Source organism: Chionomys nivalis, chromosome 16 (genome assembly GCF_950005125.1).
Source record: "Chionomys nivalis chromosome 16, mChiNiv1.1, whole genome shotgun sequence".
Taxonomy (NCBI): Eukaryota; Metazoa; Chordata; class Mammalia; order Rodentia; family Cricetidae; genus Chionomys; species Chionomys nivalis.
Window position 1 is genome coordinate 65,903,651 of NC_080101.1, and position 72,089 is coordinate 65,975,739.

Sequence of the window (72,089 nt, forward strand, 5' to 3'; positions counted from 1 at the left end):
CAGCCCCTCTTTTAGAAAGGATCCACGAACTACATGGGATTACCTGTTTCTGCACACGCCCTCAACCACACATCTACCCTACCTTGGAATTTGTGTCAGAAAATCTCAAAATCTCGAATTTGTGTTTGCTAGAATATGTTTTTGAAGATACTACTTTCCATAGTTTGGGTTATAAACTACTGTGTCCCACATCCCTGAAGTTTTGGTTACTTAAGGCTGGTGGAGTTTATTCCCCCTGAATTGGTGACTGGGTGACTATGAGATATTGTTTTATCATTTGAAAATGAGGATAACAGATGCACTTCAAATAGGTCTTTTAAGCATTAGGCAAATGGCCTGAAGTATCAGCGACTTTCATTATTCAAGTATTTTATTTTATTTTTATTTACTTATTTATTTATTTATTAAAGATTTCTGCCTTCTCCCCACCACCACCTCCCATTTCCCTCCCCCTCCCCCATCAAGTCCCCCTCCTTCATCATCCCTAAGAGTAATCCAGGTTCCCTGCCCTGTGGGAAGTCCAAGGACCACCCACCTCCATCCAGGTCTAGTAAGGTGAGCATCCAAACTGCCTAGGCTCCCACAAAGCCAGTACGTGCAGTAGGATCAAAACCCCATTGCCATTGTTCTTGAGTTCTCAGTAGTCCTCATTGTCGGTTATGTTCAGCAAGTTACTTGCAGGATTGTGTACTGAAGAAATGAGGAGAGCAAAGGAGAAAGAAAGAGCCCTTTATTCCCAGTGGCCTAAAGACTTCCTACTAGTCCCCACCTCATAGAGTTTCTCTCACCTTTAGACTAGTTATTAAGCTTTTAACACTTAGGTATTTGGAAAATATTCCAGATCCAAACTATAGCAATTAATAAATGCGGCAAATATTAGGTAATACAGCATAAGTGCAATGTAACTTGGTTGTCACAGAGATAAAATACAAGGGAACAGATGTCCCACTGTGATCCCATACTGTTAAAACTTAGTTTTAGAAAGCAATTTATTTAAAAAATATAAAGAAGGACATAAAAAAGCTCCATGGACCCAGCACTTACATTGGAATTAGACATTACAAAAGCAGATGAAGCCTGTGTCACTGCTCCAGGTCACAGTCCTTTTATCCCCTCAGAAGGAAATGGAGAAAGCCCTCAGAGTTCCCTTCATGCCTTAGCTAGAGCCTAAGGGCAAACAGAGTCCCAGCAGCTGCATTTGAAGACTGGATTGCTCTGTAAAGACATTTAATGAAATCCTGCTCCAAGACAATAAATAAGTAAACAAAGGAAGTAAGGGGAATGCAACTCAGTAGAGTGCTTCACTTGCATGCACAAAAGCCTAGGCTCCATCCTCAGAATCACATAACCAGCACACAACCTTCATCCAGTCAACAAAGGAGGAACAAGAGTTCAAGCCAGGTGTGGTGACTCAGGCCTCTAATCCCAGCCCCCTCAAGGCTGGAGCTGTTGACTTTCTGTGAGTTCAAGGCCAGACTCCTCTACACAATGAAACACTATCTCAAAACAGAACAGATGCAAGTGGTTAATTTAGATTTAGTATTTATGACTTTATTTTTATATATGTTCTCACATACTATATGTTTGTATGCAAACACATTACACATATACATACACTGTACTTAACAGTGTTTTGTTTTACGGAAGCTTGACCATTAGCTTAAGCTTGTCCCACTAGTTCTTTTTTATTTCTTTTATTTTTTTTTAAAGAAAACAATCTTTTTTATTTTACATACCAATCCCAGTTCCTACTCCCTCCCCTCCTTAACAGTGTTTTACATTTAAAATTTTTACATCTGCAGATTATAATTTTAAACTTATTACTGATGAGCAAGATGCAATAGCACACACCTCTAATCTCAGCTCTTAGGATGCTAAGGCTAGAGAATCAAGAGTTTGAATCCAGACTGTGCTATAATAGATGTTATTTTTTTTAAATATATGATGGGAGGGAAGGAAGGTCCCAAGAGGGTCAGCTGTCCTATGAGGGGCCTCTGCGGGTCTCCCTGGAGAGTGAGAGACCTTGGTGGATTTGAGATGGACAGTTATGCAGTACAGAGAGAGTTTGGGTATGGAGTTTATTTAGTGGGTTATGGAAGGGAAAAGGAAGTGGGGAAGGGTAGAAGGGGGAAGGAGACAGAGAGGGAGAGGACAGGGGAAGATAGAGAGGCAGAAGCCACCTCTTCAGAAGAGGGAAAGAAAGAGAGAAAGGGCAGGCTAGTGGGACAGGACATCCTCCTGCCTTGGTGGAAGTGGGGGGAGTTGAGAGTGGGTGGTGCTTGTCTCTTAAAGAGACAGGTTAACCAGGTGACAGACCAGGACAGCAGATCATAACAATAGTGACCCTGTCTCAGAAAAAGAAAATAAAAGTTAAAGAAGGCCTCACATTTATAAACTGAGCCCAGTACTTCTAGACCAGCCAGAACTTTGGAGTGAATTTCATGCCAGCCTGAACTACAGAGTGAAACCCTGTCTTGAAAAAAATGAACCAACCAACAACTTCCCCACCCCCATCAAAATCAAAGATCTAGAGATATTTGTAATCAAGGATAAAATATTGGAATAAGATTACAAAAGCAGGCATATAGCTAGTTTGTGTACAAGAGGACAGTATCAATATAATCTTTGTAATTATAAATATGAGAAAAATAATTCACATATCTTCTAGAAAAAATAATTTAAAGCTCTTCAATCTATAATTTTCATCTCTCCAGTGTCATAGAATCTGGCATTATTCATACTATACAGTAAACCAGGCAAAGGATCATTTTCCTAGATAAATACAGAAGGGGTCTCAAGAGCATGCAGCATTATTAGTCATATTTCCAAATTCTGAGTATTCTCTCTTTATTTTGAGTCACCATCTCGCTATGTAGTCTTGATTGGCCTAGAACTCACTATGTAGAACAGACTGACTTCAAACTTACAAAGAGCTGGATGCCTTTGCCTCTAAATGGGGTTAGGTGTGATTATTACCCACAGCCCTGTATAATTTGTCTTAATATGTTAGTGACTATTATTCTTATCTTCATTCAGTCTAGTTTGTAAGATTTATCCAGGTGAAAAATATCTTACTTATATTCATTAATTCACTTATTGTGATGGAGGAAGATCATTTGTCTATGGGTTAATTTCATTGGTTAATAAAGAAACTGTCTTGGCTTTTTATAGGACAGAAAATTAGGTAGGTGGAGTAGACAGAACAGAATTCTGGGAGAAAGAAAGCTGAGTCAAGCAGATGCCATAACTCTCCTCTCCTGAGATTGATGCAGGTTAAAATATTCCTAGTAAGCCCCCACCTTGTGGTGCTACACCCATTAATAGAAATGGGTTAATCAAGATGTGAGAGTTAGCCCATAAGAGGCTAGAGCTAATGGGCCAAGCAGTGTTTAAAAGAGTACAATTTTTGTATTGTTATTTCAGGGTATAAGCTAGCCAGGCAGCTGGGAGCTGGGTGGCAGGAAGCAGCCTGCAGCTTCCATCTACATTATTGCATGTTGTTCTGTGTTGGAATATTACAATTTACCCATTCTCTACCTCAATGTCTGTACTGGCTACTTTTATGTCAACTTGGTGCAAACTAGAATGATCTGATCTATGAGAAGGGAGCCTTAACTGAGAAAATGCCTCCATATGAACAGGCAATAGTCAAGCCTTAATTAGTGGTTGAGAAGGGAGTGCTCAGCCCACTAGGATCACTTCTGGATTGATGGTCCTGGGTTCTATAAGAAAGTTGGCTAAGCAAGCTATGAGGAGCAAGCCAATAAGCAGCACCCCTCCGTTATCTCTGGATCAGCCCCTACCTCCAGGTTCCTACCTAATGTGACTTCCTATCCTGATTTCAATGATGGACAGTGATATGGAATTGTAAGCTAAATAAAGCCTTTCCTCCCTAAATTGCTTTTGGTCATGGTGTTTAATAATAATCATAAGTAAGACAGTGCCTTAAGTTTTCTGGGTTTTTCATTTTTTTCAAAGTCCTGCTATTACAAAACACAGAAACAAAAAAAGATGGATGCCCCAATGGTACAGAGGAACTTTGGGTGACTGTCCAGGCAGCAAGATGTCTCTGTCATTTCTAGAGTTTTGGAAGTTACTTACTTCTTGTTTAATTAGGTAACATTATATCCTTCTGGAGTCTTTGATGGAGTTGAAGAATGGTTAGTTATAGTTATAGTTTTCCTTTGTTATGGTAAAAGATAAAATAGATCTAAATATTGTAACTGTAATTCTTACTTGATAACTGTTTTGTTATATGTAATTTTACTATGTTAAAGTTAAAGCCTTCCTTTTTTGTTTAAACAGAAAAAGGGGAAATGATGGAGGAGGGTCTATGTGTTACTTTCATTGATTAATAAAGAAACTACTGTGGCCCTTTGATAGGACAGAAAATTAGGTAGGTGGACTAAACAAAACGGGATGCTGGGTAAAATAAAGTGAGATGAGATGCTATAGAGCCAGCCACCAGGTCAGACATGCTGAATCTTTCCTGGTAAGCCACAACCTCTTGGTGCTACACAGATTATTAGAAATGGGTTAATCAAGATGTGAGAGTTAGTCACTAAGAGGCTAGAGCTAATGGGCCAGTCAGTGTTTAAAAGAATACAATTTGTGTGTTGTTATTTTGGGGACAAAGCTAGCCCTGCGGGAGCTGGGCGGGATGAAAAGTAGCCCTGTTCCCCTCATCACTACAAGGGACAAAGCAGAGGCTTCTGCTTCAGTTGAGTTCTTTGGGGAAAGGGCTAATGGTCAGCAGGACTCTGCACTGTCCAGCAGGCAGTCTAGTCCTGATCCACACCCCAATCACTGTTACCCTTAAAATATAGGTGGTAGGCATGTAAGATTTTTAACAAGAAGTACTTTTCTTTATCCACCTACTTCTGCTCTATAAAACCATATAAATAACAATTCATTACACCAGGTCTCATTTGAAGGTGATACTGATAATAATTCCTTACTACAAACAACAAGCGTTAACTAAGAACTCTAGGTCTTAAGCCTACACCACCCACTTCTAAGTTTCTGGACCTTGTCTTCACTATTTCTTTACTTCCCTTATAGACTGCCCTGATGTACCTGAATTCCTTGAGGCTCTGAAATTAGTCAATATATCCACTCAGCAATATGATCAGATTGTTTGGATGGTCCAGTATCATATGGAAGACATCACATATCTGATGAAAAAGATGCAAGAGCAGTTTGGATGAGTGTCTCAACTAGCAACCCATAACCCAGTGACTGAGGGCATCTTTAACTCAACAAAGGTAAGGACCCCAGAGCAGAAATGATGTGTGTTATCTCTATTCTGCTGGTTACTGACTGACCACAGCTGACTTTGTAAACAAGCTGAAGAGGAATACATGTTACTTCATTGTGATCGTATCCAAGCCCACTTGGCTAACACAGTTCATGGTCTAGAAAGATGGCTCAAACTTTTATATCAGCTACCCACAAGGCTGAGGTAGGAAGATCTTTAGTTTAAGGCCTGAATGGGCTACATAATGAATTCTGTGCCAGCCTAGAAAACTTAGTGAAACCCTATCTGAAAACATAAAAAACAAAAATCCTAAAAGGTCTAGAAATGTGTCTTAGTGGTATATTTGCCTAGCATATCTGGGGTCCATACTGAGTGGGGATGAGGTCATAAAATACAAAAGTATGTTAAATCTAAAATGACTAATTCTAATTGTGATAGGGTTGTAGCTGATAGTGACAACTTTCAACTGGCTAATACAGATTTTAAGAAAGAAGACTTGTAGGTAGAGTTCAGAATTAGACACCAGGACTGGAGAAATGGCTCAGTAACTAAGTGCATTTGCTGCTCTTGCTGAGGACCCAGGTGTGATGTCCAGTACCATAAGGAAGTTTAAAGCCTTCTTAACTACTGCTCCTGGGCATCTGATGCCCTCTTCTGGCCTCCTGAGGAGTCAGGCCTGCGAGTGATGTACAGACCTAAATTCAGGCAAAACTTCCATTTAATAAAGTAAATAAAATATTTAAATTAAACTCTAAAACTTAACAGCTTAGAAAGATTGGAAAAGGTCCTTAACGTTTTTAGGCCTCAGTTTTCCCACTCAGATGGGAACAATGGAAGTCACCTTGAAATGTTTGTCTGTAAAGCCAGTGAGGCTCCTTAAATTTTTAAGAAGTAAATTATAGCACTTACTATTTTTTATACAATAAACTAAGTCACCTTACAAATTAATATTAGGGCTGGAGAATTAAACATTGGTGGCTCAGTGGTTAAAGCAATTGTTGTTCTTGCCAAGGATCCAGGTTTGGTTTTCAGGAAGTACATGGTGGCTCAACCATCTATAATTCCAGTGATATATAGTTTCTAAAGATCTTATACCCTCTTCTTACTTCCTCAGTCATCAGGCAACACATGTGCTTGGTGTACAGACATAATGTAGTCAAGGACAATGTACATATAAAGTAGATATAAATTTTTTTAATTAAATATCATCTAAAAACATACTTAAATTGCACCTGTGCTATGACTCCTACATTTGATTACTAACTCTGCTGCATAAAACAATGACTGACTTTTCATCCTGAGTCATACATCCCTATGACCATGCACAAATTGTCTTAATTCCACAAAAGTGTACATTGATTCCTGTGTAGTTAGCATTGAGTTAGGAGGATCCTAAAAAGACCTGGGTACAAGAATTCCTGGGCTTAGCAACTAAATCTGCAGTGGTCTGTGTAGTATGTGGTGTTCTGTAGCGGAAAAGAACTGACAGAGTGAATAGATATTACACGGGGTTTAGTGCACTGACAGACATGCTGAGTTCTGGGTAGTTTAAGAGTGGTGGTCCACATACTCAAGAGGTTGACAACCAGTAGCTACTGATTCCACCAGGATAGACACCTCAGCAAGCCCTCTCTAGTGCTGAAGGCAGGGGGGATTCTTGGATTCCCACACTGGAAGCTTTGTATCCACAGATGATAGCAGGGGTGGTGGCAGCTAATGTGGTTGTGGTGGTTACAGTGCTGGCGCTGGCTAGAGTGCTGGCAGCTACAGTGCTGGAGGCTACAATGGTGGCAGCAGCTACAGTGTTGGCAGCTACAGTGCTGGCAGCTACAGTGCTCGCACTGGCTGCAGTGGTGGCGGCTGTGACTACAGTGGTGGTGCTGGATGCAGTGGCGGTGGCTGCAGTGGTGGCAGCAGCAGCAGCAGATCAGTTGCACTCACCAGGAAAGAGTGAAGGCAGGCAGGCAAAAAGGAACAGTTTTCCCCTCAGATCTTTACATGAGGGCAGCTGCAAAATGTTACCTCCCATGCACAGAGGGTCTTTCCCACTCCAATTAATCTCTCCAGGAAATACTATCACAGACCCATTAAGAGGCATGTCTTTTAGTTGATTCCAGATCCAAGGAAGTTGACATCAAGGCTGACTATCACAGGTTCCTATACCAGCTCCTGCTCCAGCCACTGTGGTCTAGAACTCCCTGCTGTACCTAGGTGCAGCAAGAGATGGCTTACAGCAATGTTCTTATTTGGCATCCCTCTCTCCTACCAGGATGCTTTATTCATCCTCATAAAGATTTTACCTGAGAGCATCTTTTTAGCAATCAACTCACATTGGGACTCAGCCTGTTTTGAGGGAATCTGACCTTTTTCTCTTTGTTAACCTGCAAGTTGTAGCATAATTTGAAAACTAAGTTTAACTACTCATAACAGCAACCATGTTAAAAAGTGGGGAGAGTTGACTGTTTTGACAGATGCCTGTATGTGATCTTCACTGAAGAGGTAGAGACAAGCCTTTAATCCCAGCACTCGGGAGACAGAGGTAAAGAGATCTCTGTTAATTTGAGACCAGCCTGGTCTACAAGAGCTAGTTCCAGGGCAGGCGCCAAAGCTACAGAGAAACCCTGTCTCGAAAGAACAACAACATAAGTGTAAAGAGGTAGAGGCAAGAAGGACAGGAGACTGGCCTCAGCTATGGAAAACTCTGTCTCAAGAAATCAAACAAGGCCAATGTGTGGGTACACATCTGTACTCTCAGCAGTTAGAAGCTGAGGCAGGAGAATTTCAGAGAGTTCAAGGCCAGTAGGGGAATGTAACAGGTACAAGGCTATCCAGGGCTACAAAAGACAACTCTGTCTCACTCCATTCCCATGTGTGAAGATGTAGGCTCCATTCCTGGCCACACAGGTTGTGAGGAGTGGTGAGAGGAGGTGCCAGATCTGCCTCAGAATAGCCTGTGTCCTGTGCCTATCAGAACCAACACAGTGCTTCCAGTGGAGCTCACTGCAGTGAGACCTCATTACCACCTATCAGAACTGGCACAGTGCTTCCAGTGGGGCTCACTGCTGTGAGATCTCATCACCACCTACTGGAACCAGTACAGTTCTTCCAGTGGAGCTCACTGCCAAGAACTCTCATCACCACCTACCAGAACAGACACAGTGCTTCCAGTGGAGCTCACTGCAGTGAGATCTCATCACTGCCTACTGGAACAGACACAGTGCTTCCAATGGAGTGAGACCTCATCACCTTCTAAAGGCTCCAACATCTCTCATCAACATTACATTGCAAATCAAATTTCAACATGGGTTTTGAAAGGGATAAATCACATCCAAACCACAGCAGGTAATAGTACTATTACCCCCAGTTTTCAGATGTGCACAGAGGACAGATTGTGTCAGCTCACACAGAGTTAGCATTAGAAAACATCATGATGGAAAGGAGAGTGTTTTTTTCTAGAATCAGTGGACTCTGCCACTTTGCGAAACAATTATCAAGCAAGAATCACAGGTACAATATTTATATCTATTTTATCGTTTTTCATAACTAATGAAAACTATAACTATAACTAACCATTCTTCAACTCCATCAAAGACTCCAGAAGGATATAATATTACCCAAGTAAACAAGAAACAAGCAACTTCCAAAACTCTAGAAATTACAGAGACATCTCACTGCCTGGACAGTCACCCAAAGTTCTTTTGTACTGTTGGGGCATCCATCTTTGGCCTTCAGGCACATAGTATCCAGCAGACTCTTCCATGAAGCAGGAAATTTCAAAGACAGTTCAGTCACTTTCTTTTGTATCCTTCAGAATGTCTCACAGACTCTTTCATGAATCATGAACCCAGAAAGATCATCTCACCTTTAGGCAAGTTCAACAGTTCTCTCTCTGCGGTTCTTTGTGTCCAGTTTACGCAATAGTCCAAGTAAAAGCTGTTTCTTGCCCAAATGGTTATTAAACTCCTTAAGGAGTCTCTTCGATGCCCATCTTCCTCTTGAAGTAGATTGGAGCTGCCAGAAGCAGATGTGTCTCATTGTCATGAGAACTCCTAAGTAATTAAAACATTTAAAATGACATATTCTATAGACTTTGAAAGATATGAAAAATGCCTATCTAACTGAAATATATCTCTATATATCTAGAAAATCTAACATGACTACAAACTTGACTATTATCGATTATTATCCATTAACAACCTATATTTTCTAATTAAACATTACATTTTTAAATGAACTACACCATCACAATACCTTAATCAAGGTCAGAAATACACATACTTATAACAAAATAGACCCCAAATTTCTATCAAGAAGGCAAAATCTATACCAATGTAAATTATTTATATCCATATCATATTCCCCTTTAAATGTAAAAGAACATTTATAAGCAATATTTGGGAATATGGATGCAGTTTTTTCTCTCCAAACTGCTTTGTGCTGAATGGGGGTGCTGTTATTCAGGTCTTTCATGGTATAACCTGTCTGCTAGGTTCATCTCAGTTGGCAGTTGAGTGAAGTAATTTTCTGAAGGTGTTCATGGCGATCTTTCAGTAGGGAATGGTCTGTCATACCATATTGGGATAGAAGCAATCCACAGGGTCTCATCCTCTGTAAAAACAAAAGAAGAACCTTCGTTTCAAAGCATCATATCCGAGGCCCCAGGCGGCGGAGGCACCGGCGGGCAGGCCTAGGCGGTGGAGGCACCGGCTTGCAGGCAGTCCCGGGCGGCGGAGGCACCGGCAGGCAGGCCCTGGTGGTGGAGGCACCGGCAGGCAAGCCTAGGCGGTGGAAGCACCGGCGCACATGCAGTACCGGGCGGTGGAGGCACCGGCAGGCAGGCCTAGGCAGCGGAAGCATCGGCGCGCAGGCAGGCCCCGGCGGCGGAGGCACCGGCAGGCAGGCAAGTCCGGGCGGCAGAGGCACCGGCGCGCAGGCAGGCAGGCCCGGGTGGCGGAGGCACCGGCAGGCAGGCCTAGGTGGCGGAAGCACCAGCACGCAGGCAGGCTCGGGTGGCGGAGGCACCGGCAGGCAGGCAAGTCCGGGCGGCAGAGGCACCGGCGCGCAGGCAGGCAGGCCCGGGTGGCGGAGGCACCGGCAGGCAGGCCTAGGTGGCGGAGACACCGGCAGGCAGGCCTAGGCGGCGGAAGCACCGGCGCACAGGCAGTCCCGGGCGGCGGAGGCACCGGCAGGCAGGCCCTAGTGGTGGAGGCACCGGCAGGCAGGCAAGTCCGGGCGGAGGAGGCACCGGCGGGCAGGCAGGCCCGGGCAGTGGAGGCACCGGCAGGCAGGCCCGGGCGGCGGAGGCACCAGCAGGCAGACAAGCCCGGGCGGCAGAGGCACCAGCGTGCAGGCAGGCCCAGGTGGCGGAGGCACTGGCAGGCAGGCCCGGGTGGCGGAGACACCGGCAGGCAGGCATAGGTGGTGGAAGCACCGGCGCACAGGCAGTCCCGGGCGGCGGAGGCACCGGCAGGCAGGCAAGTCTGGTCGGAGGAGGCACCGGCGGGCAGGCAGGCCAGGGCGGTGGAGGCACTGGATGCAGGATAGTGTGGGCAAGAAACAGTGAAGCCCGCACTGAGAGCAGATTGCCCCTCTACAATTAAATCAAACCCAATAGATAGCATGGGTAAGAGGAGATGGGCAGACGCCAAGGCAAGAATTCACCCAACAATCTGAAAAACAACATGAAAACACCAGAACCCAATGATCTTACAACACAAGGACTTGAACACCCTAACACAGGAGAAGAGGAAAAAACTGACTTTTTGAACGCAGTAGAGTCCCTTAAACAACATGTAAAAAACGCCCTCATAGAAATGGATGAGAAGTATAACAAAAAGTTTGAAGAAATGAGTAAATACGTAAATGATACCCTGGGAAGCCAAGAAAAAATGATCAAACAGGTAATGGAAACAGTCCAAGAATTGAAAACTGAAATGGAAGCAAGGAAGAAAACACAAACTGAGGACCAGTTGGATATGGCAAATATAGGTCAACGAGCAGAGACTACAGAAACAAGCATAATCACTAGAATTCAAGAGATAGAAGAAAGAATCTCAGATTCTGAAGACACCATAGAGAAAATAAACGGACTGATCAAAGAAAACACCAAAACCAACAAATTCTCATCACAAAACATTCAGGAAATATGGGACACAATAAAAAGGCCAAACCTAAGAATAATAGGGATAGAAGAAGGAGAAGAGGCACAGCTCAAAGGTCCAGAAAACATTTTTAACAAAATTATGGAAGAAAACTTCCCCAACATAAAGAAAGATATTCCTTTGAATATTCAAGAAGCATACAGAACACCAAACAGACTGGATCAAAAAAAAAAAAAAAAGTCCCCTCGCCATATAATAATCAAAACACAAAATATACATATTAAAGAAAGAATATTAAGAGCTGCAAAGGAAAAAGGCCAAGTAACTTATAAAGGTAAACCAATCAGACTTACACCTGAAACCATGAAAGCCAGAAGGTCCTGGATAGAGGTACTACAGAAACTAAGAGACCATGGATGCAAACCCAAACTACTATACCCAGCCAAGCTATCGTTCACTATCAATGGAGAAAACAAGACATTCCAGGATAAGAACAAATTTAAACAATACGTTGCCACAAATCCAGCCTGACAGAAAGTAATAGAAGGAAAATCACAACCCAAGGAATCCAACATTGCCAACACTGCCTACAATAACCCAGGCATCTAGCGACCCTTCAACAGCACAACTCAAAGAAGGGAGACACACAAACTTTTCTACCAAAAGCAATAAGAATAACCGGTGTTAACAACCACTGGTCATTAATATCACTTAATATTAATGGTCTCAATTCACCAATAAAAAGGCACAGGCTAAGAGATTGGATACGAAAACAGGATCCAACAGTCTGCTGTTTGCAAGAAACTCATCTCAACCACAAAGACAGGCATCTACTCAGAGTAAAGGGTTGGGAAAAGGTTTTTCAAGCAAATGGTCCTAAGAAAAAAGCAGGTGTGGCCATACTAATTTTTAACAAAACTGACTTCAAACTAAAATCAATCAGAAGAGATCGAGAGGGACACTTTATACTCATAACAGGAACAATTCAGCAGGATGAAGTCTCAATCCTGAATATCTATGCTCCTAATATAAAAGCACCCACTTATGTAAAAGAAATACTGCTAAAACTCAAGGCAGACATCAAATCACACACACTAGTAGTAGGAGACTTCAACACACCTCCCTCACCAATGGACAGGTCAATCAGACAGAAAACTAATAGAGAATTAAGAGAATTGTTGGAGGTAATGAATCAAATGGACTTAACAGACATCTATGGAACACTCCACCCAAATAGGAAAGAATACACCTTCTTCTCTGCAGCTCATGGAACCTTCTCGAAAATTGACCACATACTTGGAAACAAAGGAAACCTCCACAGATACAAAAAAATATCAGTGTCCACCTGTGTCTTATCAGATCACCACGGATTAAAGTTAGAAGGCACCAACAATGCTACCCCCAGAAAGCTGACAAACTCATGGAAACTGAACAGTCAACTACTGAACCACACCTGGGTCAAGGAAGAAATTAAGAAAGAAATTAAAGTCTTCCTTGAATTTAATGAAAACAAAGAGACAACATACTCAAACCTATAGGACACGATGAAAGCAGTGCTAAGAGGAAAGTTCATAGCACTAAGTGCCCACTTAAAGAAAACGGAGAAAGCATACATTGGGGACTTAACAGCATACCTGAAAGCTCTAGAAAAAAAAGAAGCAGATGCACCCAGGAGGAGTAGAAGACTGGAAATAATCAAACTGAGGGCAGAAATCAACAAAATAGAAACACAGAAAACAGTCCAAAGAATCAAGAAAACAAAAAGTTGGTTCTTGGAGAAAATCAACAAGATTGACAAACCCCTATCCAAACTAATTAAACGACAGAGAGAGAACACGCAAATAAATAAGATCAGAAATGAAAAGGGGGACATAACCACAGACAGAGAGGAAATTCAGAGAATCATTATATCTTACTACAAAAGCCTGTATGCCACAAAACTGGAAAATGCAAAAGAAATGGACACTTTTTTAGATAAGTACCATATACCAAACCTAAACCAAGACCAGGTGAACGATCTAAATAGACCTGTTAGTCGCGAAGAATTAGAAACAGTTATCAAAAATCTCCCTTCCAAAAAAAGCCCAGGACCAGATGGTTTCAATGCAGAATTCTACCAGAACTTCCAAGAAGAGCTAATACCTATACTTCTTAATGTATTTCACAATATGGAAATAGAAGAGTCATTGCCAAATTCCTTTTATGAAGCTACAGTTACCCTGATACCAAAACCACACAAAGACCCAACCAAGAAAGAGAATTACAGGCCTATCTCACTCATGAACATCGACGCAAAAATTCCCAATAAAATACTGGCAAACCGAATCCAAGAACACATTAGAAAAGTTATCCATTATGATCAAGTAGGCTTCATTCCAGAGATGCAGGGCTGGTTCAACATATGCAAATCTATCAATGTAATCAACCATATAAATAAACTGAAAGAAAAAAACCATATGATCATTTCATTAGATGCTGAAAAAGCATTGGACAAAATTCAACATCCCTTTATGATAAAGGTATTGGAGAGATTAGGGATACAAGGGGCATACCTAAATATAATAAAAGCTATTTACAGCAAGCCGACAGCTAACATTAAATTAAATGGAGAAAAACTCAAAGCCATCCCACTAAAATCAGGAACACGACAAGGATGTCCACTCTCTCCATACCTCTTCAATATAGTGCTTGAAGTTCTAGCAATAGCAATAAAACAACATAAGGGGATCAAGGGGATCCATATTGGAAAGGAAGAAGTTAAGCTTTCATTATTTGCAGATGATATGATAGTATACATAAGCGACCCCAAAAACTCTACCAAAGAACTCCTACAGCTGATAAACACCTTTGGTAATGTGGCAGGTTACAAAATCAACTCCAAAAAATCAGTTGCCTTCCTATACACTAAGGATAAGGAAGCAGAGAGGGAAATCAGAGAAGCATCACCTTTCACGATAGCCACAAATAGCATAAAATATCTTGGGGTAACTCTGACCAAGGAAGTGAAAGATCTATTTGGCAAGAACTTTAAGTCTTTGAAGAAAGAAATTGAAGAGGACACCAGAAAATGGAAGGACCTCCCTTGCTCTTGGATTGGGAGGATCAACATAGTAAAAATGGCAATTCTACCAAAAGCAATCTATAGATTCAACGCAATCCCCATCAAAATCCCATCAAAATTCTTCACAGATCTGGAGAAGACAATAATCAACTTTATATGGAAAAACAAAAAACCCAGGATAGCCAAAACAATCTTATACAATAAAGGATCGTCTGGAGGCATTACCATCCCTGACTTCAAACTCTATTACAGAGCTACAGTATTGAAAACAGCTTGGTACTGGCATAAAAACAGAGAAGTCGACCAATGGAATCGAATAGAATACCCTGACTTTAGCCCACAAACCTATGAACACACGATTTTCGATAAAGGAGCTAAAAGTATACAATGGAAAAAAGAGAGCATCTTCAACAAATTGTGCTGGCAAAACTGGATGTCAATCTGTAGAAGAATGAAAATAGATCCATATCTATCACCATGCACAAAACTCAAGTCCAAATGGATTAAAGACCTCAATATCAGTCCAAACACACTGAACCTGATAGAAGAGAAAGTGGGAAGTACTCTACAACACATGGGCACAGGAGAACACTTCCTACGTATAACTCCAGCAGCACAAACACTAAGGACATCATTGAATAAATGGGACCTCCTGAGACTGAGAAGCTTCTGTAAAGCAAAGGACACTGTCACTAAGACAGAAAGGCAACCCACTGACTGGGAGAAGATCTTCACCAACCCCGCAACTGACAAAGGTCTGATATCCAAAATATATAAAGAACTCAAGAAATTAGACCGTAAAAGGTTAATCAATCCAATTATAAAATGGGGCACTGAGCTGAACAGAGACTTTTCAACAGAAGAAGTTCAAATGGCCAAAAGACACTTAAGATCGTGCTCAACTTCCTTAGCAATCAGGGAAATGCAAATCAAGACAACATTAAGATACCATCTTACACCTGTCAGAATGGCTAAAATCAAAAACACCAATGATAGCCTCTGCTGGAGAGGTTGTGGAGATAGGGGCACTCTCATCCATTGCTGGTGGGAATGCAAACTTGTGCAACCACTTTGGAAAGCAGTGTGGCGGTTTCTCAGGAAAGTCGGGATCAACCTACCTCTCGACCCAGCAATACCACTATTGGGAATATACCCAAGAGATGCCCAAACATACAACAAAAGTATATGCTCAACTATGGACTTAGCAGCATTGTTTGTAATAGCCAGAACCTGGAAACAACCTAGATGTCCTTCAATGGAAGAATGGATGAAGAAAGTATGGAATATATACACATTAGAGTACTACTCAGCAGTAAAAAACAATGACTTCTTGAATTTTGCATACAAATGGACGGAAATAGAAAACACTATCCTGAGTGAGGTAAGCCAGACCCAAAAAGAGGAACATGGGATGTACTCACTCATATTTGGTTTCTAGCCATAAGTAAAGGACATTGAGACTATAATTCATGATTCTAGAGAAGCTAAATAAGAAGGTGAACCCAAAGAAAAACATATAAGCATCCTCCTGAATATTAACCTTCATCAGGCGATGAAAGAAGATAGAGACAGAGACCAACATTGGAGCACTGGACTGAAGTCTCACGATCCAAAGGAGGAGCAGAAGGAGAGTGAGCACGAGCAAGGAACTCAGGACCGCGAGTGGTGCACCCACACACTGAGGCAAAGGGGATGTTCTAATCGGGAACTCACCAAGGCCAGCTGGCCGGGGTCTGTAAAAGCATGGGACAAAACCGGTCTCACTGAACATAGCGGACAATGAGGACTACTGAGAACTGAAGAACAATGGCAATGGGTTCTTGATCCTATTGCACGTAATGGCTTTGTGGGAGCCCAGGTAGTTTGGATGCTCACCTTAATAGACCTGGATGGAGGTGGGTGGTCCTTGGACCTCCCACAGGGCAGAGAAACCTGCTTGCTCTTTGGGCTGAGGAGGAAGGAAGACTTGATTGGGGGAGGGGGAGGGAATGGGAGGTGGTGGCGGGGAAGAGGCAGAAATCTTTAATAATTAAATAAATTAATTAATTAATTAAAAAAACAAACAAAAAAAACACAAAGCATCATATCCTTAGACCCAAATTTGTAAATCATAATACCCTTATGACATCCATTCTGGTTTAGCCTGGCAACCCATATTATGAAATGTGATTCTGTACTTAGCTCCTTCACAGCCAAAAAATTTAAAGAAAACACAATAATACAGAGAATGCAGACTCTTTGTGAATTTTCCATTTTTACATGGCTTATTTTTTTTCTTTTAATCTTTAACTATCTGTACTCTGTCTCTTTAAAGACTTTACACTTTTTTTTAAAAGCATTAACTTTATTCTCTATATTCTTTTTCTTCTCTCTCCCAAGCCTACGTACACCCATTCAACACTGTGACCCATTTAGAGGTCTTTTATGTCTGAATCTGTCCTATTGCGAATCTGCAATTCTTCACTATCCAGGAGCACTTCTTAAAATGTTAAGCACTTCTTAAAAACTTAAGTTGTGCCATGTAGAGGTAATATGGTACCACCTGTTTCCTGCCCAGTCTAAATCTTAACTGCACTGTTATTATGACAATTTTGATAGTTCCTGCCTGAGATCAGCACAGTTCAGCATGGCGGAGCCGCTCCTGCCTCAAAGCGATTTGATATCCCTGAGCTGCGCACAGTTCCAGGCAAATAGCAAGTTCACATTGCCATCAAGCAAGCAAGCATTTTACTCACAAAACCCCATCTAAATCCTCTGTCTCCTGCAAGAGACAGATGTCACAGTAGGAGCATAGCTCAGAAAGTCAGCATTTTAAAACTGCATGTTTTCCCCTCCTCCAGATAGGAGCCACACTCAGCACTTTATCTCTGAGAATGAGGTTTTTATCTGAGTTACAGCCTAATCTGCCACACAGAGCACTGTGCAGCTGGAAACATCTCTGTGTATGGCGGCAGGAATCGGCTATGCTCTCCAGACTGCCCAAGCCTGATTCTGCTGTCTGCTCAGGCAGGAAGAGCTGAGCCATGGGCATGGTCTCAGCTACTTTCCTCCCAATCCCAAGCAGACACACAAACATGCAGGCCCACAAATGCACCATAGCCAGAGTTTGCATCAGCAGGCAGGGCCTGGGAAGCAATGTTATAAAAACACGTGGCTTTTTTTTTGGTTATGGCTGCTGAGTCAGGAAATCTCTTTGCAGCACGGCCTAGCAAACAGCAAAAAGCTGTGTTTGGCACCACTCTATTGTAATAAGAAGCAGCGGGTTGCTTTTTTCGTCCCACCTGGCTCCCGAAATAATTACATGGAAACTGTATTCATTTAAACATTGCCTGGCCCATTATTTCCAGCCCCTTATTGGCTAACTCTCACATATTGATCTAATTCATTTCTAATAATCTGTATTGCCACTTGACTGTGACTTACAGGCATGAGTCTAACCAGCATCCATCTTGGAGAGGAGAGTCATGGTATCTGCCACACTACCTTCTTTTGCCCAGAATTCTGTTCTGTCTACTCCACCCATGTAAGGGCTGGCCTATCAAAAGGCCAAGGCAGTTTCTTTATTTAACCAATGAAAGCAACACATAGACAGAAGACCTTCCGACACCAGCTTCACAATTACAGGTTATAACACAATGTCTTATATATCTTGAGTATTGAATAAGCATTTATTGTCTTTCCAAACAACCATCAGAAAGTACATAGTACAGAAATAGAAGAATTCAGCTATAGTATTCCTCTGGGATAATGCTCTTGTACACTGTAAAGATTTGTCACTTGTGTTGGTTTAATAAAATGCTGATTGACTAGTAGCCAGGCAGGAAGTATAGGTGTGGCAACCAGACTAGGAGAATTCTGGAAAGAGGAAAGAGAGAGATGCAGTCACAAGCCAGACTCAGAGGAAGCAAGATGAGAATGCCATTCTGAGAAAAGGTGCCAAGCCACGTGACTAAACATAGATAAGAATTATGAGTTAATTTAAGTTGTAAAAGCAAGTTAGAAATAATCCTGAATAGTAGACCAAACAGCTTATAATTAATACAAGCCTCTGTGTGTTTATTTGGGACTGAATGGCTGTGAGACCAGGTGATACAGAAACTTCCATCTACACAGTATTCCAAAAACGCCACCATTAGGTGTTGTGTATTTTTAGCTGAAGGAAGTAAGGAGATTTCTCTCATTGTGTCCTACCTTTCACACAAAGCAGGCCTTACAAGAATTCGTTGACCTATGTTTCCGGGAAATAGGACTATCACAGAAAGCCCTACCCTGTTAAGAGTCAACACAAACCTGAAAGGATAGGTGTTGCCAAGTCCCATCCCCTTCCCTACTGCCAGGAGAGCAGACTCTTATCCTCAGTCATTGTCTACACAACTGCCCTCTACCCCTAAAATCCAAAACAAAAAAAAATTATAGTAAAGTAGGGAAGTCTTCCCTATAGGCATTGGGTGCTACCTGAAGATATTCTTAGCCTTTGGTCTGAAGTCTCCTGTGTTATGTAAACATATTAATAAACTTATATTAACCTTCTATTAACCTCTTTGTTATACAGCTTTAGTCATGACATTGTGATAGGTAAAGAAAATATATATTTTTTCTCTCCTTCATAAAGGAGGATCTGACTTCCTAAAGGAAACACTAATTATTTGGAAGAACTGCATTGCACTAGTAAGAGTTGTGGAGAAGCACTGCAGTGAATGTTGATCTAGGAAAAGTCAGACTAACATTGTGTTGAACTAAATAGATTTTCAACTTTCTGTTATCCTGTAACTCAGTGCATTTCAGCTCACAATTATATAGCAAGAATACCAATTTTCTACTACTAAGCTTGTGTAATGTTTCCCATGATACTTGTAGTTAAGCCAAAATGGCCAATCATTTCTATAAATTTCTTTTGAAATTTGAATTGCTTTATAAAACAAGACCACATAGAAACATTTGGTAGTATCTTAGCTAACTAAATAATCAGGGCTGCAAATAAAAGATGATTATATAATTTCTTATAGTACATATTCCATTATAAATTTTATTTCTATTACAATTATTTTATTTTATGCATATAGTGTTTTGCTTGCATGTATGTCTTTGTACTATGTGGGTGTCTGGTGCCCACAGAGGCCAGAAGAGGAATTATACAGTTGTGAGTTGCTATGTGGGTGCTGGAAACTGAACCTGGGTCCCCTGGAAGAGCAGCCAGTGCTCTCAACTTCTGAGCCAACAACATAGACATTTTGAACTGGAGCATTTGAAGCTGAGTTTTAGCAGGAAGACATGAGAATGGTTCTGTCGGTTTCCTTCCACTGTGACCGTCAACTTAGGATGCTTTATTTTGACTGTGAAATACCCCCAGTGCTGGGGAGACTGTCACTCAAGCCTCTGTATAACACGACGACTCATGAGAGACCATCCTTGCTGCAATCACATGAGGTTTAATGATAAGATGAGATGGGAACCAGTGCACTGGGACCAAGACTCATTACCCACACAGGGGAAGAATTTGACCCTGAGTGACTGGGAGAAGGAGTTTTTAAGGGAAGAAACCACAGCTCAGTGATCCAAAAGGGGCAGGGAGGGTGTCACAGAAAATTCCGAAAATACCAGTGATGATCACAAGGGGGAAACTCCCTGCCTCTCAAGACCACTCCTGTTGAAGGAGCTGCGGGCCGTTTCCTGCCACCCGGCTCCCAGCCGCCTGGCTAGCTTATGCCCCATTCGCCATGAATGTCCGTCCCTCGCCTGGCACGGCTTAGGCCTCTGGCCCGAATTATGCCCCAAAATAACAACTCACCAATTGTATTAATTAAAACACTGCTTGGCCCATTATATCTAGCCTCTTCTAGTCTAATCCTCACATATTAATTTAGCCCATTTCTAATCTGTGTAGCACCATGAGGTGAACTTACCAGGAAAGATTCAGCATGTCAGACCTGGTGGCTGACTGCATTGCATCTGCCCCGGACAAGAGAGGAAATGACGTCTGCTTCACTTCCCTCTTCCTGCCAGTATTCTGTTCTGTCTACTCCACCCACCTAAGGCCTGGCCTATCAAAGTGGCCAAGGCAGTTTCTTGATTAACCAATGACCTTCCTCCATCACACTCCCAAGGTCATAATCAGCTAGTCCTAAAACACAGTATTCCAAAAATACCAATAATAATCACAAAGGGGGGGAATTCCCTGTTTCTCAAGATTATTATTTTTTATTATTTCTTAAAGATTTCTGCCTCTTACCCACCACCACCTCCCATTTCCCTCCCCCTCCCCCATCAAGTCTCCTTCCCTCATCAGCCCAAAGAGCAATCAGGGTTCCCTGCCCTGTGGGAAGTCCAAGGACCACCCACCTCCATCCAGGTCTAGTAAGGTGAGCATCCAAACTGCTTAGGCTCCCACAAATCTAGTACGTGCAGTAGGATCAAAAACCCATGGCCATTGTTCTTGAGTTCTCAGTAGTCCTCATTGTCCACTATGTTCAGCGAGTCTGGTTTTATCCCATGCTTTTGCAGACCTGGGCCAGCTGGCCTTGGTGAGTTCCCGATAGAACATCCCCATTGTCTCAGTGTGTGGGTGCACCCCTCGCGGTCCTGAGTTCCTTGCTCGTGCTCTCTCTCCTTCTGCTCCTGATTTGGACCTTGAGATTTCAGTCCGGTGCTCCAATGTGGGTCTCTGTCTCTGTCCCCTTTCATTGCCTGATGAAGGTTAATATTCAGGAGGATGCTTATATGTTTTTCTTTGGGTTCACCTTCTTATTTAGCTTCTCTAGGATCATGAATTATAGGCTCAATGTCCTTTATTTATGGCTAGAAACCAAATATGAGTGAGTACATGCCATGTTCCTTTTTTTGGGTCTGGCTTACCTCACTCAGGATAGTGTTTTCTATTTCCATCCATTTGCATGCAAAATTCAAGAAGTCATTGTTTTTTACTGCTGAGTAGACACTTATGATCATGCTCAACTTCCTTAGCGATCAGGGAAATGCAAATCAAGACAAAATTAAGATACCATCTTACACCTGTCAGAATGGCTAAAATCAAAAACACCAATGATAGCCTCTGCTGGAGAGGTTGTGGAGAAAGGGGTACACTCATCCATTGCTGGTGGGAATGCAAACTTGTGCAACCACTTTGGAAAGCAGTATGGCTGTTTCTCAGGAAATTCGGGATCAACCTATCCCTGGACCCAGCAATACCACTCTTGGGAATAGACCCAAGAGATGCCCTATCATACAACAAAAGTATATGCTCAACTATGTTCATAGCAGCATTGTTTTTAATAGCCAGAACCTGGAAACAACCTAGATGCCCTTCAATGGAAGAATGGATGAAGAAAGTATGGAATATATACATATTAGAGTACTTTTCAAGATTATTCTCAAGATTACAATTTAACTTTATCTTCAGCTAGTTCCTGAAACACAGTCACTAAACTGGCTAATCCTAGATTCCTGATTCTTCTCTTCCTGCTTAGACTTTTGGCTATTGTCTTACTGCTGAGGGGGTCTGGATTTATCCAGGTCGTTCAGCTGAAGACTTCTTTCTGAACATGGTTGCTTGTTTTGGTTGTCTTCTTGTCTTGGGGGAACAGCCCCTTACTCTGTTATATACACCATGTTATCATTTCTCTCTGGAGTGAAGTTAGACCCTGCTTGCCTCATAGCTGGGAGGAAGCAAAGAAAAACAGGAAGCCGTCACGATCCCAGAGTTGCCTTCAAAAATGACTACTTCTGGTCACTAGACCCCACTTGATCAGCAAGTCTTTTAACACATAAGCCTTTGGGGGGATTCTTACCCAATGTATAGCATATGCAAAAATGACCAACATGAGATTCACGGAAAAACAAATAGAGTCTTGGGCTGGGTTTATCACTCAGTGGTGGTGTGAACACGTGGGAAGTCTTGGTTCAATTCTCAGCAGAAGAAAAAGTTGGTAGTGTTTAGTACATTTCAGTAGAGCCCCAATCCTATTCTTCATATTCCCAGACATAACCAAAATTTAAAAAGTGTGTTGGGTACCTACAATGTACTCAAAGTGGTAGATACAGATCTCTTGTTGCACGTACAACACGTGTATCAGTACATTTTGTACTCATCAAATGGTTCTAATCAACAATAATTACCTTTGAAGCCTTCCCTTAAAATTGAAAATTGAGGCATTAAAATTTGAGAAGTTGAGCAGAGTGGTAGAGATGGCTCTTTTCGGTAAAGGGCTTGCCACCAAGCTTTTTAGCCTGAGTTGTCCCACACTTCTAATGTGTGAGCAGAAACCTATGGGGCATGTGTGCATATGTGTGAGCAGATGGACACACACGCACACACACACACTCACACCATGCACACTAAATATACACATATAAAGAATGCTTGAAAGTCCATCATTATTTTTAACAATGTGTATCTTCTCATACCCAGGATGGCCTTGTACTTGATGTGAAACAAAGGATTGTCTTAAATTCTGGATCTTCTGGCCTCGACCTCCCATGAGCTGGGATTACTGGCATGTGTCACCATGCCCTGAACCAATAGCTCTTAATGCAAAGACAAGATAAATCAAGAGAATTGGAAACTCTAGCCTGTGTTTGCTCTGCTAGCGCCAGAAATTCAGCCCCGTGGGCGGGCGTCTAACAATCATGGCCAGTCAGAAGCTTCCCAGCAGGAAGGGGCGGGAGGCACCAAACATAGGGGAAAAGACCGTGCAGAAGATCCGGTCTTTGGCGCCTACCACACCGCCTCTTACAGTCCACAATGCCGGTCGCCGGCTCCGAGCTGAAGCTGCAGCCTGCCGCTCAGCAGCAGGGCGTGGAGGCACCACGGCATGGGGAACTGCAGTATCTGGGACAGGTGGAGCATATTATGCACTGCAGTTTCAAGGAGGACGCACGGGCACCGGCCCCTTGTCGGTGTTCGGCATGCAGGCGCAATATAACCTGAGAGGTGACCGCAGCCAGTACCCACTACCGGGAGGGACTATGGGAGGATGAGCGGCGTGGCGCCGAGGCGCGGGGCTGGTGGCCTAGAGCCTCAAGGTGATAGCTACTGCAGGTAAACCTGGTCCTTCAGGACTCTTGTTCTTAACCCCCATTAGGTTCCAACTGGTCGTGCATCTCCGAGGGTCAGAGTAGAAGAAACCTGCCCAAACTTTGCCCTCAAGTCCCGACTTGTGCTCCTCCTCTTCTTTCCCCTTATCTCCTACTCCCCTTTGAAACTGTTTTAAAAATTGGCGCGAAAATGACTTAGGTGGTATTAAAGAGGCACAGAAAAAATGAACCCAAGCCTGAGGCGGAAACTGGGGTTTCCCCAAACAGCCTTGGCTTTTATAGAGCAACTCAGAGGATGTGTGAGCCTACAGAGTGGCTCCAGGGAAGAAGTGCTCTTTTGGAGTTCCTGGCATCAGGCTTCAAGCACAAGACTTTGAGTGAGGGTATACTTATCTTAAGCATGTTCTGAAGGAGGGAACTTCAACAGCTACTGCATGGATTAAGCCAGTGCACAGGGCCTCCTAGAACAGTGAACTCTGATGCCCAGTTATAGTCCCTTTCCTCTGCTTGTACTGTAGACAAGTTGTTCTACTTCTCTAATCTTCATTCAGCTTTCCCATGTAGACGGTAAAGAGGAAAGTATTGCTATCTGACGAACATATACTCTGAGCCTTTCCTCTTTACCTTGTCTGATGATTGAGCTGCCTGCCCTGCCCCTTTGTCTCTCTTCTGTTTTGCTTTTGGTTTCCCTGGTGGCCATTCGGAGGCATAAACATTTCTGTTTTCAGATGCTAGGTCAGTTTGCTCTCCAAATGTCTGAAAACTTTTTCAGTTTTTACCAGAGTGATATCACTCTTCCTGGAGCATGGTGGACAGCCTTTAGATTATGTCTAGGCCACATTTTGGGTGTTGCCACTAAACATCAGTGACAGTGATAGTGGCTCAGTAGTGGGTAAGACCTCTTCTTTGCCATATGGGTACCCCCGTGTCAATGAAGACCTGTGGTTTCACTGACTTAGCCCGAAGCTGGGTGGGAGTTCCCAGTTTTCCTGAAGCCACTCCAGGTATGTTTGTGTGTCTCTGTGTGTGTGCCCACCCCCAGGTCATTTCCCTCCACAGAGAAAGCTGAATGATTTTGACTGTGTTACAAACTATTTTTCAGGTAAATTTCCTCTGCTCACAACCAAAGGAGTGTTCTGGAAGGGTGTTTTGGAGGAGTTGCTGTGGTTGTCAAGGTAAGGGTGCTACTGCTGTTGGAAGCTGCTTGTCTTCACGATACAAGCCTTAGAAGTCAAACTGTGAGCCAGGCAGTGGTGGCACTCACCTTTAATCCCAGCACTCCAAGGCAGAGGCAGGTGGATTTATGTAAGTTCGAGGTCAGCCTGGATTACAGAGCGAGTTCCAGGACAGGCTCCAAAGCTACACAGAGAAACCCTGTCTCAAAATAAAATAAAATAAAATAAAATAAAATAAAATAAAATAAAATAAAAGAGGTAGTAATAGTCAAAGCTGTAGCTGTCAGCCATTCTTACTTCCCTGGCTCATTTTCTAGTGCTGGCTCTAGATGCTTTTCTGTGTCCTTCCAATTCTGCTTTTGTCACTGACCTGTGCACACTGGGAGAATCCTGCCCAGGCCTCTGGCACTTGCCATTCCCATTACCTAGTGCCTTTCCTTCCATATGGAGTATAGTTCTCTCCTCCTTCCAGTCCCACTTGACACCCTTGATCTTCCTGTCACCTCTTTGTTTCTCTTCAGAGGAAACATCATCAGCTGACCTAGAAATCAGCCTTCGGTTTTCCCTCTTTTGGGTGGGAGATAAATAAGTGAGATGTCCTGTGAGTTCCCCAATGTAGAATATCCGTTTCTCCTCTTTCTTGTTGTATCTCAGGACTAAAATACAGCCAGCCACATGGTAGGTGCTCAGCATTATTGATGGTTGAATTGGTAGATACCAGGGTCAAGTAGGTACCTGGGTTATACCGGAGTGGTGTGGTGACAAATGGCAGGTGACGGAGGTGGGTCTTGTATTAATCTCTTGCTTTTATTGGTTAATAAAGAAACTGCCTAGGCCCATTTGATAGGCCAACCCTTAGGTGGGTAGAGTAAACAGAACAGAATGTTGGGAGAAAGAAGCCGAGTCAGTGAGTCACCATGATTCTCCCACTCCAGACAGATGCAGGTTAAGATCTTTCCTGGTAAGCCAGCTCGTGGTGCTACAGAGAATATTAGAAATGGGCTAGATCAATATGTAAGAGCTAGCCAATAAGAGGCTGGAACTAATGGGCCAGGCAGTGTTTAAAAGAATACAGTTTTCATGTAATTAATTTGGGTAAAGCCGTGCAGGCGGCCGGGTACAAGGAACGCAGCCCGCCGCTCTTATTACTACAGAGTGGCACCCAACATGCTAATGAACTCCACGTAAAACCTCATGTTCCCAAATATGGTTTATAAATGTTCTTTTACATTTAAAGGGAGATACGATATAGATATGAATAATTTGCATTGGTGTGGATTTTAAGGTCAACTTTGTTATATGTATATGTATTTCTGATCTTGATTAAGGTATTGTGATTGTGTAGTTCATTTAAAAATGTAATGTATAATTAGGAAATATAGGTTGCTAATAAATAATCATCAATAATAGTCAAATTTGTAGTCATGTTAGTTAGATTTTCTAGATATATGGAGATATATTTCAGTTAGATAGGCATTCTTCATATCTTTCAAATACTATAAAATATGGCATTTAATGTTTTAATAACTTAGGGCTTTTCATGACAATGAAACACGTCTGCTCATGGCAACACCAAGCTACTTCAAGAGGAAGACGGGCATCGAAGACGCTCCTTATGGAGTTGGTTAGCCATTTGGGCAAGAAACTCCTCTTGCCTGGACTGATACATAAACTGGACACAGAGAACCCTCAGAGAGAGGATTGTTGAACTTGCCTAAAGGTGAGATGGTCTTTCGGGGTTCCTGACTCATGAAAGAGTGTGTGAGACATTCTGCAGGACACAGCAGAAAGTGACTGAACTGTCTTTGGAATTTCCTGCTTCATGAAAATGTCTGCTGGATACTATGGGCCTGAAGGCTGAATATGGATGCCCCAACGGTACAAAAGAACTTTGGGTGACTGTCCAGGCAGCAAGATGTCTCTGTCATTTCTAGAGTTTTGGATCTCTTGTTTGCTTAGGTAATATTAGATCCTTCTGGAGTCTTTGATGGAGTTGAAAAATGGTTAGTTATAGTTCTAGTTTTCCTTAGTTATGATAAAGGATAAAATAGATATAAATATTACAACTGTAATTCTTGCTTGATAACTGTTTTGTTATATGTAATCTTATTATGTTTAAGTAAAAGCCTTTCTTTTTTGTTTAAACAGAAAAAGGGGAAATGATGGAGGTGGGTCTTGTATTAATCTGTTGCTTTCATTGGTTAATAAATAAACTGCCTAGGCCCATTTGATAGGCCAACCCTTAGGTGGGTAGAGTAAACAGAACAGAATGTTGGGAGAAAGAAGCCGAGTCAGTGAGTCGCCATGATTCTCCCACTCCAGACAGACGCAGGTTAAGATCTTTCCTGGTAAGCCAGCTCATGGTGCTACACAGAACATTAGAAATAGGCTAGATCAATATGTAAGAGCTAGCCAATAAGAGGCTGAAACTAATGGTCTAGGCAGTGTTTAAAAGAATACAGTTTCCGTGTAATTAATTTGGGTAAAGCCGTGCGGGCGGCCGGGCGCCAGGAATGCAGCTCGCCGCTCATATTACTACAGGCAGGAGCCGCAAGTTCCTGCCCTGTATCCTGGTCCAGAAAAAGTGAGGTTCTGTCCAGTGCTGGCGTAGAGTATTCCCGGAGACAAGATGAGTTCTGGTCCAGGCTACAAGTTCAGCCCCTTCTTTAGAGTACTTGGGATGCTGACTCAGTAGGCAAAGAGGACCTGAGTTCAGTCCGCCCCAGTTGTCACATAAAACATTCTGGGTGTGGAATGGAGAGATCACTCAGTGGTTAAGAGCATCTGTTGCTCATGTTTAGGGTGGGGATTAGGATTTAGTGCCTAGCACCCATTTAACACAGTTAGTGGCTAACAATCTGTAAGTCCAGTTCAAGCTCTCTGACTCCATCTTCTACTGTCCTTGGGTACTGTGTGCACATGGTGTACAGACACATGCAGCTAAAACACACATACACATAACATAGAAATGAAGCTTAAAAATGCTGGGTGTGATTGCATGTGCCTGTAATCCCAGTGCTATAATGGGAAGGGAGACACAGGAGGACACTGGTGATTCCTGGCCACGAGTCTCGCCCAAATAAGCTCTAGCTTTACTTGGAGACCCTGTCTCAAGGGAAAGGATAGGAAGTAATAGAGTAGAACAGCCAGGATTCTCTCTGGCTTCTGTGGGCTTGGGTACCCACGCATACACATTTTCCAGATAGCCAGATATGACACATGAACAGACTGCACATGCAGTGTTGAACAAGTCCACTTGGAGTATCACATTTCAACATAGAATGTGTTTTATGAAGGAATTCAAAGCTGTAGATGAGGTAGAAATGTTTTAGGAACTTGGAGGTATTTAAAGAATTGGAGGGAAGGCTGGGGATTTGGCTCATTGGGTGTAAAGCACTTGGCCACACAAATCTGATAGCCTGAGCTTGGATCCCTGGAGTCCTCCTAAAAAGCTCTGTTTGGGCTGTTCGGTGGTGCCCAGACCTTTAATCCTAGCACTTGAGAGGCAGAGGCAGGAAGAGCTTAATGAGTTCAAGGCCAGCCTGGTCTACAAAGCAAGTTCCAGGACAGCCAGGAATGTTACCCAGAGAAACCCTGTCTTGAGAAAACAAAAAAGCTCTATGTGGTAGTGCCATCTAATCCTGGTACTTCTATGGGAGATGGAGATGGAAATCTCCTGGAAGCTCACAAGCTAGCTAGCTTGGGGTAGGTATTATAGCAACAGGAACAAGAGAGACACCCAACTCAAATAAGGTAGAAGGTGAGAACCAGCTCCTGTGTGCATGCACCATGGCATGCTTACATGTATGTATACATACACAAAGACTTTGGAAAGTTGAAAGGAATAGAAGAAATACCTTGAGGAAATATCTAATAGGGTAAGACCATTCTATATGCCAGGACCAGCATGCTTAAAGCTAGGCTGCATGTGGATTGTGTGCCATGGGTAGGGGATGAATGACGCAGAGTCCTCCTGTGTGCCTATTCTATTCTCAATCTTTCAGGGATCCACAAATGCTAAGAAACTGTCTTCCAAAGGAGTGAGAATCTGGGATGCCAATGGGTCCCGAGATTTTCTGGACAGCCTGGGATTCTCTGCATGACAGGAAGGGGACCTGGGCCCAGTTTGTGGTTTCCAGTGAAGACATTTTGGCACAGACTACAAGGATATGGATTCAGGTGAGGAGATATTGCCTCAGGTTTTCTGGGTGTTCTTCCTCAAAGATCCATCTTAGATGTGGGAGATAAGTCCATATCATGGGAGTTGGTAAGTAACTGATTTGTGAGAAACTGTGCTGGGTAATGGTGGAGAAGCCACAATAAAATGTCACAAAGGCCAAATCATACTCTTGGTGCCTAGCATTTACTGGGCATTATTGGATGATTGGAACTTTCTCTACCTGTGTCATTTACCAGTGGAGGCAGATTTGGTCTGTCCTGTCCTTGTTAGGGTTTAGGATAGAAGGAGTTTCCTCCGGGATGAGATGCAGGAGTTACCCATGATGAACATTTCCCTTTGCAACGCTGAAGCACTTGCAAACTTGTGTGTGGTATGGTGTCTATGTACCATTCACCCTTCCCTTCCTACTCTGTAGGGACAGAGGTTAAGAAAACTCCTCATGTAGTGACTGACATCTCCTCTCTTTGGGTACTGTTTGAGTGTCACAGAGACCAGCCTCCTCCAGGTTCTAAAGTTAATGTCTCACTGGTGTATGTGTATATGTGCTCATGTGTGCAGGAAGTAATAAATTACTGGCTGGGCAAACACCAGCAGCCTGGACAGTATGCTTTTCTTTTCAAGGGTCCTGTCACATCCTTCTGGCCAGTGGGAAGAATTTGGGCCTTGTAGGGGTTTGAATAAGAATGCCCCCATGCTCAGGTAAGCCCGTGATTGAATGCTTAGGAGTGGTGTGATTTGAAAGGATTAAGACTTGTTGGAGGAAGTGTGTCACTGGGGATGGGTTTTGAGGTTTTGGAAGCCAGTGCCTCTTATCCTGCTGCCTGTAGTTCTGGAAGTAGAACTCTCAGGTGCTTCTCCAGCACCATGTCTGCCTGGATACTGCTATGCTTCTCACCATGCTGACAATTGACGAAACCTCTGAAACTATAAGAAAGACCCAAATACACCCTTTCTTTTTTTTTATGTTTCCATTTTTATTTGATGTTTCCAAATGTAAAAAAGTCAAGACTCTTACACCAGTTAGACTGAGACCACCTCTAACAAGACCATGCAAAGTGTTTCTTCCTTTTCTGCCTCCTACAATGTGATTGACAAAGAACTGGATGGCACATGCTTGGTGGGAAAATGCCATTTCTTTACAAAAGCCCCAAACAGGGCAGTTTCTACTTTTCTGCATATTAATCAATAACAACTTATCTTCTGGTTTTTGTTTGTGTGTGTTTGTTTTACTTAGGAGGCACATGGAACTGAAAAATTCAGCTACTTCCCAAATAAGCACAAACAGCAGTTTCAGCACTGGACACTGCAGAAGGCTCAGATGGTAGACACCACGTTTAGGAGATCCAACTAATTCTTAAGAGAACTGAATTGCCTTAGTTCTTTTTCTCTACAATCTTGCTGGTCTGGGTTCCAACAGAGCACTACAGAGCCCTCGGTGACACCGAAAAGTGAAGCTGCATTCTGAAAATTCTTTGCTACTTGTGTTTAGTACATAGAGAAATTGCGGAGATTTGTGAGGGGGGAAGGTCTATTGGCAACTGATAGAAAATGTCAATCTTTGGGTTTTAAAATGTTTCCTTTATAAAAAACAAAATACCAGAATACACGACCTGTACAGAGAAAAATATAAAAGGTCTGAACGATCATGTGTGACCACACTACATAATTCAGCGTGAATGCTACTGGCTGAGTTTTTATGCTTTACTCATTTCTTTTTCTGACAGCATTAATTTATAAACTAACGTTTTTATTTAGTTCTGCTGCATTTGTGGCACAAACTCATCTTCAAAACCAGTTTTCCTTACATGGAAGAACCATTTTCAGCAGCGACTACATTTTAAAGGTTTAAAAGTTACACAACAAATGTCTTAATGTACTTCCCTGTTTTATACATGCCAGTTAGGATATTTACAAAAGGTTAACAATGGCTATACAAAGAATGATCTTTTCCTCTTCCCCATCATACATCTGTAGAAGGCTTTCCTTTCCCCCTTCCCTTCTGACCTCAGAGGATGTACCGGAGTTTCAGATCAGGTACTCTTTCACAGAATTGAGCAAAGGCAAGGTGTCTTGGCTCCTGTGTTCTAGTTACCCCCAGGTAACTGACGTGACAGACCACTCACCAACACTCATACAACGGGAAATGTACTTTCAAATGTGCTCTCTGTCTTAGGCCTGGAAAGGCTGAACAGGAATGACCATTTGATTAGCAGCCATCGCTGACTGAGACTGAAGAATATATTATAATCCTGCGGTACACTGACAGTTTAACTGGAGATGTCACTAAATCTGAAAAATGCATTTTAAGAGCAGTATCTATTGAGGAAAATGTAGCCGTTATATATATTCTATGTTAAAAGGATTAGAAAGGGAACTGGCAACTGAGCATGCTAAATAAATTTCTATAAATACATTTTCAGGATGAGAGGCACTCAACCACATGCAAGTTGTTGACAGTATTTCCCTAAAACGAGGAGCTTTCTATAATTTATATTGAATCACTACAAGAGGGGAAATATTCATAGTAGGTTGACAGTGATATAATACTGTTTGTGAACATTCAATCTTAGAAATAGTGATGTGAAGTACTTTGTCAGAGGTTATAGGACCATACCAAGAAAACAAAAACAAAACAGCCCAAATCTGCAATTTACAAATGGAGATTACGGCCTTCTTAATCATGTTTTGAGGTGGATATATTTTTTTAAATATTGAGAATCTTTCTCAGTTCCCAATACAAAGATCTGGTGACTATTTGATACTGTAAGAAAAAAGGGGGGAGAGGATGTGTGAAAATATATACCTGACAACTTATCTGACCTGGCAAAACCACAGAATGATGTCAAGTGGACAAAAGTGGGAGGGGGAGGGAAGGGCCATTAAAAAAAATGAAAAGCAAAGTTAAAATCAAGGCTCTAAAAGAAATCCCACATGACTTTGGAGTATTAAAATATTTTTTTATGCTATTTTGTTGGTTGTTTTAAAAGACTTGAAAGCATCTGAAACACATGCAAACTATTCGAATCCCTGCATGGCCAATTCAGAGTGCCAGCAGCAGTCAGATGTGTTAGAAGAAAAGAGAAGCCTCTCCCTCATGTCTATCACATGACACTGTGGGGGAAGGGCCCCCAGCTCTCTATCTTATACTGGACAGCACCCCAGAGGGCTGCGCAGCACTCACAAACAAGGCATTGCTATCTGGGAGGGAAGGGACCGTGGAATTTCCGTTGGTTGGAGAACACCCCAGCTTTAGTTTCTCCAGATACTCTGCGTGGACAGGCTTATGACACTGAAGAACTTTGATTGCATCTTCTACTTTGAACCACTCTCTCTTCCTTCCTATATTTACAGAGTCTTCCCAGTCTTCCAATATTTCAGTGACTGTCAGAACAAATTCGTTCTGTGCTTCTGGGCTTGGTTCTCGAATATTCCCAGGAGTCTGCCTAATTTTCCTTTGACTCCAGCCTCTTCATATACTTCCCTCACAGTGGCACTGCCAGGTTCCTCCTCTGGCTCCATCCCTCCTCCTGGGACAATCCACCGGTCTGGGTACCTACTCCTACTCACCAGCAGCACCTTGTCCTCCTGCTCACTGCAGAAGCACAGGCAGGCCGCCCACTTCTTAAAGCCCTAGCGGTCCTACGTCCGCGTCTGATTGGGCTTGAACTTCATCCTAGAGCCGGGCTCCTGCTGCCGCTGCTCCGGCCTCCACCGTGGGGACTGGGCTCGGGATGCGGAGAGTCGCGGCGCTCTGGTGGCGGTGCAGACATGGATGGCGCCACGCGGGATGGGACGCGGCACACCCTTTCTTTTATAAGAGGTCATCCTGTCTCTTCACAGCAATAGAATACTGACTAAGATAGGCCTAGTGTCCAAATTCTTCAGTTGTGTTTGCCTGCAATCAAGATGTTTTCAATGCTGGTGATGTTTGGAAGTTGTGGACTAGGAATGGGCAAATTGGTAAAGGTAGAAAGAAAAGAAGAGGTTGCTGGGCTTGGAGTGTAATGTGATAGTGTTAGTGGGCATGGAGTTACTTGAGAAGTTCTGCAACAGAATAGTGTGATGCTGCATAGAGGGTGAATGGCTCAGCACCTAAAGTCTGTGCTTCCAAGCTTGGGGACCTGCGTTTGATCCTCAGGAACCCATGTGGTAGGAGAGAATCTGTTCTCACAGCTTCTTAGACTACACGCCAAAGCATATGTCACCCATAACAAAATAAAGGAATATAGTAAAAATGCGAAAACAGATTTAATATAAATTTAATGTGTGTGCGTATTTTATCTTATTTAGAGTCAGAGTTTTGCTAGACAGAAACTAATTATAGTAGACAAGGTTGCCCTTGAACTGTCAGCCTCTGCCCTCCCCAGGTGCTGGAATTTGTCTTGATGGGGTGGGAGCAGCTAGGTCTTAGGAAGCTGTAGCTGGCCATCAACTCCTGATCCTCCTGTCTCTACCTTTCACCTGGTGAAATCATAGGAATGAGCCATCATGTTCACCTGACCACCATTGGTTGTTTTGGTTATTTTGTTCGTTTTATTACATTGTTTCTATGTTTAGCCCTAATGATTCTAGAACTCTCTCTCTCTCTCTCTCTCTCTCTCTCTCTCTCTCTCTCTAGACAAGCATGGCCTCGAACTCACAGAGATCCTCCTGCTTTTGTCTCCTGAGTGCTGAGGTTAAAGGCATAAGCCACAACTCCTAGCTTATTGTCTTATTTTTTTAGTTGTTTATTTATTCTGGTTTTTGAAGGCAGGGTTTCCCCATATAACAGCCCTAGCTGTCCTGAAACTAGCTCTTGTAGATTTAAATTTTTTAATGCAGATAATTTTCCTGTTCTTTCTCTCTTTTTCTCCTGCAGGAAATAATTACAATCTATTCTGTAATTTATCAGATTTTTTTTAACACTTACAGATTACAAAGTCACCACCACAATCTAGCTGTAAAACATTTTGTCAAGTATTTAATATTGCCTCCTTGGAGCTGGGATTTTGGGAACCCCTCCCTCAGAGACCCAACTCTGCCAGAACACTGACTGATTAACCTTGGTAAAAGTACATCCAGAGGAGAGTCTGTGGAGTTCTGTTAATAAATCAACTCACAGCTACCACAACTCAGCAGGGGGAAGGGGATTAAAGGCCATGTACTGGAACTGAAAAAAATTGCAAGATCAACCCTAGACTCATAAATAAAGAAACTTAGATCTCAGTCCTGGTAGTTCAGTGGCCACATTTTGATGACAGTGACATAGTATTAGGTGTGAAAGATGACAAGTGTGTCTCCTTCGGTTCCTTGTGAAGCCACCAGGACTCACTCATGGAACTCCACCCTGATGACTTTCTCATCCTAATAACCTCTTTTTAAGATTTATTTATTTATTTATTTATTTATTACATATACATTTTTCTGCCTGCATGTATGCCTGCAGGCCAGAAGAGGGCACCAGATCTCATTACAGACTGATGTAAGCTACCATGTGATTGCCAGGAAATTGAACTCAGGACCTCGGGAAGAGCAGCCAGTGCTCTTAACCACTGAGCCATCTCTCCAGCCCCCTGATCACTTCATAAAGACTGTGTAATTGATTTAAATTTCTACCCAAAAATATAATGAGAATTATATTCCAACTCATGAACTTTTGAGCAACACATTCAAACCATATCCAAACAGCAGTTAGCAACAGGGGCAGCATTAAGGGGGGGGGGAGCGACATTGTAACAGAATAAATATTTAGAAGACTTGTGTAGAAAAGAAATTAGATTTTAGTGTAAGGACATTGAGCTTAACCCAGCAAGATCTGAGAAATACTCAGAATTGCTGGGTATATTAGAACTATGGGTGGGGGCATTGAGTGGATGCTGTCAAGGTCATCACCTGAAAGGCTGTGACTGATGTGACGTAAATGTGCATGTGCTCTCCTGACAATTCTGCAGATTACTCGGGTCAAGGAGTAGACCAGCTGCAAAAAGTGATTGACACCATCAAAACCAGCCCTAATGACAGAAGAATCATCATGTGTGTCTGGAACCCAAAATGTAGACAGCATCCCAGTATCTTCCTTTGGCTAAACTGGCTAGTTAGCCAAAGGGAAGCAAGGTGGCCGGAGGCACTGTGGGTCACTGGAACTCTCTCCAGTCATGTGGTTGATCAACACAGTCACACTTTGGTCTGTTTCTACCTTCATTATTAGACCCACATGATCTTTATGCATTTACATTAAAGGAGCCTTAAATTGCTGTTTTATCTTTTTCATTTGAAGCACACAGTTTCAAGTGTTAACTTAAAAATAGATTATAAAATTAAACTCTACCAAGTTATAGTGAATATCCAGGAAAGAACATTTCATATTTCTTATAGATAATTAAACAGAAAGATGTGCCTCAGATTCCAGTTTTTTGTGGCCTTTGCAAAAAAAGAGTAATTTCCTTTTATTTGGTGCCATCAACAGCAGCCCAAATCCTTAAATTTAGCTCAGCTGGATGATCATTGCTTCAGCATAAATGTACACTTGCAGATTCCTTATGCTAGTGGACAGGCCTCCGTTACCTCTGCTGTAGGGCTGGGAAAATGGTCTGACTTTGACAAAATGGGAAATTGAGTTGTACGTATCTGCAACTTCATGGCTTCTTTTGTGGTTGCTTGCTTTGTATTTTGCCTTCTTTATAGCTGTGTTCTCTATACCCCCTCCTTCTTTTACCATTGACCCCCTCAGATCTTCCCCTGATGGCACTGCCTCCTTGCCATGCCCTCAGTCAATTCTTTTTTTTTTTTTAATTTTATGAAAAGCTTTATTGAGAAACGCACATGTGTTTCTCTGAAAAATGAAGCAGTTGTTTGGGACATGTCAAAGTATTGTTAGAGGTGAGAGCCGTGGGCTTTTCTCTGTACAAGGTTTTCTTTGAAGATAATCACGTTCTTTTAAACTTTATAAATTTCTTTCTTTTTTTATTGAAAAAAAAATTTCCGCAGCCTCCCTGCCTCCCATTTCCCTCCCCCTCCTCCCCCTTCTCTCTCTCACTCCCCTCACTCCTCTCCCCCTCCCTCTCCAGTTCGAAGAGCAGTCAGGGTTCCCTGCCCTGTGGAAAGTCCAAGGTCCTCCCGCCCTCCATCCAGGTCTAGGAAGGTGAATATCCAAACTGGCTAGGCTCCCACAAAGCCAGAACATGAAGTAGGATCAAAACGCAGTGCCATTGTCCTTGGCTTCTCATCAGCCCTCATTATCCGCCATGTTCAGAGAGTCCGGTTTTATCCCATGCTTTTTCAGTCACAATCCAGCTGGTCTTGGTGAGCTCCCAATAGATCAGCTCCACTGTCTCAGTGGGTGGGTGCGCCCCTCATGGTCCTGACTTTCTTGCTCATGTTCTCCTTCCTTCTACTTCTCATTGGGATCTTGGGAGCCCGTTAGGGTGCTCCAATGTGGGACTCTGTCTCTGTCTCCATCCATTGCCAGATGAAGATTCTATGGTGATATGCAAGATATTCATCAGTATGGCTATAAGATAGGGCCATTTCAGGTTCCCTATCCTCAGCTGCCCAAGGAAATAACTGGGGACATCTCCCTGGGCACCTGGAAGCCCCTCTATGTTCCAGTCTATTGCCAACCCTAAGATGGCTCCCTTAATTAAGATATATGCTTCCCTGCTCCCATAACCATCTTTTCTTTATCCCAACCATCCCAATTCCCCAAGTTCCCCCCATCCTCCCTTCTTACTTTTCTCTCCCCATCTCCCCTTAACCCCATCCCACCCCACCCCCAATATCCCAATTTTTTGCCCGGCAATTTTGTCTACTTCTCATATCCAGGAGGATAACTATATGTTTTTCTTTGGGTTCACCTTCTCATTTAGCTTCTTTAGGATCACAAATTATAGACTCAATGTCCTTTATTTATGGCTAGAAACCAATTATGAGTGAATACATCCCATGTTCATCTTGTTGGGTTTGGGTTACCTCACTCAGGATAGTGTTTTCTATTTCCATCCATTTGCATGCAAAATTCGAGAAGTCATTGTTTTTTACCGCTGAGTAGTACACTAATGTGTACATATTCCACACTTTCTTCATCCATTCTTCCATTGAAGGACATCTAGGTTGTTTCCAGGTTCTAGCTATTAAAAATAATGCTGCTATGAACATAATTGAACAAATGGTTCTGTAATATGATAGGGCATCTCTTGGGTATATTCCGAAGAGTGGTATTACTGGATCCTGGGGTAGGTTGATCCAGAATTTCCTGAGTACCACCACACTGATTTCCAAAGTGGTTGCACAAGTTTGCATTCCCACCAGCAATGGATGAGGGTACCTCTTTCTCCACAACGTCTCCAGCAAAGACTATCATTGGTGATTTTATTTTAGCCATTCTGACAGGTGTAAGGGGATATCTCAAAGTTGTTTTGATTTGCATTTCCCTGATCACTAAGGAGGTTGAACATGACCTTAAGTGTCTTTTGGCCATTTGAATTTTTTCTGTTGAGAATTCTCTGTTTAAATCAGAGCCCCATTTTTTAATTGGGTTAATTAGCATTTTAAAGTCTAGTTTCTTGAGTTCTTTATATATTTTGGAGATCAGACCTTTGTCTGTTGCGGGGTTGGTGAAGATCTTCTCCCAGTTAGTAGGTTGACTTTTTGTCTGAGTTACAGTGTCCTTTGCTTTACAGAAGCTTCCCAGTTTCAGTAGGTCCCATTTATTCAATGTTGCCCTTAATGCCTGTGCTGTTGGGGTTATACCTAGGAAACGATCTCCTGTGCCCATATGTTGTAGGGTACTTCCCACTTTTTCTTCTATCAGGTTCAGTGTCTTCAGATTGCTATTGAGGTTTTTGATCCATTTGGACTTGAGTTTTGTTCATGGTGATAGATATGGTTCTATTTTCCTTCTTCTACAGGTTGACATCCAGTTGTGCTAGCACCATTTGTTGAAGATGCTTTCTTTCTTTCATTGTATACTTTTAGCTCCTTTATTGAAAATGAGGTGTTCATAGGTTTGTGGGTTAAAACCCGGGTATTCTATATGATTCCATTGGTCAACTTCTCTGTTTTTATGCCAATGCCACACTGTTTTCATTACTGTAGCTCTGTAATTGAGTTTGAAGTCAGGGATGGTAAGGATTGTAATGCCTCCAGAAGTTCCTTTATTATATAAGATTGTTTTGGCTATCCTGGGTTTTTTGTTTTTTCATATAAAGTTGATTAATGTCCTCTCAAGATCTGTGAAGAATTTTGATGGGACCTTGATGGGGATTGCATTGAATCTATAAATTGCCTTTGGTAGAATTGCCATTTTTACTATGTTGAGCCTCCCAATCCAAGAGCAAGGGAGATCCTTCCATTTTCTGGTATCCACTTCAATTTCTTTCTTCAATGCCTTAAAGTTCTTGTCAAATAGATCTTTCACTTCCTTGGTCAGAGTTACCCCAAGATATTTTATGCTGTTTGTGGCTATCGTGAAAGGTGATGCTTCTCTGATTTCCCTCTCTGCTTCCATATCTTTTGTGTATAGGAGGGCGACTGATGTTTTGGAGTTGATCTTGTATCCTGCCACGCTACTAAAGGTGTTTATCAGCTGTAGGAGTTCTTTGTGGAGTTTTTGGGGTCGCTTATATGCACTATCATATCATCTACAAATAACGAAAGTTTAACTTCTTCCTTTCCAATTCGAATCCCCTTGATCCTCTTATGTTTTCTTATCGCTATTGCTAAAATTTCAAGCACTATATTGAAGAGGTATTGAGAGAGTGGACAGCCTTGTTGTATTCCTGAATTAGTGGGATGGCTTTGAGTTTCTCTCCGTTTAATTTGAAGATAGCTGTCGGCTTGCTATAAATAGCTTTAATTATATTTAGGTATGACCCTTGTATCCCTAATCTCTCCAAGACTTTTATCATAAAGGGATGTTGAATTTTGTCAAATGCTTTTTCAGCATCTAATGAAATTATCATATGGTTTTTTTCTTTCAGTTTATTTATATGATGGATTACATTGATAGATTTACGTATGTTGAACCAGCCCTGCATCACTGGGATGAAGAGTACTTGATCATAATGGATAATTTTCCTAATGTGTTCTTGGATTCGGTTTGCCAGTATTCTGTTGAGTATTTTTGCATCGATGTTCATGAGTGAGATTGGACTGTAATTCTCTTTCTTGGTTGAGTTTCTGTGTGGTTTTGGTATCAGAGTAACTGTAGCTTCATAAAAGGAATTTGGCAATGACTCTTCTGTTTCTATATTGTGAAATACATTAAGGAGTATAGGTATTAGGCCTTCTTGGAAGTTCTGTTAGAGTTCCGCAGTGAAACTATCTGGTTCTGGGCTTTTTTTGGTAGGGAGTTTTTTGATAACAGCTTCTAATTCTTTATTACTAACAGGTCTATTTAGATTGTTCACCTGGTCCTGGTTTAACTTTGGTATATGGTAATTATCTAAAAAAGTGTCCATTTCTTTTACATTTTCCAGTTTTGTGGCATATAGGCCTTTGTAGTAAGATCTTATGATTCTCTGAATTTCCTCTGTGTCTGTGGTTATGTCCCCCTTTTCATTTCTGATCTTTTAATTTGTATATTCTCTCTGTGCCATTTTATTAGTTTGGCTAGGTGTTTATCAATCTTGTTGATTTTCTCCAGGAACCAGCTTTTTGTTTCATTGATTCTTTGGATTGCTTTGTGTGTTTCTATTTTGTTGATTTCAGCCCCCAGTTTCATTATTTCAAGTCTTCTACTCCTCCTAGGTGAGGCTGCTTCTTTTTTTTCTAGAGCTTTCAGATGGGCTGTTAAGTCTCCAACGTGCACTTTCTCTGTTTTCTTTAAGTGGGCACTTAGTGCTATGAACGTTCCTCTTAGGACTGCTCATAGTTTCCCATAAGTTTGAGTATGTTGTTTCTTTATTTTCATTGAATTCAAGGAAGACGTTAATTTCTTTCTTTATTTCTTCCCTGACCCAGATGTGGTTCAGTAGTTGACTGTTCAGTTTCCATGAGTTTGTAGTCTTTCTGGGGGTAGCATTGTTGTTGAATTCTAACTTTAATCCATGGTGATTTCATAAGACACAGGTAGTTACTAATATTTTTTTGTAACTGTGTAAGTTTGCTTTGTTACCGAGTATGTGGTCAATTTTCGAGAAGGTTCCATGAGCTGCAGAGAAGAAGGTATATTGTTTCCTATTTTGGTGGAATGTTCTATAGATATCTGTTAAGTCCATTTGATTCATTACCTCCATTAATTCTCATTTCTCTGTTAGGTTTCTATCTGTTTCACCTGTCCATTGAGAAGTCAGGTGTAAGTCTGATAGGTTTACCTTTATACGTAACTTGGCCTTTTTCCTTCACAGCTCTTAATATTCTTTCTTTATTCTGTTTGATTTGTGTTTTGATTACTATATGGCGAGGGGATTTTTTTTTTTGATCCAGCCTATTCGGTGTTCTGTATGCTTCTTGAAACTTTATAGGTATATCTTTCTTTAGGTTGGGAAAGTTTTCTTCTATAATTTTATTAAATATATTTTCTGGACCATTGAGCTGCACTTCTTCTCCTTCTACTCCTATTATTCTTAGGTTTGATCTTTTTATTGTGTCCCAGATTTCCTGAATTTTTTGTGATGAGAGTTTATTGGACTTGCTGTTTTCTTTGATCAGTGCGTTTATTTTCTCTATGGTATCTTCAGAATCTGAGATTCTTTCTTCTATGTCTTGTATTTGGTTGGTTATGCTTGTTTCTGTAGTCTCTATTCATTTACCTAGATTTTCCATGTACAGCCGGCCCTCTGTTTGTGTTTTCTTCCTTGATTCCATTTCAGTTTTCAAGTCTTGAACTGTTTCCATTATCTGTTTGATTGTTTTTCCTTGGTTTTCTAGGGTATCATTCACTGATTTATTCAATTCTTCAAACTTTCTGTTATACTTCTCATCCATTTCTATAAGGGCATTTGTTACATGCTGTTTAAGGGCATCTATCACTTTCATAAAGTCAATTTTTTCTACTTCTTCTTGATTAAGGTGTCCTACTGTTGTGAGGTTGCTGGGTTCTGGTGGTTTCATGCTGTTTTTCAGATTGTTCGGTGAATTCCTGCATTGACGCCTGCCCATCTCTTCCTCCAAATGCTCCCCTATGGATCTTCTTTTACAGGATAAGGTCTCCTTGCCCACTGATGTACCTTCCCAGTGATGGCACCCCCCAATGATGGCTCTCCTGATGCCTAGATCAGATCACTGTGCTGGTTGCGTAGCTCATAAACAAAGGGCCTACCTTGCTTGCTGCAGGCAGGCTATTGAGACAAAGGAACTCCCGCACGATTTGGCCCCAGTGCCCAAACAGACTGAGCTGGGTGATGTTATGTGCCCAAAGAGGGGAGGGAGGCAGAAGAAAGGGGGGTTCTGGATGCAAGGTGGGTGGGATAGGAAGAGAGAGGTAGTATCTGGGGAGTCTAGCTCCTGCAGGAAAATCAGGAAGCGTAGGGGGGATGAGGAATGTCTGAGTTCCGTGTCCCGGGCTGCTGCCGTGGGTCCGAAAGTCACTCATCCCGGTGATGGCTCTCCTGGTGCCGAGATCAGATCTCAGTCACCCTCAGTCAATTCTATGTGGCGAAGGGGGAGATGTCTTGCTAGCTCTACCAGAGATCAGGAGATATGGGCCTGGGCGTTGCCCTTCAACATTGCCAGCTATGCCGTGCTCACCTACATGATTACACACATCACAGGCCTAAAGGTGAGCTGCTTTCAGAAGACATGGTTATAGCCAATGGAATATAATAACTCATAGCAGGAAATTCAGTTTTATTAGTATTAAAATTTTATGCATGTAAATAAGACACGTACTGGCTCACCTTATAACCATCCTTGGAGCTTTCTGGTACCTTGTTGCCTAAGGAAACTAACATTCATATGGGTAGCTTGTTTGTTTTGTTTTGTTTTGTTTTTATTTTTGAGACATAGTTTCATTTTCTAGTCCAGACTAGCCTTGGACCTACAGTGAGCTTTTGTCTCAGTGTCAGAACACAGTCCAAGAATAGAGACTTTAGAATTTTCAGTACGTGTGAGAAAACTCCAAGACAACAAGAGTCTTGTGACTTCAGTTTCTTCAATACACAGACTTGTTCATGGATTGTATTTTCATATTCTTAAAGAATTTACATGAAAATATTGACTGCTTTTTCTCTCCTGTGGGTCATTTTTAGCCAGGGGACTTTGTCCATCCCTTGGGTGATGCACATATTTACCTGAATCATATCGATCCCCTGAATTTTCAAGCAAGAAATATACCTGTTACGTTTCTTTTTGAGCTTGGTGCCTTCTCTTGAGAAAATATTGGGTGCAGGGCATCCTTTGTATCACAGGTACTCTGGTTGATGCTGTCTTACATTGAAGTGCTCCAAATGCAGGGCTTTTAATAAAGGAGATAAGTGGGAATGAAGCTGTCATTGACCTTACCAACCACAAGCACAGAACACAGTAAGGAATTAAGCATCAGTACCAGAGAGGAGAGCCAGGAGATATGCATTTTAACTCATAATTTTACTTGAGGAGCTGAAAAATAAATGTTTGACTTTAGTTTTATGCTTAAGTACTAAACTTTAAAAAGCCTGTCTTTTTAAATTCTTTTCAAATTCCTATAATACAGCAGCCAGCAAATGATTTGAAATGGTAGTAAGTATATGAGTGTCCATGTTTTGTGAACATTAAGGAAAAAAGTTAGACTCAGAAAAGTCAAGAATTGTGTCCCTGTGCTGAATGTATTTCTCAGGAGTTATCTGGTGGCTTCAGCCTGTATCCACAGCTACTTAGCCTGGAGCAGGAGCATTCCAAGTTCAAGGCTTGCCTGGGCTACAGAGTGTGTTCAACGTAAGCCTAGATACCTTGACTAAGACCCTGTCTCAGAATAAAAAGGTAAACAAAGCTGGACTATAGCTGATGGCAGATTACTAATGTAGCTCTTCTGAGGCCTTAGGCACAACCCCTAATCTTGCAGAAAGAAAAGACAGTACTGTATTGCATTTCTGTAAAGAAGTACTTTGTGATAAAATACTGTGTTGTTTCAAAAGGAGACATGGGAACAGATATAAAGTAAAACCATGGTTTTATTTTTAGCTCCAGTGAGACCCAAGACCTTTCCCAAAGCTCAAAATTCTTCAAAAAGTTGAGACAATTGATGATTTCAAAGTTGAAGACTTTCAGATTGAAGGTTATAATCCACATCTAGTGATTAAAATGGAAATGGCCGTTTAGAGATTTTTCAAAGCTGCTGTGAACATCACCAGACTTTAGGGTTTGAGCCTGATGCCCAAGGTAAAATACAGTTTCTCTCTAAAGGGAAATAAACTAAATCAAAACTCTGACAGTGATCTGTCTATCTGTAAGTACCATCAATGTCTAAATGCATTGACTGCCTTTTCTTTAGTGTTCACTGAGGTACATAAGAAAACTAAGATTATACAGGCACAAACAACCAGATAATTCTGTATGTCTATATGAAGAAGGCTGGTGAGATTCCTCTAAACTTGAACTATGTTGCAAGTTTACTTATTTTGTATGCTGTAGTAATAAAGAACTGTTTTGCATTTGTCAGTTGAAACTTTTAAAATTTGTTTTTATTGTGTGTGTGTGTGTGTGTGTGTGTGAGTGCATTTAGGTCAGAGAACAATTTGAATAAGTTTGGTTAGACTTGGTGACAAGCGCAAGTTTCTGACTAAAATAGATTGACCCCAAAACCCTGAGCCTTCCGCTTGTTGGTCGGACAGGGTCTCATATATCCCAGGCCTCAAGCACACTCTGCAGCTGAGGATGACCTTATTCTTCATCCTCTTGATTCTTCCTTCTAGTTGCTGGGATTGTAGGCATGGATTGGAGATTGAACCCAGAATTTCATGTATGCTAGGCAAGTTTCCACCAAGGTAGCCATGTCCCCAGCCCTCTTGTTTTTTGTTTGTTTGTTTGGTCTTATTCTGTCTTGGCTTGCCTGGAACTCACTGTGTAGCCTAGGCCTGTTAGTTAAATTTTATTTAGTAAGATAGATTTAAATTTTTCTTCCCACTTGTCCACAGTGTAGTTCAGTATGTTACATTTTATATGTAAATATAATGGCCAGTTCAGATTGTTAGGGTCTGCAGTTGCTCAGAGATTCACCAGACTGTCTTAGTTTGGGTTTGTATTGCTATAAAGAGAAACCATGACAGTGGCAACTTCTATAAAGGAAAGGGGGCAGTTTGTTTACAGTTCAGAGGTTCAGTCCATTGTCATCATTGTGGGACATGGTAGCATGCAGGTAAACATGGTGCTGTCCCTGTACCTGAGAGTCCTACAACTTACAGGCAACAGGAAGTAGTCTGCAACACTAGGAGTAGTTTGAGCATAGCAGACCTCAAAGCCTGCACCCAAGTGACACACTTCCTCCAACAAGGGTACAACTATTCCAGCAAAGCCACACCCATTAGTGTCGCTTCTTTGGGGGCTGTTTCCTTTCAAACCACTGCAGTGAACATGGATAAATAATAAGATGTTTTTAATTTCTGGGACCTGGAATGACTGGGACCAGGTCTGCACCTGAGAGTGCTCTCAAGATGCAGCATCAAGTCATATCAGCCCAGGACTTGTAAAGACAAAACCCACAAGATTACATGTATCTTGACTAAATGTAGGCACGGTTGAATTTTTTTTAACATTAATGTCTTGCAGTTGTTCTAGTCATCTTCTTGAGCACAGTAAGCAAGTTTGATTACAAAAGCAAAAATCACTGTCTTATCTTGCTAGAACAACAGGTTCAACAGGATCAGACAGTTTAAAAATCTTCAACATCTGATTTTAAAAAATGGGTTGGGTGGTAGGAGTGGGCTGACATCCTGTCCAAGTTAGGAGTTTACATGCTAGAGGCATTTAGATAGATAGATAGATAGATAGATAGATAGATAGATAGATAGATAGATGCATACATACATACATACATACATACATACAAATATACATACATAGGGAGGAAGGAGGAGAGAGAAAAAGATCTTAAGCACAATAATTAAACTTTTAATGTTAACCATCAGAAGGTTTTAAATCACATTTTAAGGTTTTGTTTGTTGGGAGTCATGGTGTTGGTATGAGGTTTTGTTTCTTTGTTGGAACTAGGGTGGTCACATAGGGTGGACTTGTCCACAACAGCTTTCTGCAGGTCCAGGGATCACAGTCATTTGGAACAAGTTGTATTCAGCAACTGATGCTTGGACATGCCTGCCAGCAAAGTGGAAACTTCTTGAGACAAGTTTAAACTAGGAATATAAGTTATAATTTATTAACTTAGCTGGAAGTTTTAGGCTTATAGTAATAGTATGTGAGAAAGAAAGGTGTCCCAAGATCAGGAAAAAGAAAAATATTATCATCTCAAATAGTAGACAGATGGGGAAAAGGTAGGCTGTTCTTATATGAAGCCCTTTTGACCTGTGCTAAGTAGGTCCAAGTTTTATAGCTTCTTTAATCCTCTGACATGTATATAAACTTTTATTTTATAAAATGTCATAAGATGCTTTGGATACCAATCTGTACTGAAATTTATATTGCAGAGAAAACAACTAACCAGCATCTATAAATCGGCCCGGATATACTTATACCTTTGAATCCTAACAAAAAAATATATTTGGGTTAGAAGCATGTGCATTTTCTTCTGTCCAGAGAGTCAAATATGGATAGGAATAAAATAGTTTTAGGCCAAGAACACCCTAAAGTCTATACTTAGAAGATAACCAAAATAAATCTAAAATCTTGAGCTTGTGAGTGAACAGTAAGTTTCAGCTCCATGCTTTCAATGAAACTTATGAACACACCATAAAACACAGACCAAACTCTCCAACAAAACAAGGAGACACAATTCTTGGGAAAAACAGTCAAATCTTTTATAAACACACCAGAAAACACAGAAAAACTTTCCAGCAAAACTAGCATGCACAACGATCTCCAGAAATAGCAACTTTCTAATATGACAAACCCAACTTACACTTTTGACCCATCTTTAAAGTCCTTAAAGTGGTCCAGGACAAGGTAACACATTGAGCCTGTTCCATAGGACAAAGAAAAAACAGTTCACAGAACAATACAGAGTCCTCCTGTCACCCAGAGGCAAACTGACACTGAGGCTATGACCTCATGTTAGCCTGCAGATTTGACCCATGTTGTCTATCCAAAGAAACTAAAGGGATCCAATTCTGTTCAGAAAGGTACCTCTGCTAGGTACCCTACCTGCCAAACTCCAACAATCTGCCTAGATTGTTTGAAGGCAAATACAGATTTCAGACAAATACAGATTTCTAGGCCCAGTTACAGATTAACTATAGAAGACATGAGATGGGAATAAAACACATAGAACTTACCAGACTGTGAAGATGCCATGGGTGGTAGACCCAGAGAACTTGGGGGAACCTGAAAGAAACTCCAACTAATATCCTAAAGTCATAGGGATCTCTCAAAAACAGACGGTATCCATATGCTAACAGTGAAAACAAAACTGAAAAGTAATATGTTACTTTCTCAGAAAGCTTCATGGATATCTTTGAGAAAAACTCATGGTTCTAATAAGAAGGAAATAAACTTTCAAAAAAGATGCTTATCTTTCAAACTACAGCATATAGAGTGTAGGGTAAAAGTATTTTTAGTTCTAACAATGCTATGAACAGTTTGAAGAAATTGTTTCTCTTTAATGAGAGACACATTTCTTCCTCAGAAGGATTATTGATTTTTAAATTCATTTACTTTTATGTCCTCTGCATTTTATTTTGTCTGCATATGTATTTGTTTTTTTAATATATTTTTTTGTTGAAAATATTTCTGCCTCCTCCCTGCCTCCCATTTCCCTCCCTCTCTCCCGACTCCACTCCCCCCCCTCCCCTGACTCCTCTCTCCCTCTCCCCACTCCTCTCCCCCTCCCACATTCTCCCTCCCTCTCAAGTCTGAAGAGCAGTCCAGATTCCCTGCCCTGTGGGAAGTCCAAGGTCCTCCCCATTCCATCCGCGTCCAGGAAGGTGAGCATCCAAACAGGCTAGGTTCCCACAAAGCCAGTTCATGCAGTAGGATCGAAACCTAGTGCCATTGTTCTTGGTTTCTCATCAGCCCTCATTTTCCGCCATGTTCAGAGAGTTTGGTTTTATACCATGCTTATTCAGTCCCAGTCCAGCTGGCGTTGTTGAGCTCCCAAGAGATCAGCCCCACTGTCTCAGTGAGTGGGTGGACCCCTAGTGGTCCTGACTTCCTTCCTCATGTTCTCCCTCCTTCTGCTCCTCATTTGGACTTTGGGAGCATCAATCTGGTGCTCCAATGTGGGTCTCTGTCTCTATCTCCATTCATCACCAGATGAAGGGTCTATGGTGATATGCAAGATCTTCATATTTCAGGTTCCCTCTCCTCAGTTGCCCAAGGAACTAGCTGGGGGCATCTCCCTGGACACCTGCGAGCCCCTCTAGAGTCAAGTATCTTGCCAAACCTAAGATGGCTCCCTTAATTAGGATATATACTTCCCTGCTCCCATATCCAACCTTCCTTTATCCCAAACATACCATTTCCCCAAGCTTTCCCCATCCTCCCCTTCTCACTTTTCTCTCCCCATTTCCCCTTACCCCCATCCCACCCCACCACCAAGTTTCCAATTTTTGCCTGGCAATCTTGTCTACTTCCAATATCCAGGAGGATAAGTATATGTTTTTCTTTGGGTTCACCTTCTTACTTAGCTTCTCTAGGATCACAAATTATAGGCTCAATGTCCTTTATTTATGGCTAGAAACCAATTATGAGTGATTACATCCCATGTTCATCTTTTTGGGTCTGGGTTACCTCAGGATAGTGTTTTTTGTTTCCATCCATTTGCATGCAAAATTCAAGATGTCATTGTTTTTTACCACTGGGTAGTACTCTAAAATGTATATATTCCACACTTTCTTCATCCATTCTTCCATTGAAGGGCATCTAGGTTCCTTCCAGGTTTGGCTATTACAAATAATGCTGCTATGAACATAGTTGAACAAATGCTTTTGTCGTTGATAGGGCATCTCTTGGGTATATTCCCAAGAGTGGTATTACCGGGTCTTGGGGTAGGTTGATCCCAAATTTCCTGAGAAATCGCCATACTTGGAAATCAGTGTTACTGAGTTTTTCTATGGGAAACTCAAGGTAGTATTAAGAAGCCAATTAAACTTTCAAATGAGTGTACTAATCTTTCAGACTACATCATATCGAGTGTAATGGAAAACTCCTTTTACTTCAAACATTGCTTTGAACAATTTAAAGAAATTGTTTCTCTTTAGGGAGAAAAACAAGTTTTTTCCTCAGAAAGCTTATGGAGTTTCATTGAGGGAAACTCACATTCTATTAAAAGCTAAATACACTTTAAAAAACGTGCTAATCTTTCAAACAACAGCTTATAGCATGCAATTGAACACTCCTTTTACTTCTAACACTGTTTTGAAAAGTATTAAAAAATCACTTCACTTTAGAGAGAAATGCATGTGCGTTTTTCAGAAAAGCTTATAAAGGTGCTAATAGGAAAGAGAAAACTGAAAAGTAACATGATTCTTTCTCAGAAAGCTTCGTGGGTTTCTTGGAGGGACACTCATAGTTCAATTACGAAGCTAGAGGCCCAGGTGGCGGAGGCACCGGCAGGCAGGCCTAGGCGGCGGAAGCACCGGCGCACAGACAGTTCCGGCCGGCGGAGGCACCGGCAGGCAGGCCTAGGCGGCGGAAGCAACGGCGCGCAGGCAGGCCCGGGCAGCGGAGGCACCAGCACGCAGGCAAGTTCTGGCGGCAGAGGCACCGGCGTGCAGGCAGGCCCGGGTGGCGGAGGCATCGGCAGTCAGGCCCGGCAGGCAGGCCTAGGCAGCGGAAGCACCGGCGCAAAGACAGGCCCGGGCGGCGGAGGCACCAGTACGCAGGCAAGTCCGGGCGGCAGAGGCACCGGCGTGCAGGCAGGCCCGGGTGGCGGAGGCACCGACAGTCAGGCCCGGCAGGCAGGCCTAGGCGGTGGAAGCACCGGCGCGCAGGCAGGCCCAGGTGGTGTAGGCACCGGCAGGCAGGCCTAGGCGGCGGAAACACCGGCGCACAGACAATTCCGGGCGGCGGAGGCACCGGCAGGCAGGCCCGGGCGGCGGAGGCACTGGATACAGGATAGTGCGGGCAAGAAACAGTGAAGCCTGCACTGAGAACAGATTGCCCCGCTACAATTAAATCAAACCCAATAGATAGCATCGGTAAGAGGAGATGGGCAGACGCCAAGGCAAGAATTCACCCAACAATCTGAAAAACAACATGAAAACACCAGAACCCAATGATCTTACAACACAAGGACTTGAACACCCCATCACAGGAGAAGAGGAAAAAACTGACTTTTTGAAAGCAATAGAGTCCCTTAAACAACATGTAAAAAACGCCCTCATAGAAATGGATGAGAAGTATAACAAAAAGTTTGAAGAAATGAGTAAATACGTAAATGATACCCTGGGAAGCCAAGAAAAAACGATCAAACAGGTAATGGAAACAGTCCAAGAATTGAAAACTGAAATGGAAGCAAGGAAGAAAACACAAACTGAGGACCAGCTGGATATGGCAAATATAGGTCAACGAGCAGAGACTACAGAAACAAGCATAATCAATTACGAAGCTAAACACACTTTCAAAAGAATGTGCTCATTTTTTGAAGTACAGCATATAGAGTTTAGAGGAACATGCTTTTACTTCTAACAGTGCTTTGACCAGTTTAAAGAAATTGCTTCTCTTTATAGAGGAAAACATGTGTGTTTTTCATGAAAACTTATAAAGGTGTTAACAATGAGTAAAAACTGAAAATTAACGTGCTTTTTTCTCAGAAAGTTACAATTGTTTCTTTGTGGGAAACTCATGGTTCTTTTAAGAAGCTAAATACACTTTCAAAAGACTGTGCGTTCTTCCAAAATACAATATGTAAACTGTTGGGGAACAACAGTTCCTTTTACTTCTAACAATGCTTTAAACAGTTTAAATAAATTGCTTCTCTTTAAAAGGAATGCATGTTTCTTTCTTGCTGTAGGAGGAAAGACGGGCTGCTTCCCGCCACCTGGCTAGCTTTACCAGAAATAATTACACGGAAACTGTATTCTTTTGAACACTGCTTGGCCCATTAGTTCTAGCCTCTTATTGGCTAATTCTTACATATTGATTTAACTCATTTCTAATATTCTGTGTAGCACCATGAACTGGCTTACCAGGAAAGATCTTAACCTGCATCTGTCTGGAGTGGAAGAATCATGGCGACTTCTTGACTCAGCTTCTTTCTCCCAGCATTCTGTTCTGTCTACTCCGCCCACCTAAGGGTTGGCCTATCAAATGGGCCAAGGCAGTTTCTTTATTAATTAACCAATGAAAGCAACAGATTAGAAAAAAATCACTCCCACATCATTTCCCCTTTTTCTGTTTAAACAAAAAAGAAGGCTTTCATTTTAACATAGTAAAATTACATATATCAAAACAGTTATCAAGCAAGAATTACAGTTAAAGTATTTATATCTATTTTATCTTTTATCATAACTAAGGAAAACTACAACTATGTATCCATTCTTCAACTCCATCAAAGACTCCAAAAGGATATAATATTACATAAGTAAACAAGAAATAAGAAACTTCAAACTCTAGAAATGACAGAGACATCTCGCTGTCTGGACAGTCACCCAAAGGTCCTCTTTACCTTTGGGGCATCCATCTTCAGCCTACAGGCCATAGTATCGAGCAGACATTTCCATGAAGCAGGAAATTTCAAAGAAAATTCAGTCATTGTTTTGCTGTGTCCTGCAGAATGTCTCGCAGACTCTTTCATAGATCAGGAGCCTCAAAAGACCATCTCACCTTTAGGCAAGTTCAGCAGTCCTCTCTGTGGGTTCTTTGTGTCCAGATTATGCATTAATCCAGGCAAGAGCAGTTTCTTGCCCAAATGGCTATCAAACTCCATAAGGACCCTCTTTGATGCCCATCTTCCTCTTGAGGTAGATTGGTGCTGCCAGGAGCAGACGTGTCTCATTGTCATGAAAAGCTCTAAGTTATTAAAACATTAAATGCCATATTTTGCAGTCTTTGAAAGATGTAAAGAATGTCTATCTAACTGAAATATATCTCTATATATATCTAGAAAATCTAACTAGCATGACTACAAGCTTGGCTATTATTAATGATTATCCATCTTTACATTACATTTTAAAAATGAACTACACAATCACAATACCTTAATCAAGATTAGAAATATGCATATACATATAACAAAACTGACCTTAAAATCCATACCAATGCAAATTATTCATATCTATATCATATCCCCCTTTAAATGTAAAAGAACATCTATAAACCATATTTGGGAACATGGGCACAGTTATTTCTCTCCAAACTGCTTCCTGCTGAATGGGGGCTCTGTTATTCCGGTCCTTTATGGTATAACCTGTGTGCTAGATTCATCTCAGTTAGCAGTTGAGCAAAGTAATTTTTTGAGGGTGTTCACAGCAACCTTTCAGGAGGACGTGGTCTATCATACCATATTGGGATAGAAGCAATCCACAGGGTTTCATCCTTTGTGAAAACAAAAGAAGACCCTCTCCAAAGCATCATATCCTTAGACCCAAATTCTGAAGTCATAATACCCTTATGAAATCCATTTTGGTTTGGCTTGGCAGACCACACAATAAAATGTCTCTCTGTAATTAGCTCCTTCACAGTCAAAAAATTTAAAGAAAATACAATGTACATAATCCAGACTCTCTGTGAATCTTCCATTTTTACACGGCTTATTTTTACTCTATCACTTTACTTTATTCTGTCTCTTTAAAGACTTTACCCTTTTTTTAAGGGAATTAACTTTATTCTCTCTATTTTTTTTTCTCTCTCTCAAGCCTATGTACACTCATCCAACATTGTGATCCATTTGGTGGTCTGAATCTGTCCTATTGTGAATCTGTAATTTTTTTACTATCCAGGAGCATTTCTTAAAATGTTAAGCACTTCTTAAAAACTTAAGTCACACCATGTACAGGTAATATGGTACCGCCTGTGTCCTGCCCATTCTAAACCTTAACTGTGGTATTATTATGGTAATTATGGTAGTTCCTGCCTGAGACCAGCACAGTTCAGCATGGTGGAGCTGAGCCACTCCTGCCTCAGAGCCATTTGGTGCCCCTGAGCCACACAGTTCCAGGCACACAGCAGTCCACATTGCCACCAAGCAAGCCATAGCATTTCACTCCAAATGCTCCATTCAAAGAATCTGTCTCCCACAGGAGCCTGACAGAGATCACAATGGTGGCACAGCCCAGAGTGCCAGCATTTTAAAACAGCCAGTTTTTTCCTGCTCCTGAGTCAGGACAATTTCTTTGCAGCATACACCCCAGAAATAGCAAAAGGCTGTGTTAAACTCTCTCCCCCTTCCTCCCTTTTTTAAAGCCCTCTCAGGTTTTTAAGTGGATTTAGTCCATCACGTTGGAACACCACTCTGCTGTAATATGAGTGGCTGGGCTGCATCCCTGGCACCTGGCCGCCCGCATGGCTAGCTTATGCCCCGAAATAATTACAGGGAAACTGTATTCTTTTAATCACTGCCTGGCCCATTAGTTATAACCTCTTATTGGCTAGCTCTTACATTTTGATCTAACCCATTTCTAATATTCTGTGTAGTACCATGAGCTGGCTTACCAGGAAAGATTTTAACCTGCATCTGTCTGGAGTGAGAGAATCATGGCAACTCCCTGACTCAGCTTCTTTCTCCCAGCATTCTGTTCTATCTACTCTGCCTACCTAATTTTCTGTCCTATCAGGCCAAGCAGTTTTCTTTATTAGTTAACCAATGAAAGCAACAGATAAGATACAAGAGCCACCTGCATCACTTTCTCGGAAAGTTTATTGATCTTTCTGGAGGGAAATCCACATTTTATTAAGAAACTAAATACACTTCCAAAAGAATGTGTTTATCACTCATAGTATGGCATATAGAACGTACAGGACCACTCCTTTTACTTCTAACAATGCTTTGAACACTTTAAAGAAATTGCTTCCCATTAGAGAGAAATACAATTTTGTTTTTCACGAAAGTTTATAAAGGTTGTAATATTGAATAGAAAACTTAAAAGTAACATGCTTCTTTCTCAGAAACCTTAGTGAGTTTCTTTGACAGAAACTCAATGTTCTATGAAGAACTTAAATACACTTTCAAAACAATGTTCTTGTCTTAATTTTCTTTTTATTTATTATTTTTCCATTCAAAAATTTACACTTTCCCCCTTCATCCCATTCTTATCGTTCAAATTACAGCATATAGAGTGTAGGAGAACACTCCTTTTACTTCTATCAATGCTTTAAACAATTTAAAGAAATTGATTCCTATTAGAGAAAAATGTATTTTCATTTTCACGAAAGTTTATAAATGTCATAACTGTGAATAAAAAACTGAAAAGTAACATGCTTCTTTCTCAGAAACCTTAGGGAAACTCAATGTTCTATCAAGAACTTAAATACATTTTCGAAAGAATGTGCTTATCTTTCAAACTACATTATATAGAGGGTAATTGAACATTCCTTTTTGTTTCGAACACTCTTTGAACAGTTTAAAGAAATTGCTTCTCTTTAGAGAGATATGCATGTTGGCTTTAAATGAAAGCTTATAAAGGTGGTTACTAAAATTATTTTGTAACTGTGGAAGCTTGCGTTGTTATGGAGTATGTGATCAGTTTTAGAAAAGATTCCATGAGATGCTGAGAATAAGGTATATTCTTTCCTATTTGAGTGGAATGTTCTATAGATGTCTGTTAAGTCAATTTGATTCATTGTCTCTGTTAGTTCTCTTATTCTCTGTTAGTTTTCTGTCTGGTTGAGCTGTCCATTGATGAGAGAGGAGTGTTGAAATCTCCTACTATTAGTGTGTGGGGATTGATGTGTGTTTTGAGTTCTAGTAATTTTTTTTACATATGTGGGTGCTTTTATATTAGGGGCATATATATATATATATTCAGGAATAAATCCTGATGAATTGCTCCTGTTATGAGTATAAAGTGTCAATCTCCAACTCTTCTGATTGATTTTAGCTTGAAGTCAATTTTGTGAGATAGGATAGCGACATCTGCTTGTTTCTTAGGTCCACTTGATTGTAAAACCTTTTCCCAACTCTTTACTCTGAGTAAATGTTTGTCTTTGAGGTTGAGATGTGTTTCTTGTTGGATCCAGAAACCAGAATGTTGGATCCTGCTTTTGCATCCATTCTCTTAACCTGTACCTTTTTATAGGTGAATTGAGTCCATTAATATTAAGTGATATTAATGACCAGTGGTTGTTAACTCTGGTTATTTATTTTTATGGTAGAGTTTGTGTGTTGCCCTTCTTTGAGTTGTGCTGGTGGAGAGTTGTTAGATGTCTAAGTTATTGTGGGTGTTGTTGGGTTCCTTGGGTTGTGATTTTCATTCTACTACTTTCTGTAAGGCTGAGTTTGTAGCTATGTATTTTTTAAAACTGTTTTTATCCTGAAATATATTTTTTCTTAATTGATGGTGAAAGAAAGCTTGGCTGGGTATAGTAGTCTGGGCTTAGATCCATGGTCTCTTAATGTCTGCAGCACATCTATCCAAGACCTTCTGGCCTTCATGATTTCCATAGAGAAGTCAGGTGTAAGTCTGATCGGTTTACCTTTATATGTTACTTGACCTTTTTACTTTGCTGCTCTTAATATTCTTTCTTTATACAGTATGTTTGTGTTTTGATTATTATGAGGTCAGGGGATGTTTTGTGTTGTTGTTGTTTCTTTGATCCAGTCTATTTGGTGTTTTGTATTCTACTTGTGCCTTCATAGGAATATCCTTCTTTAGGTTGGGAAAGTTTTCTTCTATAATTTCGTTGAATATATTTTCTGGGCCTTTGAGCTCTAATTCTTCTCCTTATTCTACCCTTATTATTCTTATGTTTGGTCTTTTCATGGTGTCCCAGATTTCCTAGATGTTTTGTCTTAAGAATTTGTTGGATTTGCTGTTTTCTTTGATCAATGGATTTATTTCCTCTATTGTATCTTCAGTGTCTGAGATTCTTCCTTCTATCTCTTAGATTCTGTTGGTTATACTTGTATCTGTAGTTTCTCTTTGTTTACCCAGATTTTCCATATCTAGCCACCCCTCAATTTGTGTTTTCTTCATTGCCTCCATTACAGTGTTCAAGTCTTGAACTATTTCCCTTACCTGTGGAGAAGATCTGAGAGTCAATTCCAGTGCTGAGGCAATAGAAGGGAGGGCAGACGAAGAAAAGCCCCCAAGGACACAGGGAGCCACAGCAAAGACTGGACCAAGCTGCCACGACTCTCCTAACAGCCTCAGAAGAAAGATATGGGCAGGCACCAATGCAAGAATTCCTCCGATAATCTGAAAAGCATCATGATAACACCACAAACCAGTGAACATACAACAGGAAGACTTGAACACCCTAATGCTAAAGAAGTAAAAGAAATAGACTTTAAACGTAACATTATGAAAGTGTTAGAGACTATTAAGCACTATGTGAAAAACTGCTTGAAACAAATGGATGAGAAGAATAACAAAAAGTTTGAAGAAATAAATAAATCCCTCAAAGATACCTAAGAAAACCAGGAAAAAGCAATCAAAGAGGTAAGAGAAACAGTTCAAGAATTGAACACTATAATGGAGGCAATGAAGAAAACACAAAATGAGGGGTGGCTAGATACAGAAAATCTGGGTAAACAAAGAGAAACTACAGATACAAGTATAACCAACAGAATCTAAGAGATAGAAGAAAGAATCTCAGACACTGTGTGTGTTTCTTACTAAAGCTTTCCTTAAGGTAATAAACTTTCAAAAGAACCTGATTATCTTTCAAAGTAAAGCTTTTACTGTCAATAGGAACACTGATATGAGTAATAACAAGGCTTTGACACGTACCGAAAAACTGCTTGTCTTTACAAAGACACACATGGGCGTTTCTTACTAAAGCTTTCGTTAAATTAATAAACTTTCAAAAGAACATGATTATCTTTCAAAGTAAAGCTTGTACTGAGAAAAGGAATACTGATATCAGTAGAAACAATGCTTTGACACGTAGCAAACGCTTTTCCTTACAAAGAAACACATGTGCGTTTTTTACTAAAGATTGCATTAAATAAATAAACTTTCAAAAGAACGTGATTATCTTTCAAAGTAAATCTTGTACTGAGAAAAGGAACACTGATCTCAGTTCTAACAATGCTTTGACAGGTAGCACACAACTGCTTGTCTTTATAAAGAAACACATATGCGTTTCTTACTAAAGCTTTCGTTAAATAAAAAAACTTTCAAAAGAACGCGATTATCTTTCAAAGTAAAGCTTGTCCTGAGAAAAGGAACACTGATCTCAGTTCTAACAATGCTTTCACATGTACCACAGAAATTCTTGTCTTTACTAAGAAACACATGTGTGTTTCTTAACAAAGCTTTCATTAAATTAATAATCTCATAAGAACCTGATTATCTTTCAAAGTAAATCTTGTAATGATAAAAGGAATATTGATCTTCATACGAACAATGCTTTGACATGTAGCAAACATCTCCTTGTCTTTTCAAAGGAACACATGTGCATTTCTTAATTAAGCTTGCGTTAAATAAATATACTTTCAAAAGAACGTGATTATCTTTCAAAGCAAATCCTGTACTGAGAAAAGGAACACTGATCTCAGTTCTAACAATGCTTTGACATGTACCAAAAAACTTCTTGTCTTTAAAAAGAAACTCATGTGTGTTTCTTACTAAAGCTTTCGTTAAATTAAAAAACTTTCAAAAGAACGTGATTATCTTTCAAACTAAAGCTTGTAACGATAAAAGAATACCGATATCAGTACAAACAATGCTTTGACACGTAGCAAACCACTTCTTGTCTTTACAAAGAAACACATGTGCGTTTCTTAATTAAGGTTGCATTTGACAAATAGCGCACAACTGCTTGTATTTATAATAAAACACATCTGCGTTTCTTACTAAAACTTTTGTTAAATTAATAAACTTTCAAAAGAACGTGATTATCTTTCAAAGTAAAGCTTGTACTGAGAAAAGGAACACTGATCTCAGTTCTAACAATGCTTTCACATGTACCTCAGAAATGCTTGCCATTACTAAGAAAAGCATGTGTGTTTCTTAACAAAGCTTTTGTTAAATTAATAATCTCATAAGAACCTGATTATCTTTCAAAGTAAAGCTTGTTCTGAGAATAGGTACAATGATCTGAGTACTAACAATTCTTTGACAGGTACCGAAATCCTGCTTGTCTTTACAAAGACACACATGTGCATTTCTTACGAAAGCTTTCGTTAAATTAATAAACTTTCAAAAGAACGTGATTATCTTTCAAAGTAAAGTTTGTACTGAGAAAATGAACACTGATCTCAGTTATAACAATGCTTTCACCTGTAGCACAGAACTTGTTTTTACAAAGCAACACATGTGAGTTTCTTACTAAAGCTTTCGTTGAATTAATAAACTTTCAAAAGAACCTGATTATCTTTCAAATTAAAGCTTGTACTTAGAAAAGGAACACTGATATCAGTTCTAACAATGCTTTGACAGGTACCGAAAAATTGTTAGTCTTTACAAAGAAATTCATGTGTGTTTCTTACTGAAGCTTTCGTTAAATTAATAAACTTTAAAAAGAATGTGATTATCCTTCAAAGTAAAGCTTGTAATGATAAAAAGAATACCGATCTTAGTACAAACAATGGTTTGACACAAAGCAATCAACTCCTTGTCTTTCAAAGAAACACATGTGCATTACTTAATTAAGCTTGCGTTAAATAAATAAACTTTCAAAAGAATGAGATTATCTTTCAAAGTAAATCTTGTACAGAGAAACTGAACACTGATCTCAGTTCTAATAATGCTTTGACAAGTAGCAAACAACTGCTTGTCTCTACAAAGTAACACATGTGTGTTTGTTACTAAAGCTTTCCTTAAATTAATAAACTTTCAAAGAATGTGACTATTTTTTAAAGTAAAGCTTGTACTGAAGAGGAACACTGATCTCAGTTCTAACAATGCTTTGACACGTAGCCCACAGTTGCTTGTATTTATAATGAAACACATCTGCGTTTCTTACTAAAGCCTTCATTAAATTAATAGACTTTCAAAAGAACGTGATTATCTTTCAAAGTAAAGCTTGTACAGCGAAAAGGAACACTGATCTCAGTTCTAACAATGCTTTCACATGTACCACAGAAATTCTTGTCTTTACTAAGAAACACAGATGTGTTTCTTAACAAAGCTTTCGTTAAATTAATAATCTCATAAGAACCTGATTATCTTTCAATGTAAAGCTTGTACTGAGAATAGGAATATTGAGCTGAGTACTCACAATGCTTGGACACGTACCGAAAAATTGCTTTTCTTTACAATGACACACATGGGCATTTTGTACTAAAGCTTTTGTTAAATTAATAAACTTTGAAAAGAACCTGATTATCTTTCAATGTATAGCTTATACTGAGAAAAGGAACACTGATCTCAGTTCTAACAATGCTTTGAAAGGTATCGAAAAACTGCTTGTCTTTACAAAGAAACTCATGTGCGTTTCTTACTAAATCTTTTTTAAATTAATAAACTTTCAAATGAACGTGATTATCTTTCAAATTAAACCTTGTAATGATAGAAGGAATACCGATCTCAGTACAAACAATTCTTTGACATGTAGCAAACAACTGCTTGTCTTTACAAATAAACACATGTGTGTTTCCTACTAAGGCTTTCATGAATATTAATAAACATTCAAAGAACGTGATTATCTTTCAAAGTAAAGCTTGTACTGAGACAAGCAACACTGATCTCAGTTCTAACAATGCTTTTACATGTACCATAGAAATGCTTGTCTTTACTAAGAAACACATGTGTGTTTCTTACTAAAGCTTTCATTAAATTAATAATCTCAAAAGAACCTGAATATCTTTCAAAGTAAATCTTGTATTGAGAATAGGAACACTAATCTGAGTACTAACAATGCTTTGACACGTACCGAATAACTTCTTGCCTTTACAAAGACACACATGTGAGTTTTTTACTAAAGGTTTTGTGAAATTAATAAACTTTCAAAAGAACGTGATTATCTTTCAAAGTAAAGCTTGTACTGAGAAAAGGAGTACTTATATCAGTAGAAACAATGCTTTGACACGTATCAAACAACTTCTTGTCTTTACAAAGAAACACATGTGGAGTGTCTGCTGTGCTCTCCTGGACCTGCTCTGCCTGCCCCCTATTTCCCTTGGCCCCTGGCTCATTGGGGCTACCAGGAGTCCCTGTGTAGGTGCTGAGAAGTCCCATCTGGACGGGAGTTCATCTGGAAGGGAACGGTTCGTGCCCCTACACTGAAGAGATACACCCAGAGAGTTAGTCACAGCAAAGACTGGTCCAAGACACCAGGCCTCTCCTGGCTCCATTTGAAGGAAAAGATGGGCAGGCGCCAATGCAAGAATTCCCCCAACAACTTGAAAAGCAACGTGACATCACCAGAATCCAGGAATCCCGAAATGAGAAGTGTACACCCTAATCCAGAAGAATTAGAAGAATTCGACTCAAAAGTGAATTATAATAAAATAATAGAGGACCATAAACAGGAGGTGAAAAACTGCCATAATCAATTAGAGATTACAAACAGAAAGGTAGAAGAAATGAATAAATATTTCAAAGATACCCAAGAAAACCAAGAGAAACAAGAAAAAGTAATCAAACAGGTAAGGGAAACAGTTCAAGACTTGAAGAATGAAGTGGAAGTAATAAAGAAACACAAACCGATGAAAGGATGGAGATGGAAAATTTGGATAAACGAACAGGAACTACAGAGACAAGTACCACCAACAGATTACAAGAGATAGAGGAAAGAATCTCAGACACTGAAGATACCATAGAGAAAATAAACACTCTGATCAAAGAAAACAGCATAACCAACAAATTCTCATCACAATACATTCAGGAAATCTGGGACACAATAAAAAGACCAAACCTAAGAATAATAGGGATAGAAGAAGGAGAAGAAGTACAGCTCAATGGTCCAGAAAATATATTTAATAAAATTATAGAAGAAAACTTTCCCAACCTTAAGAAAGATATTCCTTTGAAGGTCCAAGAAGCATACAGAACACCGCATCAACTGGATCAAAAAAAAAAACATCTCCTCGTCATATAATAATCAAAACACAAAACATACAGAATAAAGAAAGAATATTAAGAGCTGCAAAGGAAAAAGGTCAAGTTACCTATAAAGGTAAACCTATCAGACTTACACTTGATTTCTCTATGGAAACCATGAAAGCCAGAAGGTCCTGGATAGATGTACTGCAGAAAATAAGAGACCATGGATGCAAGCCCAGACTACTATACCCAGCCAAGCTTTCGTTCACTATAAATGGAGAAAAAAAAATTTCCAGGATAAAAACAAATTTAAACAATACGTAGCCACAAATCCAGCCCTACAGAAAGTAATAGAAGGAAAATCACAAACCAAGGAGTCCAACAATGCCCACAATAACTCAGACATCTAATGACGGTTTACCAGCACAACTTGAAGAAGGGAAACACACAAACTCTACTACCAAAAGAAAGAAAGAGAGAAAGGAAAAATGACCAGAGTTAACAACCACTGGTCATTAATATCACTTAATATCAATGGACTCAACTCACCTATAAAGAGGCACAGGCTAAGAGATTGGATACGAAAACAGGATCCAACATTCTGCTGCCTCCAAGAAACACACCTCAACCACAAAGACAGACATCTACTCAGAGTAAAGGGCTAGAAAAAGGTTTATCAAGCAAACGGACCTAAGAAACAAGCAGGTGTGGCCATATTAATTTCTAAGAAAGTTGTCTTCAAACCAAAATCAATCAAAAGAGATGGAGAGGGACATTTTTTACTAATAAGAGGAACAATTCACAAGGATGAAGTCTCAATCCTGAATATCTATGCCCCTAATATAAAAGCACCCACTTATGTAAAAGAAACGTTACTAAAACTCGAGGCAGTCATCAAACCACACACACTAATAGTAGGAGATTTCAACACTCCTCTCTCACCAATGGACAGGTCAATCAGACAGAAACCTAACAGAGAAATAAGAGGATTAAGGGAGGTAATGAATCAAATGGACTTAACAGGCATCTATAGAACATTCCATTCAAACAAGAAAGAATATACCTTCTTCTCTGCAGTTCATGGAATCTTCTCGAAAATAGACCACATACTCGGTAACAAAGCAAACTTACACAGTTACAAAAATGTATCGGTAACCACCTGTGTCTTATCAGATCATCATGGATTAAAGTTAGAATTCAACAACAATGCTATCCCCAGAAAGCCTATGAACTCATGGAAACTGGACAGTCAACTTCTGAACCACACCTGGATCAAGGAAGAAATAAAGAAAGAAATTAAAGTCTTTCTTGAATTCAATGAAAACGAAGACTCAACATACTCAAACCTATGGGACACTATGAAAGCAGTGCTAAGAGGAAAGTTCTTAGCATTAAGTGCCCACATAAAGAAAATGGAGAAAGCACACATTGGAGACTTAATAGCCCACCTGAAAGCTTTAGAAAAAAAAGAAGCAGACTCACCTAGGAGAAGTAGAAGAATGGAAATAATCAAATTGAGGGTTGAAATCAACAAAATAGAAACGCAGAAAACAATCCAAAGAATCAATGAAACAAAAAGCTGGTTCTTGGAGAAAATAAATAAGATTGGTAAACCCCTATCCAAACTAATCAAACGGCGGAGAGAGAATACGCAAATTAACAAAATCAGAAACGAATAGGGAGACATAACCACAGACACAGAGGAAATTCAGAGAATCATTAGATCTTACTACAAAAACCTGTATGCCACAAAATTGGAAAATGTAAAAGAAATGGACACTTTTTTAGATAAGTACCATATACCAAAGTTAAACCAGGACCAGGTGAACAATCTAAATAGACCCGTTAGTCGCGAAGAGTTAGAAGTTGTTATAAAAAACCTCCCGACCAAAAAAAGCCCAGGTCCAGACGGTTTCATTGCAGAATTCTACCAGAACTTCCAAGAAGACCTAATACCTATACTCCTTAATGTATTTCACAATATTGAAACAGAGAAGTCATTGCCAAATTCCTTTTATGAAGCTGAAGTTACTCTGATACCAAAACTACACAAAGACACAACCAAGAAAGAGAACTACAGGCCAATCTCACTCATGAACATAGACGCAAAAATACTCAATAAAATACTGGCAAACCGAATCCAAGAACACATTAGAAAAATTATCCATTATGATCAAGTAGGCTTCATACCAGAGATGCAGGGCTGGTTCAACATACGAAAATCTATCAATGTAATCCATCATATAAATAATCAGAAAGAAAAAAAACCATATGATCATTTCATTAGATGCTGAGAAAGCATTTGACAAAATTCAACATCCCTTTATGATAAAGGTCTTAGAGAGATTAGGAATACAATGGTCGTTCCTAAGTATAATAAAAGCTATTTATAGCAAGCCGTCAGCTAACATCAAATTAAAGGAGGAGAAACTCAAAGCTATTCCACTAAAATCAGGAACACGACAAGGTTGTCCTCTCTCTCCATACCTCTTTAATATAGTGCTTGAAATTCTAGCAATAGCAATAAGACAACATAAGGGGATCAAAGGGAATCAAATTGGAAAGGAAGAAGTTAAACTTTCATTATTTGCAGACGATATGATAGTGTACATAAGCGACCCCAAAAACTCCAGCAAAGAACTCCTTCAGCTGATAAACACCTTTAGTAGCGTTGCAGGATACAAGATCAATTCCAAAAAATCAGTTGCCCTCCTATACACAAAGGATAAGGAAGCAGAGATGGAAATTAGAGAAGCATCACCCTTCATGATAGCTACAAATAGCATAAAATATCTTGGGGTAACTCTAACCAAGGAAGTGAAAGATCTATTTGACAAGAACTTTAAGTCTATGAAGAAAGAAATTGAGGAGGATACCAGAAAATGGAAGGATCTCCCTTGCTCTTGGATTGGGTGGATCAACATAGTAAAAATAGCAATTCTACCAAGGGCAATTTAAAGATTCAATGCAATCCCCATTAAAATCCCATCAAAATTCTTCACAGATCTTGAGAGGACAATAATCAACTTTATATGGAGAAACAGAAAACCCAGGATAGCCAGAACAATCTTATATATAAAGGATCGTCTGGAGGCATTACCATCCATGACCTCAAACTCTATTACAGAGCCTCAGTATTGAAAACAGCTTGGTCTTGGCATAAAAACAGAGAAGTCGATCAATGGAACCGAGTAGAAGACCCTGATTTTAACCTACAAACATATGAACACCTAATTTTTGATAAAGGAGCTAAAAGTATTCAATGGAAAAAAGAGAGCATCTTCAACAAATGGTGCTGGCAGAACTGCTTGTCAACGTGTAGAAGAATGAAAATAGATCCATATCTATCACCATGAACAAAACTCAAGTCCAAATGGATTAAAGACCTCAATATTAGTCTGAACACACTGAACCTGATAGAAGAAAAAGTGGGAAGTACTCTACAACATATGGGTACAGGAGATCACTTCCTACATTTATCCCCAGCAGCACAGACATTAAGGACAGCATTGAATAAATGGGACCTCCTGAAACTGAGTAGCTTCTGTAAAGCAAAGGACACTGTCACTAAGACAAAAAGGCAACCCACTGACTGGGAGAAGATCTTCACCAACCCTGCAACAGACAAAGGTCTGATCTCCAAAATATATAAAGAACTCAAGAAACTAGACTTTAAAATGCTAATGAACCCAATAAAAAAATGGGGCACGGATCTGAACAGAGAATTCTCAACAGAAGAAATTCAAATGGCCAAAAGACACTTAAGGTCATGCTCAACCTCCTTAGCAATAAGGGAAATGCAAATTAAAAAAACTTTGAGATACCATCTTACACCTGTCAGAATGGCTAAAATCAAAAACAGCAATGATAGCCTTTGCTGGAGAGGTTGTGGAGAAAGGGGCACACTCATTCATTGTTGGTGGGAATGCAAACTTGTGCAACCACTTTGGAAATCAGTGTGGTGATTTCTCAGGAAATTTGGGATCAACCTACCCCAAGATCCAGTAATACCACTATTGGGAATATACCCAAGAGATGCCCCATCAAATGACAAAAGTATCTGTTCAACTATGTTCATAGCAGCATTATTTGTAATAGCCAAAACCTGGAAACAAACTAGATGCCCTTCAATGGAGGAATCGATGAAGAAAGTGTGGAATATATACATATTAGAGTACTACTCAGTGGTAAAAAACAATGACTTCTCGAATTTTGCTTGCAAATGGATGGAAATAGAAAACACTATCCTGAGTGAGGTATTCCAGACCCAAAAAGAGGAACATGGGATGTACTCACTCATAATCGGTTTCTAGCCATAAATAAAGGACATTGAGCATATAATTTGTGATCCTAGAGAAGTTAAATAAGAAAGTGAACCCAAAGAAAATCGTATAGTCATCCGCCTGGAGAGGGGAAGTAGACAAGATTGCAGGGCAAAAACTGGGAACTTGCAGGTGAGGAGGCAAGGGGCAAAGGAAAAATTGGATGAGAAACATGAGAAGGGGAGGATGGGAGGAGCTCGGGGGATTGGGATGGTTGGGATATAGGAAGGGAGGATACGGGTTCAGCGAAGTATATATCCTAAGAGATCTATCTTAGGGTTGGGAAGAAACTTGACTCTAGAGGGGTTAGCAGGTGTCCAGGGAGATATCCTCAGCTGGTACCTTGGGCAACTAAGGAGAGGGAACCTGAAATGACCCTATCCTATACTGATGAATATCTTGCATATCACCTTAGAACCTTCATCTGGTGATGGATCGAGGTAGAGACAGAGTCTCAATTTGGAGCAACAGTCTGAGCTCTTAAGGTCCAAATGAGGAGCAGAAGGAGGGAGAAAATGAGCAAGGAAACCAGGACCACGAGGGATGCACCCACCCACTGTGACAGTGGAACTGATTTATTGTGAGCCCACCAAGGCCAGCTGGTCTAGGAATAAATAAGCATGGGTTGAAACTGGACTCTCTGAACATGGCGGACAATGAAGGCTGATGAGAAGCCAAGGACAATGGCACTAGGTTTAGATCCTAATACATGAACTGGCTTTGTGGGTGCTTAGCCAGTTTAGACGCTCACCTTCCTGGACATAGATAGAAGACTTTCATCTTCCCGGAGGGCAGAGAATTTGGACTGCTCTTCAGTATCGAGAGGGAGGGGGAATGGTGTGGGGGGAGGAGAAGAGGAGTTGGGATAGGGGGAGGGGACTGGGGGGCAGGGGAAATATTTGGGAGGACGGGAGGGAAATGGGAAATGGGGAGCAGGTGAAAATTTTAATTAAAAAAGAATAAAAATAATAAAAAAAAGAAAAAATGAAACACATGTGCTTTTCTTACTAAAGCTTTTCTTAAATTAATAAACTTTCAAAAAATATGACTATTTTTCTAAGTAAAGCTTGTACTGAGAAAAGGAACACTGATCTCAGTTCTAACAATGTTTTGACACGTAGCACACAACGGCTTGTATTTATAAAGAAACACATATGCGTTTCTTACTAAAGCTTTCGTGAAATTAATAAACTTTCAAAAGAACTTGATTATCTTTTAAAGTAAAGCTTGTACAGTGAAAAGGATCATTGATCTCAGTTCTAACAATGCTTTCACAGGTACCACTGAACTTGTCTTTACAAAGAAATACACGTGCCTTTCTTACTAATGCTTTCGTTAAATTAATAAACTTACAAAAAAACCTGATTATCTTTCAAAGTAAAGCTTGTACTGAGAAAAGGAACACTGATCTGATTACTAACAATGCTTTGACACGTACCGAAAAACTGCTTGTCTTTACAAAGACACACATGTGCTTTTCTTACTAAAGCTTTTCTTAAATTAATAAATTTTCAAAAGAACATGATCATCTTTCAAAGTATAGCTTGTACTGAGAAAAGGAACACTGATCTCAGTTGTAACAATGCTTTGACACGTATCGAAAAACTGCATTCCTTTACAAAGAAACTCATGTGCGTTTCTTACTATAGCTTTCAATAAATTAATAAACTTTCGAAAGAACGTGATTATCTTTCAAAGCAAATCTTGTACTGAGAAAAGTAACACTGATCTCAGTTCTAACAATGCTTTCACATGTACCACAGAACTTGTCTTTACAAAAAAACATATGTGCGTTTCTTACTAAAGGTTTCATTAAATGAATAAACTTTCCAAAATCGTGATTATCTTCCAAAGAAAATCTTGAACTGAGAAAAGGAACACTTATCTCAGTTCTAACAATGCTTTGACACTTACCGAAAAACTGCTTGTCTTTACAAAGAAACTCATGTGCGTTTCTTACTAAAGCTTTCGTTATATTAATAAACTTTCAAAAGAACGTGATTATCTTTCAAATTAAATCTTGTAATATAAAAGAAATATCGATCTCAGTACAAAAAATGCTTTGACATTTAGCAAACATCCTCTTGTCTTTACAAAGAAACATATGTGCATTTCTTAATTAAGCTTGCGTTAAATAAATATCCTTTCAAAGGAAGGTGATTATCTTTCAAAGCAAATCTTGTACTGAGAAAAGAAACACTGATCTCAGTTCTAACAATGCTTTGACAGGTACCGAGAAACTGCTTGTCTTTACAAAGAAACTCATGTGCGTTTCTTACTAAAGCTTTCATTATATTAATAAACTATCAAAACAACATGATTGTCTTTCAAAGTAAAGCTTGTACTGAGAAGAGGAAGGCTGATCTCAGTTCTAACAATGCTTTGACATGTAGCAAACAACTGCTTGTCTTTACAAAGAAACACATGTGGGTTTCTTACTAAAGCTTTCATGATATTAATAAACTTTCAAAAGAATGTGATTATCTTTCAAAGTAAATCTTGTACTGAGAAAAGGAACAATGACTCAGGTTTATCAATTCTTTGACAAGTAGCAAACAACTGCTTGTCACTACAAAGAAACACATGTGTGTTTGTTACTAAAGCTTTCCTTAAATTAATAAACTTTCAAAGAATGTGACTATTTTTCAGGTACAGCTTGTACTGAGAAAAGAAACACTGATCTCAGTACTAACAATGCTTTTACATGTAGCAAACAACTACTTGTATTTATAATGAAACACATCTGCGTTTCTTAATAAAGGTTTCATTAAATTAATAAACTTTCAAAAGAACGTGATTATCTTTCAAAGTAAATCATGTTCTAAGAAAAGGAATACTGATATCAGTAGACACAATGCTTGGACACGTAGCAAACAACTCTTTGTCTTTACAAAGAAACATATGTGCGTTTCTTCCTAAAGCTTGCGTTAAATAAATAAACTTTCAAAAGCACGTGATTATCTTTCAAAGTAAATCTTGTAATGAAAAAAGCAACACTGATCTCATTTCTAACAATGCTTTGACACGTAGCACACAACTGCTTGTATTTATAAAGAAACATATCTGCGTTACTTTCTAAACTTTCTTTAAATTAATAAACTTTCAGAAGAATGTGATTATCTTTCAAATTAAAGCTTGTACAGAGATAAGGATCACTGATCTCTGTTCTAACAATGCTTTCACCTATACCACAGAACTTGTCTTTAAAAAGAAACACATGTGTGTTTCTTACTAAAGCTTTCTTGAAATTAATAAACTTTCAAAGAACGCGATTATCTTTCAAAGTGAAGATTGTACTGAGAAAAGGAACACTGATCTCAGTTCTAAAGGTGCTTTCACACATAGCAAACAACTGCTTGTCTTTAGAAAGAAACACATGTGGGTTTCTTACTAAAACTTTCGTGAAATTAATAAACTTTCAAAAGAAGGGAATTACCTTTCAAAGTAAAGCTTGTACTGAGAAAAGGAACACTGATCTCAGTTCTAAAAATGCTTTCACACATAACAAACAACTGCTTGTCTTTACACAGAAACACATGTGCGTTTCTTACTAAAGCTTTCGTGAAATTAATAAAATTTCAAAGAACGCGATTATAATTCAAAGGAAAGCTTGTAATGAGAAAAGGAAAACTGATGTCAGTTCTAAAACTGCTTTCAAACGTAGCAAACAACTGCTTGTCTTTACAAAGAAACACATATGCGTTTCTTACTAAAGGTTTCATGAAATTAATAAACTTTCAAAGCAACGTGATATTTTTTCAAAGTAAGGCTTGTACTGTGAAAAGGAACACTGATCTGAGTTCGAACAATGCTTTCACACATAGCAAACAACTGCTTGTCTTTACACAGAAACACATGTGCGTTTCTTACTAAAGCTTTCGTGAAATTAATAAAATTTCAAAGAACGCGATGATCATTCAAAGTAAAGCTTGTACTGCGAAAAAGAACACTGATCTCAGTTCTAACATTGCTTTCACACGTAGGAAACAACTGCTTGTCTTTACACAGAAACACATGTGCGTTTCTTACTAAAGCTTTTGTGAAATTAGTAAACTTTCAAAAGAACGCGATTCTTTCAAAGTAAAGCTTGTACTGAGAAAAGGAACACTGATCTCAGTTCTAACAATGCTTTCACATGCACCACAGAAATGCTTGTCTTTACTAAGAAACACATGTGTGTTTCTTACTAAAGCTTTCGTTAAATTAATAATCTCAAAAGAACCTGATTATCTTTCAATGTAAAGCTTGTACTGAAAATAGGAACACTGATCTGAGTACTAACAATGTTTTGACACTTACCAAAAAACTGCTTGTCTTTACAAAGACACACATGGGCTCTTCTTACTAAAGCATTCCTTAAATTAATAAACTTTCAAAAGGACCTGATTATCTTTCAAAGCATAGCTTGTACTGAGAAAAGGAACACTGATCTCAGTACTAACAATGCTTTTACATGTAGAAAACAACTACTTGTATTTATAATGAAACACATCTGAGTTTCTTAATAAAGGTTTCGTTAAATTAATAAATTTTCAAAATAACGTGATTATCTTTCAAAGTAAATCTTGTTCTAAGAAAAGGAATACTGATATCAGTAGACACAATGCTTGGACATGTAGCAAACAACTCTTTGTCTTTACAAAGAAACATATGTGCGTTTCTTCCTAAAGCTTGCGATAAATAAATAAACATTCAAAAGCATGTGATTATCTTTCAAAGTAAATCTTGTAATGAACAAAGCAACACTGATCTCAGTTCTTACAATGCTTTGACACGTAGCACACAACTGCTTGTATTTATAAAGAAACATATCTGCGTTACTTTCTAAAGCTTTCTTTAAATTAATAAACTTTCAAAAGAACGTGATTATCTTTCAAATTAAAGCTTGTACAGAGATAAGGATCACTGATCTCTGTTCTAACAATGCTTTCACCTATACCACAGAACTTGTCTTTTCAAAGAAACACATGTGCGTTTCTTACTAAAACTTTCGAGAAATTAATAAACTTTCAAAAGAAGGGAATTACCTTTCAAAGTAAAGCTTGTACTGAGAAAAGGAACACTGATCTCAGTTCTAAAAATGCTTTCACACATAACAAACAACTGCCTGTCTTTACACTGAAACACATGTGAGTTTCTTACTAAAGCTTTCGTGAAATTGATAAAATTTCAAAGAACGCGATTATCATTCAAAGGAAAGCTTGAAATGAGAAAAGGAACACTGATCTCAGTTCTAACACTGTTTTCAAACGTAGCAAACAACTGCTTGTCTTTACAAAGAAACACATGTGCGTTTCTTACTAAAGGTTTCGTGAAATTAATAAACTTTCAAAGCAACGTGATATTTTTTCAAAGTAAGGCTTGTACTGTGAAAAGGAACACTGATCTGAGTTCGAACAATGCTTTCACACGTAGCAAACACCTGGTTGTCTTTACAAAGAAACACATGTGCGTTTCTTACTAAAGCTTTCGTGAAATTAGTAAACTTTCAAAAGAACGCGATATCTTTAGAAGTAAAGCTTGTACTGAAAAAAGGAACACTGATCTCATTTCTAACAGTGCTTTAATACTTAGGAAACAACTGCTTTACTTTACAAAGAAACACATGTGCGTTTCTTACTAAAGCTTTCGTGAAATTAATAAACTTTCAAAAGAAAGTGATTATCTTTCAAAGTAAAGCTTGTACTGAGAAAAGGAACACTGATCTCAGTTCTAACAGTGCTTTCACACGTGACAAACCTCTGCTTGTCATTACAAAGAAACACATGTGCGTTTCTTACTAAAGCTTTCGTGAAATTAATAAACTTTCAAAAGAACGCGTTTATCTCTCAAAGTAAAGCTTGTACTGAGAAAAGGAACAGTGATCTCCGTTCTAAAGTTGCTTTCACACGTAGCAAACAACTGCTTGTCTTTACAAAGAAACACATGTGCATTTCTTACTAAAGCGTTCGTGAATTTAATAAACTTTCACAAGAACGCAATTATCTTTCAAAGTAGAGCTTGTACTGCGAAAAGGAACACTGATCTCAGTTCTAACAGTGCTTTCACATGTAGGAAAGGACTGCTTTTCTTTAAAAAGAAACACATGTGCGTTTCTTACTGAAGCTTTCGTGAAATTAATAAACTTTCAAAAGAACGCGATTATCTTTCAAAGAAAAGCTTGTGCTGAGAAAAGGAACACTGATCTCAGTTATAACAATGCTTTCCCCTGTACCACAGAACTTGTTTTTACAAAGCAACACATGTGCGTTTCTTACTAAAGCGTTCGTTGAATTAATGACTTTCAAAAGAACTTGATTATCTTTCAAAGCAAAGCTTGTACTGAGAAAAGGAACACTGATCTCAGTTCTAACAATACTTTCACTCATAGCAAACATCTGCTTGTCTTTACAAAGAAACACATGTGCGTTTCTTAATAAAGCTTTCATGATATTAATAATCTTTCAATAGAACGCGATTATCTTTCAAAGTAGGGCTTGTACTGAGAAAAGGAACACTGATCTCAGTTCTAACAATGCTTTCATATGTACCACAGAAATGCTTGTCATTACTAAGAAAAACATGTGTGTTTCTAAACAATGCTTTCATTAAATTAATAATCTCATAAGAACCTGATTATCTTTCAAAGTAAAGCTTGTTCTGAGAATAGGTACAATGATCTGAGTTAACAATTCTTTGACAGGTACCAAATGTGCTTGTCTTTACAAAGACACACATGTGCGTTTCTTACGAAAGATTTCGTTAAATTAATAAACTTTCAAACAACTTGATTATCTTTCAAAGTAAATTTTGTACTGAGAAAACGAACACTGATCTCAGTTATAACAATGCTTTCACCTGTACCACAGAACTTGTCTTTTCAAAGAAACACATGTGCGTTTCTTACTAAAACTTTCGAGAAATTAATAAACTTTCAAAAGAAGGGACTTACCTTTCAAAGTAGAGCTGGTACTGAGAAAAGGAACACTGATCTCAGTTCTAAAAATGCTTTCACACATAACAAACAACTGCTTGTCTTTACAAAGAAACACATGTGCGTTTCTTACTAAAGGTTTCGTGAAATTAATAAACTTTCAAAGCAACGTGATATTTTTTCAAAGTAAGGCTTGTACTGTGAAAAGGAACACTGATCTGAGTTCGAACAATGCTTTCACACGTAGCAAACACCTGGTTGTCTTTACAAAGAAACACATGTGCGTTTCTTACTAAAGCTTTCGTGAAATTAGTAAACTTTCAAAAGAACGCGATATCTTTAGAAGTAAAGCTTGTACTGAAAAAAGGAACACTGATCTCATTTCTAACAGTGCTTTAACACTTAGGAAACAACTGCTTTACTTTACAAAGAAACACATGTGCGTTTCTTACTAAAGCTTTCGTGAAATTAATAAACTTTCAAAAGAAAGTGATTATCTTTCAAAGTAAAGCTTGTACTGAGAAAAGGAACACTGATCTCAGTTCTAACAGTGCTTTCACACGTGACAAACCTCTGCTTGTCATTACAAAGAAACACATGTGCGTTTCTTACTAAAGCTTTCGTGAAATTAATAAACTTTCAAAAGAACGCGTTTATCTCTCAAAGTAAAGCTTGTACTGAGAAAAGGAACAGTGATCTCCGTTCTAAAGTTGCTTTCACACGTAGCAAACAACTGCTTGTCTTTACAAAGAAACACATGTGCATTTCTTACTAAAGCGTTCGTGAATTTAATAAACTTTCACAAGAACGCAATTATCTTTCAAAGTAGAGCTTGTACTGCGAAAAGGAACACTGATCTCAGTTCTAACAGTGCTTTCACATGTAGGAAAGGACTGCTTTTCTTTAAAAAGAAACACATGTGCGTTTCTTACTGAAGCTTTCGTGAAATTAATAAACTTTCA

At 39.9% G+C, this 72,089-nt stretch overlaps 2 pseudogenes; one reads left to right on the forward strand and one right to left on the reverse strand.

The window, feature by feature from the left end:
* Window positions 1-23,156: 23,156 nt before the first annotated feature.
* LOC130887990 (thymidylate synthase-like) lies at window positions 23,157-43,018 on the forward strand (annotated as a pseudogene).
* On the reverse strand, window positions 31,765-32,476 carry LOC130887991 (diphosphoinositol polyphosphate phosphohydrolase 2-like; annotated as a pseudogene).
* Window positions 43,019-72,089: the final 29,071 nt, after the last annotated feature.